The sequence below is a fragment of the Pristis pectinata genome, chromosome 26 (genome assembly GCF_009764475.1).
Source record: "Pristis pectinata isolate sPriPec2 chromosome 26, sPriPec2.1.pri, whole genome shotgun sequence".
In the NCBI taxonomy this organism is placed as follows: domain Eukaryota; kingdom Metazoa; phylum Chordata; class Chondrichthyes; order Rhinopristiformes; family Pristidae; genus Pristis; species Pristis pectinata.
Genome location: NC_067430.1, coordinates 17,481,856 through 17,553,944, shown reverse-complemented (window position 1 = coordinate 17,553,944; position 72,089 = coordinate 17,481,856). Strand labels below are relative to the sequence as shown.

Here is a 72,089-nt window from a genome sequence, read left to right as displayed (position 1 = left end):
ATTGAGTAGTATAGGAAGAAGAGGTAGGTCCCCGTAAAAGTCCATGTGTTGCTGTTGCAGGTGATGGTATAGGGAGCTGAGGAGAGAGGTGTAGGAACATTAATTGTGGAGAAAATAAACCAGATATGGCTAAATCAATTCCACACCAGAAACTCATAGATTTGAGATGGGGACCAAAGGGAATAATGGTGATAGAAGCCGTTTGCTGGAACAAGGGTATCAAAGGTGGGGGAGCAGTGAAGTATATCACAAATGCAGAAATAATGTGACAGATAGAGTCCTAAAAATGCAGTTGTAAAGTGACTTTATGAAGGGTTTCCAGAAAAAGGCAAACAGGGAATAGAGTTGGAAGGGGATGTGGGATGCAACTGTTGGAATAGGAGAAAATGGTTAAAGATGACATAGACCATAGAAGTAGAAAGACCCCAGTGATGAACTATTTCCACACTAATAAAAAAACTGCTTGTTATTGTATTAACCATCTTAGGTAACCCTCACCTTTGGTCTCCCCCTGGATTGGAGGAGGTGCACGTGAATCTTTGCCTCACCTCGAAGGGCTGTTTAGATCCCTGGATGGTAGTGGAGGAATTGGTGTAGGGACAAGTGTTGCAGGGAGAGGTGGATGGGGAGGAATGTGCGGATCAGGAAGGCACAGAGGGAGTAGTCCCTGCAGATGGCAGAAAGTGGTGGGGAAGAGAAGATGTGGATAGTAGTGGGATCTCGTTGCAGCTGGCAGAAATTATGAAGGATGATGTACTGAATACAGAGGCTGTTAGCGTGAGAAGTGAGTACTAGGGAACTCTATCTCTGTTTTGTCTGGAGTGAGGTGGGGTGAGAGCAGAAGTCTGAGAAATGGAGGAAATGTGAGACAGTAGAAGGCAAAACATGTTTCCTCAAGAAGGAAGACATTTCAGATATCCTGGAATGGAAGGCCTCATCTCGAGAGCAGATGCAATGGAGACAGAGAAATTGAGGGAAAAGGACATCATCCTTACAAGAGACAGGGTGGGAAGAGGAATGGTCGAGGCAGCTGTGGGAGTCGGTGGGTTTATAGTAAATGTCTGTGGATAGTTTGTCTCCTGAGATGGAGACAGAGAGATCTAAAAAAAGGAGAGAAGTGTCAGAAATGGTCCAAGTGAATTTGAGAGGGGGATGGAAGTTAGTAGCAATGGTGATAAAATTGAGTTCTGCATGGGTGCAGGAAGCAGCACCAATGCAGTCATTGATGTAACAGAGAAAGAGTTGGGGAATGGTACCAGAGAAGGTTTGGAACAGGGACTGTTCCATGTAGCCAACAAAGAGACAGGCATAGCTAGGGCCCATGCGAGTGCCCATGGCTACACAAGTGGTATGGTATATTCTGTTGGACAGAGTATAAATCAAATAATGGAGGCTCACACAAAAGGTTCTGCAATAATTGCAGGCAGTTATCACCATCATACAGATTGAATAAAACAAATTTGCAAGGGTAGCCTTGAGGACAAGTTCATAGAAGTAAGCTGTTATGGTTTCTTGTTATATAAGATTATGAGAAGCATGGTTAGGGTAGATGGTCAAACAAGAGGGCATAGGTTTCTGGAGAGAGGGAGGAGTTTTAAAGGGGGTCTGAGAGATACATTTTTACACAGAGTGGTTGATATCTGGAATGCTCTGCCAGAGGAGATGATGCAATCGGATGCAATTAGGGGATTAGTGTAGATGGGTAAAATGTTCAGCATTAACACAGTGGGCCATAAGGCCCATTTCTGTGCTGTACAACTCTATGACTCTGTGATAGAGACACGCAGAGAGACAGACTTGGATGGACATACATGAACATAGAAGCATGGTTAGAGGTACATACAGAGAGACAAATAAGGAGAGACACATACGCACAGAGGCTGACATCCACAAACATACTAACAACAACAGTTACTAACATAAACAGAGACAGTCAGTAACAAGAGACACACCTAGGCAGAGATGGATAGTCACTGGCACAGCCAAGTATAAAGAAAGCAACGAACAGACACAGTCCCTCAGAGACACCTTTTGAACATGTGTTCCAACAGAGTGCTGCTATTGTAGGTTGCAATGAGCAGTACATACCACTCGAGGGACCCATCCCCTCTTTGGTAAGATTGTACAGCAAAAAGCAGAAATGTTTGTGTATCTGAGCCTCTAATTTACCAGAATTATGAAATCAATATAAATTAATTTTTGTCATTATAACCCAACCGAGACTGGACACAGTTTTCCTTGTTTTTTTTAGGCAGTCCCTTGAGATCGCAAATGACTTGCTACATCTCTAGTTTTGTGGGTACTGAGGTGGCTGATGAGGCCAACATGGAGACTAAATTCTCTTGCAGTGAAGGGCAGGAAGTGCCCGAGGGGGCAGACAGGTGGTGTGAGGTGGCGTGTTCCTATTGCCGTTTCTGTGTACTTCCAATGCATGGACTCAAGGTTCGTAATACATCCCAAAAGCTCCTGCTCCATTTTAAGTGGTTATGGCCCAGAGATTCCCAGGAACATTGCATTTCTTCAAGGAGACTTTGACCACATCCTTGAATCTTTTTCTCTGTCCACCTTGTAATCTCTTCCCGTGACAGCGGTTGCAATAGAGTGTCTGTTTCAAGAGTATGGTGCTGAGTGTCGGGAATGTGTGCCAGGGTATGTGGCCAAAGCCAGGGGATAGGAACATGAGCCAGATGTGCGCCAGGAACAGGAACATGGGCTAAGTCTGTGGCAGGAGTCATGACTTGGGGATGTGGGCCAAGTGTGTGAATAGAGCCAGGCAATTGAAGCCAGTTACAATATAGTCATTTTGTGGCAAATTTAGCATGGGATTACAGACCTGAGAGAAAAAGGAAGGAGGGGCATAGTTTGGTAAAGTGGATTATAATAGAAGAGCCAAAACATGTTGATTTCCTGAGAAGAACCTCACAATTTGTTGTTTGGATGGAGAATGAGACAAAGAGGCCATGACGGGTTCTGCAAGGGGGACAGATTCATGAAAGAATTTGGTTTTAAAAATGGACCTCAATGGGATAGCTTCTGAAGTTTTCACTTGTTATAAAGCTGAACTAGCAGCAATTAGCAAGTGTGAGTCGGAGGTTCAGACTACAATCCCATTTCTAACCTCTGTCTTCCTAAACTAAATCCTTAGTGACCAGTTCATAGTTTGCCAATGGCACAAAAATATGTGGGAGGGCATGCTGCAATGAAAATATTTGCATTCTAGGACAGGATGCAGATAGGCTGAATGAGGATGAAAACTTGGCAAATGGATTTAATGTATAGAAGTGTGAGGTCAGGAAATTTGGTAAAAGGAATCCAAAGGCAAACTTATCCAAGTAGAGAAGGATTGCAGATGAGTGATATACGAAGGGATCTAGGTGCTCCTTTGGGAAAAGTTAGAATGAAGTTAGGAAGTGGTTAGAAAGGCAAATGGCACATTGGTCTTTACTGCAAGAAGACTGGGGTTTAGAAATAGGGAAGAATTATTACAGTTGTGCAGGGTACTGGTGAGGCCACACCTGGAATAATGTGTACAGGTTTGGTTAAATGAAAGGATATACTAGCCTTGGAGACAGACCAAAGGAGATTAATTAGCTAATTCCTGGGATGAGACCATTATCTAAGTGCCTAAAGAAACTAGATCTATATTCTTTGTAGTTCAAATGAATGAGGGGTGATCTTACTGAGACATACCAGATCCTGAGGGGGGATGTCAGGGTGGATGTTGAGAAGTTTCCATTAGTGGGAGAATCTCAAAAGAGGGGAAATAGTTACAAGATAAGGGGGTGGTCATTTAAGACTGAGTGCATGGGAATGTTCTTTGAAGAACGTAGTGAATCTCTGGAATTATCCACCTTAGAGGGTTATGGAGCCTAGATTATTGGAGGTATTTAAAGAGGCGAGTAGATAAATTTTTGAAAGATCAGGGAACTAAAGGCTATGGGGAACTCGCACAGATGAGGTCTGGAGCAGATCAGCCATGATCATATTGAATGGAGGGGCAGGTTTGAGGGTCTGAGTGGCCTGCTCCTGCTCCTGTTTTTCTGAAGATTTTCAGATAACCTATTGAAAAAGAATCTTGGGATTGAAATGTTACAGTGGGATCCCTTAATATGTAGATGCTTGTCAATTTCATTTCTGAGTAGGACACTGGAAGTGTGCTCTCCATTAGCAATCAGCCTTGCCCTGACTTGATAAATTAGCTCTCAGCAGTGCTGATTCAGAAGGTTATCTTTGAATCAGAAGGTTATACATTTATGACTCATTCCAGGGATTATAACCATTAGGATCACTGTGTCTAAACAAGATCCCTTCAAAGCAATTCATTCATTTCTCCATACCCCTATCCAATTCCATTTTGAAAGTCCATTACAGGCAGCAAGTTCCAGATCATCACCACTTTCTATGTTTAAAACTGAAGGTTTCTTAACCACCTCTGATCCCTGCTGCATCTTTTACCTGTCAGTTTTAATCTGTATCCCCTTGACTTAAATCATCTGCTGGTGAAAAGAAGCCTCTTAATTTACTCCATCTAAACCCATCATAATCTCCTCTCACCCTTCTTTGCAAGGAACACAAACTGAAATTCTTCTTGAATCATTCTGTTAAATCTCTTCCACGCACCCCTGGACCTACACATCTTTTCTGAAGTGTGAACAGAATTGGATATAGTAATTAGATTGTGACCTAACCAGTGTTTTATAATGATTCAACACAATCTCCCCATTTTTTTCACTCTGTGCTTTTATTTATGATAACCAGGATCCCATACTTCATTAACTGCTGTTTCAAAATAACTTGATATGTCTGCCACCTCACCAACCTTGTTCATGAGAATAAAGGAAAACCTCCCACCAATTCCATATTCACTCAGATTTGACTTTAAAGGAATATCTGCTCATTACATGATTCACTCACCAGTACATTGTTAGAACAGTGATTCCCAGGAATGCCAGACTACACACTACAATAGTTATCAGGAAATGAGTGGAACTGAGGATCTGCCTTTCTTCCTTTGGAGCTGTTAGAATATAAGAACATAAGAATGTAAGAAACTGGAGAAAGAATAGGCATCTCAAGCCTGCTCAGCCATTCAGTAAGGACATGGTTGATCCAATCAACATTCTCACTATACCCCTTGACTTCCTTTTAGTCTAAGTGTCTGTCAGTCTCTACTTTGAGTATGATTTCAATGACACCACATCTACAGCTATATGCGGTAGAGAATTATAAAGATTCACAACTCTTTGGGGGAAGAGATTCTTTCTCATCTCCCTCTGAAATTGACAATGCAAGTTTAAGATGTCCTCTATAGAAGAAATGTCCTCTCAGCACCCATTCTTATAATGTTCCAGTAACATTCTTCAATATTCCAATGCGTATTGAACCAACCTACTCAATCTTTCTTCATATATCAACACCTTCATTGCAGGAGTCAATCTAATAATCCTTCTCTGAACTGCCTCCAATGCAAGCAAATCCTCCTAAAATATGAAGACCAAAACTATACACAATACTCCAGGTGTAGTCTCACCAGCACCTTGTAAGCTTGCATCAAAACTTACCCTATTTTTACACTCCGTGCCCCTTGTAATAAAGGCCAACTTTCCAGTAGTCTTCCCAACTGCTTGCCAGCTGTTTGGGTTTCATGTACAAGGACCACCAGATTACTTTGAACATAAGATTTTCTTATATAATTCTGTTTAAAAAATAATCTGCATTTTCATTTTCCCTTTCAAGGTAGATAATTTGACATCTGCCCACATTATACTCCATCTCCCACCTTATTCCCCACTCACTTAACCTATCCGTATCCCATTGTAGGCTCCTTATGTCCTCTTCACAATTTGCTAACCTACCTATTGATGAATCATTAGCAAATTTGGCTACAGTACACATATTCCCTTCATCCAAGTCATCAATATCGAGTACAAATAGTTGGAATGCTCAAAGGTGTCTTATTTGTTCTGGGACTTACTCAGTCTTTACCCTTCACAATCTTAATAGGTTCACAGAGGGTGCCATCAATGGGAATCAGGAAAGAAGGCACAAAGGATTAAAAAGGAATAAAGGATTAAGAAAAGGAATACTGTGGTTCAATTTGGCTCCACTTATAAGGCAATGACCCTCACAATTGTTCTCCTGAAAATACTGCTTCTCACTGGGGTTTAGCCCACTTTCTGCCCTGAAGGTGTTCAGATACCCTGGGGTTCAGGATCCCTCTTCTGAAGGTCCTGACACTCACAAGGGTATTAAGGGAATTGCTGACCTCTGGTACTTGAGGTATCTGCTTGTGATCCAGGATAATGACTGCCAAAAAAACAGAATACAGGAAATACTCAGGTCAGTCAGCACCTATGGTGAGAGGGACAAAGTTAATAATTCAAAATCAATGACCTTTCATCAGAGCTGAGAAAAGTTAGAAATCAAACATGTTTGTTAAAGGATGACAAAGTGAATGGCTTTGATAGGGTGGATGCCAGGAGATTGAAAGACACGCTTGATAAAATACCTTTTTAAAGTATTTTCTGAAATGAAGCATCCATTGAGATTCTCTCTACAGAAATGCTGCCAGAACTGCTGAGTATTTCCAGCAGTCTCTGGATTTATTTCAGATTTCCAGCACCTGTAGTTTAACTTTTCCAAAGTAAATATCTGGTTGACTGTTGTATGATGGGGAAATCTTAAGCTCAGTTCTGTCACCAAATTTGTCAGAAACATTTACTTTCTTGTGCTGGACAGTAATCAAGTATGATTATTTCTCTTCTTGCAAATGAAGATGTGGGAAGAATACTCATTTCCAGGTGGTGGTGCATCTTTATAGATGTTATAAAGCAGATTGCTTTAATCATGCTCTTACCTGTTGAATCACTCACTGGAGACTTTTCTTGTTCTGTTGATTTGGATCTGATATCCAGTTGCCTTCCCTGAATCCTGTCATTATGGCAATCAGTTGAAAATATTGCTCCCTCTCCATTTGTTTCAAGGCCTTGAGGACAAGCCAGGCATTGAGTCCTGCCAAATCTATGCTGGTAAAAGTTCTTCGGGCATGGAGTACAGATGGAAGTCCAGTTGAGGCTATAAGAACCTGGTCCACAAGTCACTATGTGAAAAGCATAAGTAGTCAGTCAACCCACTTAATACTATTTTTGCATCTGGACCAAAGGGGAAAGGTACTGGTCTTTCATCTCTTTCTGCCCAAAAGGTGTCATGTTCATCTCATATATTTTCCCCATATCAGAGGTAGATAAAATTAGAGGACATGGGTTTAGGGTAAGGGGGAAGAGATTTAAAGGGGATATGAGGGGGACGTTCTTCACCCAGGGAGTGGTAAGTACCTGAAATGCACTACCTGAAAGAGTCACTTTGGATTGCTGACAGCATTTAAGTGTCTTGAATCGCTTAGGCATAGAATGCTATGAACCAAGTGCTTGGTGATGGGATTAATACAGAAGAATGCCCACTAGTCAGCATGGACAAGTTGGGCCAAATGGCCTGTTTCCATGCTGTATGATTCTATGATTCTTGGCACAAGTTAACTCTAGAACTAACGAGATGAAAGCTTGCCCTGTCAGCTTCCCGTAACGATTACAAATGAAATGAGCTTGATCAATTGAGAATGTTCTGTCATTTATTTAATCTATAATTATTACACCTTTTCAGGCTATTACTCTGGATCCATGATGGTGTCAAATGTGGCTCTGGTTGTGGATTCCCAGCCTGCTCCATAGAATTGAGCACATAATCCAGGCTGATACTGTCAAAGGTGTTCTTTTGCATATTTGACATTAAACCTAGACATAAATCTCTCAGGTAGATGTAAAGGATCTCAAGGTGCTGTTTGATGACGAACAAGGGTGTACTGTCTAGATTTGACACATGCCATTTGGCCTCCTATATTATATATTTAAATAATTCCATAAATATCCATGGATCTACTTATCTTTCAATCACCTCCCTCAAACAAAATATCTGATCTTTATCACATTGCTGTTTTAGAGGACTTTGCTATGCATGTTGGCTGCCACATTAGTAAATGGTGCCATATAGCAACATGTATTTCCATTTTGTATTCCTTGATGGTCTACCTTATAAAAATCTACTGATCTCTGCTTTCAAGACTGCAATTAGATGAGAATTATCATTGACAGTGCTATCAAGTAGCACTTATTCACCAATAACCCACTCCTCCATGCACAGTTTGGATTTTGCAAGGACCACTTAGGTCCCCATCACAGATACCCATCACTTAGATACCCCATCACAGCCTTAGTCCAAACATGGATTGAGGAGCTGAATTCTAGATGTGAGGTGAGAGTGACTGCCCTTACGTTAAGACAGCAGCTCTCTACGAGGCACAACTAAAGAGCATGATGGAATATCCTCCAGGTACTTGGATGAGTACAATGCCAACAAATCTCAGGAAGCTCAACAGCATCCAGGGCAAATTAGCCTACTCCACTAGCACCCCCTGTGACCACCCTAAGACATTCATTCCCTCCATCACCAGCATACATATACAAAACACACTGCAGTTACTTAACCAGGCTCCTCTGCCAGCATCTCTCAAACCTGTGAGGTCTATCACTAAGAAAGACAAGGGCAGCAGGCACAAGGGAACAGCACCATCTGTAGGATCCTCTCCAAGTCATGCACCATCCTGATTTGAAAATACATTGCTGATTCTTTATTATCGCTGGGTTTTAATTCTGCAACTTCCTGCCCAACAACACTGTAGGAAGGACTGTTGCAATTCAACAATGTGGCTCAACACAACCTTCTCATTGGCAGTTGGGGCTGCGCAATAAATGAGGGCCTTGCTGGTAATGCCCAGATCCCAAAAATAACAATTAAAGACATTCCATTAGCAACAGGCATTTGGGGGTGGATACTTCTATATTCCTAACAACTTTTTGTAAAGAAAATGTGCTTCCTTATTTTAGTTTTGAATAACCTGGCTCCAAATTTAAGATTATGTTCCCTCATTCTTGATTCCTTCATCAGAAGTAGTAACTTTTTGCATATCCATATTTGAAAAAAGAAAAGGATATTTACCACAGCAATCTATGCAGGGGCTGTTCCTCCCAAATAACTTCCCCATCCCTGCTAAGCAGTGGTCCACCTTCATTGCCTTGAAAGTTCCTTGCACATAGTACAGAGGAGGAACATTGTTGGAAGCCTCCAAGACAGACTGAGACTGGGTTATAAATATACGTATTTTTTGGTAGGCCTGCAAAGAAAGATAGTGTATCAGTTATCCCTCCCCTCAAATAGATGTGTTTCCCTGTCTTATAAGAAACTTATGTGACATTTTTAACATATAAATTATAGCAACCTTATACACAATTCAGACTTCTTGCTCACATGTTTCATGCCCACTTTGACATTCTTGTTGCCCAAAATCCAAACTTCCTGCCCATATATTTCATGTCCACTTAACATTCTTGGTGCCTATTTTACACATCAATAATGGATCTTATTTGCTCATTTTCCTGTAACTGCTTTTGTGCATTTGTGGCCAATACTGATTGCTGAGCTCCCAGTTCACCAGATGCCAATAATGCTTCACTGGAAGACTGAACAGCTCAGTACTAAGTTGCAGTCTTATATCACTCCAAGCTCCATGCCCATCACTCTTGGCTGTTCTGAGAGGGTGGCGTACCTTGAATGCCAGGAGATCAGAAAGCCAGCAAGTGCAAAATGTCATGCATTCCTGAAGTGTTATGGGCTTTGATGGCATGAAAAATACCAAAATGATTACCAACTGATTAGGAGGGGCAACCTGTCTTCCCCAAAAGATTCATACAAAGCAAACTAAAAGTTGTGTGAGGACATTTAGCAAGATAGCAAGAAATACATGTCATTATTCATCTGATTTCATCATCACCAAAATTTCACACAGAAATTAATCCACCAATTGTTTCAGACAAGTGTTGAGTATGGTGTATCCCAGCACTACTCTGACAAACTGACTTAAAACTACATTTACTATTAAACTTATGAGCCTGGAGTCATGTTGAGTATGGGTCTGACGATGCAGCAGAAATCTGTCCTAACCACTTGGATATATATTGGACTCTGATTTCCAACTCTGATGGTTTGGTGCTGTTACTTGAAACCAGATAAATCTCACCTGCAGAGACACAGCAAGAAGAGTGCACAACTGCATCATTGAAATAACTCAGGTCTTTAAGTAAATGTGATTTCATGCAATGGATTTCAGGGCGCAAGAGGCAAGAGTGAAACTGGTCTGAATGATGGTTCCATTGCCCCAGGAATGAGTCTAGTTTTTAATGATCCAACTTTCAGTCCGGTGCATATCAACGCTGGACAAAGATTTACCTTTCAGCTAATCCCTCCCTAAAACTACCTTCCTACTACAATTGAACAGCTGTGACAGCATTAACAGTTGGTAAACTGAGGATAGGTGTCACCAGCTGACAAGGCCATTCAGGATTGGAGCCATACATCTTGCATTTTGGTGGGTTTTGCTAATCTACTCGACTTGGTAAACTGCCTTTGGAACATGCTGGAAGAAATAACATAGTAATGTTCATTTCCCCAATCTTTTAGGACAGGCACAGGATCAGTAAGAGACAGAGCAATTCTCCTGCTATACTGCCCAATCTAACACTAATTGAGAGCAAATGTACTACGAATTAAATATGGCATAAATCTCCTACCACAGTACCCCATCAACACTGCCAGGATAGGTACATCAGCAGTGAAATACAGAGTCAAGTTTACTTTTCTTTATTCCATCAAACATTCCCAGAGCAAGCAATACTTATTACACAGTAAGTATTATTTGGTAAAGGAATTAATCTATTCCCCACATGGTCCTTACCTCCCTTAATGTCTCTTCATTGTGGCACTCTTGGCCAGTTTTGCAGGGTATAATTACATCTTCACTTTGTGACTGCACTGTGTGGGAAAAGAAAATAAGCTTTGTATAGGAAGGGAATAAACTTGAGACAAGCCTGCACTGTGAGATTCAATCACATCTCCTGTGCTGCACTCATGGACTGTGAGGCTCAATTCCACGTTAGACATTGCATTTATCCAGTGGAGTGACTGTCCTAGCCTTACTTTGTTTATCTCAGATTCTCATGGATTATGCAGCAATCCATGTCACTTAGTCCACATCCACATACCTGCGATATTGAGCTGAATGTGATGTTCCACTGTGTCTGCCGATGTTCCCCACTGTGTGCAGTTAAAGGCTGTGTTTGTTATCACACAGGAAAGCTGCTCGCACATAGAACCCAACACTGACTCCAGAGATTTAACAGAACTCTGCACATAATTCTTTTCGCAGGTTGTGGTTTTTAATTGCACATTAACTTGAAGGCTTCGAAATGGCATGTGGTAGGCTGGAGAAGGAGAAGACGTGTTTTACTTTACATATTGTCTGGATTGAGTCTCTTTAGTAAAACAGGAAATGTCAGCATGGTCCCCTACCCCTGACTCACTCTTGTACACTGTTCTTGCATATTGCCAAAATAAATCCTGGAAAACTGTGATCAGTCTGAACCAAGTCAATGTAAGTAAAGTGTACTGTTCAGAATTGAGACCATGCCTTGGGGGGGTGGGGGGGGGGAAGTGGGGGGTTTGCATAATGAGAAGGAAACAGAGGTCAATGGGTGGTGTGGGAAATTTGGGTTCAGATCAAGGGCTGAGAGTGGCATAGCTGGATGATGATAGTACATTCAGCAAGCGGAGGATAAGATCAGAGTGCAGGGGGGATTTGGGTTTGATTTCAGGGGTTAAGCGATGGTTTAGCCTTTGGAGGACGCGGTCAGGGGGATTTGGTTTCATGATCAGCCTGGGCCTGGGGAGAAAGATCAGAAACTTAAGGGAAGGGGAGAATGAACTCAGCTATTGCAGGATCGAAGAATGAGATGGTAGGGTGTTGGGGAATGGGAGTTAAGGTTACAGCCTCCATTGGAAGTTGCCATTTCATGATCAGAGGATTGGGGCAATTAGAGGGTGGGCAGATTGGAGTGTTGGGGGAATTAGAGAGTTGGAGATTCTAGGGTCGGGGCCACTGCGGGATAAGTCAAATCTCTGATGGGGTGCCAAAGGATAGAAGGTAACTACAATAAAATACCATGAGGTATAGGAGCAGAATTAGGCCATTCGACCCATCGAGTCTGCTCTGCCATTCAATCACAGCTGAATTTTTTTCAACCCCTTTCTCCCACCTTCTCCCTGTAACCCCTTTACCAATCAAGAACCTGTCAATCTCTGACTTAAATATACCCAATGACTTGGCCTGCACAGCCCTCTGTGGCAATGAATTCCTCAGATTCACCACCCTCTGACTTAAGAAGTTCCTCCTCATCTCAGTTTTAAAGGGACATTCCTATATTCTGAAGCTGTGCCCTTGGAATCTCGACTCCCCTGCTAATGGAAACATCAATTCCATTGATTCCAAATTCCAATGGTTTGGCATTTGGCTCACCGATTAATATTTGCCACACTCCCTTCCCACTCTTGGGGTCCCTACACTCCCTTCCCATTCATTGGAGTCCCAGTTCCTGGGCTCCATTTCCAATCACAGGGCCCTGGTTCCCATGCTCTATTTCCACTCACTGGGGCCCCAGTTCCCATGTTCCCTTTAAACGTACCTGGTTCTCTGGATACTTCGCAACATCTAAAAAGTCAATTAAAAGTGTGTTAGGAGATTAATTGAAATAATATCCAATAGTCTAGAAAACCTGCTGGTCCGGCACCACCAAATTCCCAAGCATTCCAGATTATCGGATTTTTACCGTAATGGAATTTACCTTAGTGGGATCTCAATCAGGCATAGAACAAGCAAAACCTAAATGTTCTGCAGGTTACCAACAATAATTGTTGAAACAATATTGAGTATTACATGGAGATTATATCACTTGGACGTGTGTTTCACATGGAAATGGTGGCAGCCATACAAGCACAACTCACCAAGAAATACCCAATAGAGTTTTCTGGAGTGATGCAAATCAACCTAGACATGTTAGTTCTTGCATTTCATTACAGGGAAAGTGCATTTTCAATTACATAGCACAAAAATTACTGCTTTGCTATCAGATTTATACATTATTGAGTCTTGGTATGAGAAGCAAAAAATAGTTCTTTGAATTTTTAGTCCATATAATCAACATCACTAGGGTTTCACTCACCTACTAAACAAAAGCGGAGTGTGAGGCTGTGTTCCTTCTGGTTTCTGATGTGTTTCATGGTGCAATAATAGAAACCAGTGGCCTGCGAAGTTTCCCAGTTTAGCAACATCAGACTCCCATCAAGCCGCATTCTGTACTGATCACCCTTTCCTGCTAGACAAATTGATTCAGGGGGTCATCATATAGAACCAATGAATCCTTCAGAACAGTAGAAGGCTCTCTGACCCAATATGCCATGCCAGCCCTCTGAAAGAACTAACCAGTTAGTCCCATTGCCCTGCTCTTCAAAAATAGCCCTTCACTTATGATACAGATTTACAGCAGAGTCTTGTCTTGTACCAGGAGTAAAAGTTTTGCTATACCAAGCTATAATTCAACAAAAGTGGATTAAAACAGCTACATGAAAAAAATGTGAGTTAATGCCTTTGTGAAGGGGAACAAGGTGAGCAAAAACACAATAAATAGAATCCTAAAAAGTGTGATGGAACACAGGGATCTGAAGATAGCAGGACAGGTAGATAACTCATTAATAAGGTAAATATTAAACATTATGCTTGACTTTGTTGTCTGGGAGACAAAATATGAGAACAGTGAGATCATGTCATAATTGTATAAGACTACTTGTTAGGCCTCGGCTGGAGGACTGTGCACAGTTCTGGTCACCACACTAAAGGAAAGATACAGAGAAGATTTACAAGGATGTTGCCAAAATTGTAGTTTTGGGGAGAGACCAACGAAGTTAGAATTATTTTATTTGGAACAAAGGAGACTGAGGAGAGATTTAATTGTACACAATTACGAAAGGCCTACACAGGGTGAACAAAGTGGTAATTGGTTTATTATTGTCTCATGTACCGAGATACAATGAAAGCTTTTGTTTGTATGCCATCCAGACAGATCATTGCATACATAAGCACATTGAGCTAGTCCAAAAGAAAGAAAAACAGAATGCAGAATATAGTGTTACAGTTACAGAGAAAGTGCAATGCAGGTAGACAAATAGAGTGCAAGGGTCATGACAAAGTAGACTGAAAGATCAAGAGTTCATCGTATAAGATCAATGGGATAGAAACTGTCCTGGTGGTGCATGTTTTCACGCTTTTGTATCTTCTGTCCAATGGGAGGGAGGAGAAGAGAGAATGACAAGGATGGGAGGGGTCTTTGATTATGTTGTCTGCTTTCCCAAGCCAGTGGGAAGTATAGACAGACTCAATGGAGGGAAGGCTGATTTTTGTGATGGACTGGGCTGTGTTCACAACAATGCAATTTCTTGTAGTCTTGGGCAGAGCAGTTACCATACCAAGCTGCGTGCATCCGGATAGGATGCTTTCTGTGGTGCATCTGTAAAAACTGATGAGGGTCATTGGGAACATGCCGAATTTCCTTAGCCTTCTGAGGAAGTAGAGCCGCTGGTGTGCTTTCTTGGCCTATTTCCCTTAGCAGAAATTCAATAATTAGGAGACATAGATTTAAGTTAATTGGTAGAAGGATTAGAGCATAGTTGAGGAAAATCATTTTCATCCAAAGAGTAATGATAGGCTGGAACTCAATGCTTGGTTAGGTGGTGAAGGCAACAACCTTAAACAATTTGAAATGATCAGGATTCCACAACTGAACTTTTCAAACTAAATAAACTTGTTTACTCTGAGCAGTGAGAACAGAAAAAATAATACATTAGGCATTTTTATAATAAAAGCACATACTTGTTTCCCAATAATTGTAAATCTTTGTACTAGGATGAGCAGTAATGGTGAAGCAAATAGGATTTTCTTACTAAGATTTTTGTTTATTCACTCACTCCCATAATTTATCACCCCATTATATATTTGCCTTTTCATTTATTGAGGGATTGATGGCACATAATTCAGCAGAAACTAATGAAAGAAGCCTGCTAAAACCATCAAACAAACATCTTCTTTTCCTACTCCACCCACTTTACCCTGAAGACAACGATGTGGAGTCACAGGGTCTAGAGAAACCATAGAAGTAGGAGGGCAATAAATTCACAAGATCATAATGAAAGTAAGAGAGTAGAGAATAGAACCAGCGTGTAGCTGACTACTGCTCAGACTGACTCCACATCATTCACTGATCATCCAAATATTTCATACCATTAGTTCCAGTCTCAGTTTTGACTAACATACCTGTGACACGTGCCTGGGATTTCCCCTCTCTCCACCAGAAGGTCAAGGGATTGCTGATGGTTTTCTGACTCAGCTCTGGGGTCAGACAGTAAATAGCAACGGGAGAGCCTTTCAATGGGATGAAAACTTCAACTGAAAGGCAAGTTGAGATACCAGCATGTTTATTGAAATAAATTTTAATAATCTCCAAAATTTCCTAATGCTTTTCTTTCTTGACGGCTAAGTGAGGTGGGGCTCCACATGCACTTTCCAATATATTGTTCAGGTTGCCATGTTTCAGAGAGTGGCTTTGGCAGGAGCATTTGAAGAAACAATAAATAACTTACATTTTTAAAGCTCCATTCACAATCTCAGGGCATTTCAAAACACTTGACATCCAGTGAAGTCCTTTTGAAATCTAATCACTATTGTTTGACAGCTAGGTCCCACAAACAGGAATAGATAAAGATGATTAGCCTGTTTTGGTAATGTTAGTTGAGGGAGAAGTAATGGTCAAAACTGTTGTTTTCTTTGTGGTAAAGTACAGTGCAAAGACATAAAATTACTATAAATTACAAAAATAAATAAATAGTGCAAATAAAAGGACTAACGAGGTTGTTTCATGGACCATTCAGAAACCTGATGACAGAGGGGAAGAAGTACCTCCACCCCGATGGCAGTAACGAGAAGAGAGCATGTCCTGGATGGTGAGGGTCCCTAGTGATGGATGCTGCCTTCTTGAGGCACCGCCTGTTGAAGATGTCCTCAATGGAAGGGAGAGTTGTGCCCATGATGGAGCTGGCTGAGTCTATAATCCTCTGCAGCCTCTTGCGATCCTGTGCATTGGAGACTCCATACCACGCTATGACGCAACCAGTCAGAATGCTCTCCACTGTACATCTATAGAAATTTGTAAGTCTTTGGTGACATACCATATCTCCTCAAACTCCTAACGAAGTAGAGCCACTGCCGTACCTTCTTCGTGATTGCATCAATGTGTTGGGCCCAGTTTAGGTCCTCCGAGATGTTGATGCCCAGGAAGCTGCTCACCCTTTCCACCATTGACCCCTCAGTGAGGACTGGTGTGTGCTCTCACTTGTTCTGCAGCTCACCAAACCTATCCACATTTTTTTATGTGTGTGCATTTATACAATATGTTCTAAATCCAACTTTCTTTGCCTTGCATTTATCCACTATTGCAACCCTTCTGTTTCTGAACTGCTCTGAGTTATTGTCAACCCAAAGCATTAGTTCAATTTCTCCCTCAACAAATTAGTTCAATCTCTCCCTCTTTATTCCAATGTTGGTTTGATTCTCAAAAAAACTCTCTTCACTTTGTATTTCTTATCCATTGTAACTTCTTATAGGCCCTCTCTTAATACATTGTTAAACTCCCACAATCTTGGTTAATACCTCTTAAATTTCAAGGAGACAGCCCTATTGAGGAAGGATCTGTTCATCTTGTATTGGGTTTTCTTACCACATGATTGATTACATTTCTTCAGGATTAGTTTAGAATTATCATTTAGTAGTCAGGTTGAAGTATTCAGGTTGTATTTAAAACCACTATTGACCCAACAATATTATTAGACAAGTCCATTTTTAGAAATAAACCCTATGCTCTCCTGCATTATAATCTTTGAGCATAAACCAAACTGCCAGAGGAACTCAGTGGGTCGGGCAGCATCTGTGGAGGCAAAGAGTCGTTTTGGGTCGAGACCCCGCATCATGACTGAGAATGTAGAGGAGGTAAATGGTATAGCAAGTATGAAGAGCTGAGAGGGAAGGGTGAGGCAGTGGCTAGCAGATGGTAGGTGGAACCATATGAAGAAGATGATGGGCAGATGGAGCCAGGTGGGGGAGGGCCAGTGGTGGAGACAGTGATTTGTTGGTGCTAGGTAGAGAGAGATAAGGAAAGACAAAAAAAGAAAAAAATTCAACTCCCCTTCCCATTTCTACACTGACCTGTCAGTCCTCAACCTTCTCCACTGCCAGGATGAGGCCAACTGCAAATTAGAAGAACATCACTTCAGATTCTACCTGGGTAGTCTAATGGCATGAACATTGAATTTTCCAACATCAGTTAACCCATGCTGCCTGTGCCCTTTTCTCTCTCCTGTTTCCCTAACCCCCTCTGTCACCCAGTTTCATTCCTCTCCCCCACCAGGTTCCATCTGCCTATCCCCAACACTGCACCTTCCGGTTCTCCCATCCCCTTCCTCAACTAGTTCCATCTGCCCCTCATACCTCCCTTATCTGGTTCCACTTATCCCTTTCGTTACTTGTCAGATTCCAGCATCTGCAGCCTCTTTTTTCCACTACACTTTGCAGCCTGCCTCTACCTCTTACCTCCCCTCTCCCCACCAGGCTCCATCTGCCCCCTTTGTTTTATTTTTTTATCTCTTTCCTTATCTGTCCCTACCTTTCGCTCACCAGCCACTGTGTCCTGACTTCACCCCTCCCCCTCCTCCACCTGGATCCATCTGCCCATCTCACCTGGTTCCACATATTGCCTGCCAGCCCCTGCCTCACCATTCCTTCTCACCTCTTTCTACTGGCTATCTCCTCTCTAACCTCTCGACCCGAAACTTCAACTATCCCTTTGCTTCCACAGATTCTGCCTTACCCACTGAGTTCATTCAGGAGCTTGATTTTTGCTCCAGGTTCCAGCATCTGCAGTCTATTTTGTCTCCTTATGAACTTTGAGCCTTCAGATGGGTTGTTAATAGGATGTAATCAAGCTACACCAAAGGGATGTGACTTACCTGTCTCTCCCTCTCTTCCCAAGACTCGATGAATAGGGTCTGTAATTTCAGAAGTTCTTGCTAGTGAATTTGTGAAATGTAGGAACTGTTCACTCAAAGTTTTAACTGGCCTTTGATCATCTGTTTGGTCATTTTTGTTGAACCGACAAAGTAAACCAGCAGAACACGGAGAGTCCCCTTTGAGATGGAGAAAGAAGGAAACAAGGATAAAATAGTCAGAAAATATATGTGAAACAAAAAGAAAGGGCAAGTAAAGGATGGAGAGGAAAGCAGGATGATAACCTAATCATATAAAATTGAGATACACTTTATAATACACTTTTGAGAATTAGTGCTACTTTAAAGCTACCATTTATTTAGCTTCACTGATTAACTAATCTCTTTATTTTTTATGTAGATATATAGAGATTAATTTAACAGTTTAACTAACCTCTTACCCTCAGGGAAATCAGGAGACATACTGTAATAATGGCAAAACAACCATACATCTTCTCAGTTGAAGGATATCAGTTCTATTAATAGGATTAATGTTGGACAGTTTGAATTGAGTGACTGACAGCAGGAGAAAGAACATTAAACTCAGGTGCACTCCAACCCCATTGTTGATTGGCAGACCTCACAAAGAAACTTACTATTTACACTTTTAAGATTCTACTCACTTTTTAAAGCTAAAAAACAGACTCAGCCAAAAAAGGTGAATATTGATCAGAAACCCATAAAAAGAACAAAGTAAACATTAAAAATAAATAGTGTTCTGAATGACATTTCTTGAAGCCTAGTGAAGGGGGAATATTAATTCATACACATTAATTTATGTACTTTTACTTATATTGGTTTACATGCTGAGGAGTTACAATTGAAGTTAATGGTTATATACACCTTTGTTCATTATTCATGGATGCGTTTGATTTTTTTTGTTAGTTACTGTGGAGGAATTTAAAATAGAGGGATATGTGGGAGGAAGGGGTTAGATAGTCTTAGGCGAGGTTTAAAGGTCAGCACAACATGGTGGGCCGAAGGGCCTATATTGTAATGTAAACTGCAAATGTAATCTTCAATGTAAACTGCAAATTTCAAAGAAGTGAGGTGTGAGTTGCCTTTGGTTGATTGGGGGACTGCATTAAAGGGCATGACAGCAAGCAAGCAATGGCTAATGTTCAACAGTTTTGCATTCTTTACAAAACACCAGCCCAAGAAGAAAGTTGGTGTCGCTGTGACCAATGAGCAGTTAAAGACAGTGTCAGATCAAAGGATCAGCTGATAGTCACCAAGAGCAGGAGGTTTGAGCATGGGGACAATTTCACATTTTCACAAAGAACAGCTGAGAAATTAATTTGGGAAAATAAATTTCTTTGGGTTTAGATGGGGTGGAGTTAGGTGTGTTCAGGAAGGGTTCTTGACACAGTATGTAGATAGACCTACAAGAGGAGAGGCTGTGCTTGATTTGATATTGGGTAATGAACCTGGTCAGGTGTCAGATCTCTCAGTGGGTGAACATTTTGGTGATAGTGATCATAATTCTGTCTCCTTTACATTAGCACTAGAGAGGGATAGGAACAGACAGGCTGGAAAGGTGTTTACTTGGAGTAAAGGGAATTATGAGGCTCTCAGGCAGGAAATTGGAAGATTAAATTGGGAACAGATGTTCTCTGGGAAAAGTACGGAAGATATGTGGCAAATATTCAGGGGATATTTGTGTGGAGCTCTGAACAGACATGTTCCGATGAGACAGGGGAGTCATGACAGGATACAAGAACTGTGGTGTATGAAGGCTATAATAAATCTAGTCAAAAGGAAAAGAAAAGCATACAAAAGGTACAGAGAGCTAGGTAATGTTAGAGATCTGGAGGACTACAAGGCTAAAAGGAAGGAACTTAAGAAAGAGATTAGGAGAGCCAGAAGGGGACATGAGAAGGCCTTGGCGGGCAGGATCAAGGAAAACACCAAGGCGTTCTACAAGTATGTGAAGAGTAAGAGGATGAAATACGAAAAGATAGGGCCTATCAAGTGCAGCAGTGGGAAAGTGTGTATGGATCTGGAAAAAATAGCAGAGGTACTTAATGAATACTTTACGTCAGTATTCACCACGGAAAAAGATCTGGGAGATTGTAGTGGGGACTTGCAGTGGCCTGAAAAGCTTGAGCATGTAGATATTAGAAAAGAGGTGGTGCTGAAACTTTTGGAAAGCATCAAGTTAGATAAGTCACCGGGACAGGATGAGATGTACTCCAGGTTGCTGTGGGGGCGAGGGAGGAGATTGCGGAGCCTCTGACGATGATCTTTGTGTCGTCCATGGAGACGGGAGAGGTTCCAGAAGATTGGAGGGTTGCGGATGTTTTTCCCTTATTCAAGAAGGGGAGTAGGGATAGCCCAGGAAATTATAGACCGGTGAGTCTTACCTCAGTGGTTGGTAAGCTGATGGAGAAGATCCTGAGAGGCAGGATTTATGAACATTTGGAGAGGTGTAATATGATTAGGAATAGTCAGCATGGCTTTGTTAAGGGCAGGTCGTGCCTTACAAGCCTGATTGAATTTTTTGAGGATGTGACTAAGCACATCGATGAAGGGAGAGCAGTAGATGTAGTGTATATGGATTTCAGCAAGGCGTTTGATAAGGTACCCTATGCGAGACTTATGGAGAAGGTGAGGAGACATGGGATCCAACGGGACGTTGCAGTATGGATCCAGAACCGGCTGGCCCACAGAAGGCAAAGAGTGGTTGTTGAAGGGTCATATTCTGAGTGGAGGTCGGTGACCAGTGGTGTACCTCAGGGATCTGTACTGGGACCCTTACTATTTGTGATTTTTATAAACGACCTGGATGAGGAAGTGGAGGGGTGGGTTAGTAAGTTTACGGATGACACGAAGGTTGGGGGTGTTATGGATAGTTTGGAGGGCTGTCAGAGGTTACAGAGGGACATAGATAGGATGCAAAGTTGGGCTGAGAAGTGGCAGATGCAGTTCAACCCAGATAAGTGTGAAATGGTTCATTTTGGTAGGTCAAATATGTTGGCGGAATATAGTATTAATGGTAGTTCTCTTGGCAGTGTGGAGGATCAGAGGGATCTTGGGGTCCGAGTCCATAGGACACTCAAAGTGGCTGCGCAGGTTGACTCTGTGGTTAAGAAGGCATATGGTGTATTGTCCTTCATTAATCAGGGAATTGAATTTAGGAGCCGTGACGTATTGTTGCAGCTATGTAGGTCTCTGGTCAGACCCCACTTGGAGTATTGTGCTCAGTTCTGGTCGCCTCACTACAGGAAAGATGTGGAAGCCATAGAGAGGGTGCAGAGGAGATTTACAAGGATGCTGCCTGGAATGCGGAGCATGCCTTATGAAAGCAGTTTGAGGGAACTTGGCCTTTTCTCCTTGGAGCAACGAAAGATGAGGGAGGGGACCTGATTGAGGTGTATAAGATGATGAGAGGTATTGATAGGGTTGATAGTCAGAGGCTTTTCCCCAGGGCTGAATTGGTGGCCACAAAAGGACATAGGTTTAAGGTGCTGGGGAATAGATATAGAGATGTCAGGGGTAAGTTTTTTACTCAGAGAGTGGTGAGTGCATGGAATGGGCTGCCGGAAATGGTGGTGGAGGCGGATACGATAGGGTCTTTCAAGAGACTGTTAGATAGGTACATGGAGTTGAGTAAAATAGAGGGCTATGGGTAAGCCTAGTAATTTCTAGGGTAAGGACATGTTCGGCACAGCTTTGTGGGCCGAAGGGCCTGAATTGTGCTGTAGGTTTTCTATGTTTTACTTATGTAGAGATTCACAGCTTTGCATAAATAGTTACTTAAGTACCTATTGGTCTTTACTCAATCACTTTGGACCAATTCATGATATGCCTCTGCAAATTTACTATACCTATTCTGATTCTTCTAGCATGCCAAGAGATTGTTCACAGATTCCAATTATAGTGGACTTCAGAGCAGCCTATAAGTTCTGGTTACTCTGGACACACAGTGGCTTGTGTAGGTGGGGAATTGGCAGGTTGTAATGTGAGGTGCCGTCTGAGGTCTCTTTGTGGGGCCTTGAGAACTTTGACATTGATCTTGTAATGATGCTTCTGTTAATGCTGTTATTTTGGGGCCAGATTGATGGAGATAATAGGGCAGATTAACTGGTGGTCAGTCCAGCAATGGTTGGCACCAGGCTTTGCACCAGTAATGCAGATGTCCTTGTGGTCCATCGATCAGACTAGGGGTATTGTATGTCCTCATAAGACTGTGCTCAAACGTTTTGTCAAGAGGAGGACCCCATTGGAGTTGTCATTCCCTACTACTTCTTTGGCAATCATGCCAGAGGGCTGCATCTCTTTCCACCCTAGTATTAATGTCACCCAACAGGATCAGTTGTCTCCCTCTGAGATAGGGACCACATTGATTTCAAGGTTAGAGCAGAAATCCTCCTTGACCTCATCAGAAGCATCCAGGGTTGGGCCACATGCAGTTGACTATAGAATTTTGGTTCTGTGAAAGAGTGAGCTTAAGGATCATATAACCTTTGGTATTTCCACAGGGTAGGTCACTGAGACTTTGGACTAACTCATACTTGATGGCAAAGCTCATTCTGGAAGACAACGTTTTCTTCAGTTTGCTCCTCTAAATGAAGGTACTACCTTGTTCTTTAAACTGGCTGCCTCATGCTCTTTGTGTTTCTCTCAAGGTGACAAAGTGTTTGGGTTCCCGAGCAAGGATTGTGGAGCAATATTCAGGTTTGTCATCACTGGGATTGTCTTTGAGGGCCCTGACATTCCAGGTGCCAAATTTCGCACTGCGGAGTAGAAGATGCCTGTGTGTTTTTTTTTAACATGGAGTAACCTTTGTACACTAGCACCACACAAGCTTCACAAAACCCGGCCTCGATCCAGTGACAAAGATGACTAGAGACCAGACTCTGCTGCATGGTTGGTAACTCACACATGGAGCTACTACCTAGCAGGTATACACTTGGAGCTCTTACTCACTGTCTGCCTCCTAATATACTTACCCTTCTGCCCCCTCTCCTGACTATGCTCCAGTCTCTGGCTCCGAATCCTACCTGCATACCGGGCTCCAGCTGTATACTTGGCCCAAGTTCCCAACTCTTGGCTCTGGCATAGCTGGCCGACATTCTTGACCCAACTCTAGGCATGCATCTGGCCATGTTCCTGACTCCAGATCCAGCAACATATAAACTTGAAGCACACCACCAACAGTATCTCTGTAAAATCATCCAAATTCACAAGAAGGATACACAAGCCAACATCTGTGTCCTTCCCTGGGCCAAAGTCTCCAATTTTGATCACCTAATTACACTCAGTTGGCACTGTTAGACAGGCCAAGTTGTTTGCACCAGAATCCCAAAGTAAAAGCTCGATTCTGAGTTCCATCACAGGAAGAGATTACCACGCAGGTGGAGGAAAAGATTAAAGAATGTGCACAAAGTCTTCTTGCATACTTGGCCCCTGTTCCCAGTCCTCAGCTCTGGTATAGCTGGCAACATTCTTGATTCACACAATTGGCCAAAGTTCCTGACCCCAGCTCCTAGGCATTCCCACTGACTCCAGGGAATCCCTGGTCCATGACTACTGAAAATGAGAAGGAGCATTTGGGATGGTATTGAGAACTCTGAGTCCATGTGTTGGGAACGTACCAGAAGCCTTGCATAAATGGCAGGAGTGCATCACCTCACAGATTACACACCACCTACCCCATCTGGCAACTCCTGCCCCATCTATGGAAGAGTCTGTGGTTTCCACATTGGCCTCATTAGCCCTCTGACAGCCCACAAAACCAGAGTGGATGCAAGTCATCTCAATCCCAGGGATTCTGATAACCCAGTACGCTTGGAACTTTAATAAATGTTAGACTATCTGATTTTCTGGACACTTGGATGTAACTCCTAAACACATTTTTAATTCACTTTTTTTTACGTGTAACATTGTACAGGCGACACCCGCATTACACGGGGGTTGCGTTCCCAGAACATGGGCCGTATCACGATTTTCCGTAAAGTGTAACCGCGTCATCTGCACATACCTCAAGAAATGCGTTGGAAAAAATACCTAAATTTTGTATTGATTTGTTTACCTATTTTCACACAAATTCCATTACCGTGAATTTTATTCTGTATCTGAATTTTTTGGGTAATGATTTATGAATTCGGTAAGGGCGAATTTCCACAACACTGGGGTTGCTTGTCGGATAATAAATTTTATAGTGAACCCGGTGAGTTTAAAGGGAGTAGGAAATATACTTGCACCCTAGACCCTGGTCCCAGCCGCAAGCCGAAATGTTCCTGTGCTCTGGTCGCACACCCCGCTTGCACTCTGGACTCCCGGATCACATTCTAAACTAATGAGTGAGCGAGAAGAAGCCCAAACATCGGGATTTTGGAACAATCAGGTGTCGGTTTATCGGAGATTTACCTGCCTGGCTGTGGAAAGATACACAACGTTTCTCTGCAAAGGTGTTTTTCTAAACCTTGATTGTACCAGCAGGTGAGTTGCTGAAGAGCGCCGCTGTCCCGTTACGACCTCCCACCAGCAGGGGTAGCCGCACAAAACCAATTCCGGGAGCGATGTCAATCGGCCACCTAGCCCTACTAGGCCAGCACGGTGTGAAACGGTGCTGTGAGCGGGACCATCGGGGCCAGAGCTAGTAAGAGAGGGTTTATAACGGTAGTATCTTGAAAATGCAGCTTATTGTTGAAGACGCCGAAGTGAGAATGAAGATACATGGATGAAAATGGAAACGGGAGGCGCAAGGAAAAGGGATAATTTGGTGGTTTCGCTGGCGACAGTGGCGTAAAAAGCAGAGAAAGTAACGTGTGGGGCGTCATCGATAGTGGGTATAAAGTGGGGAGGGGTAAAGAGAGACGAAAGGAGTGGGGTATTAGGATTGCAGTGTGGGGAGGGGCAGAGAGGGTTGCAGTATGGAAGAGGGGCAGGGACAATGTTAGGGATAGCTTCACATTTTTACACGTTATTTGCATCTGCCATGTTCTTGTCAACTCACTCAGCTTGTCTATAATCTCTTGATACCTCTTTACATCCTCCTATCTGCTCACAGTCATACCCAGTTTAGTATTATCGGCACAAATGGAAATATGACATTGGTTCTCTCAGCCAAATCATTGATGTAGAATGTGAATACCTGCTGTCCAAATCCCAGCAGTATTGTATAGTCACAACATACCAACCTGAGAAAGATCCATTTATTTCCATTCTGGCTTTCTGTCCAATAACCAATTCTCAATCTACATCAGTGTGTTACATCTAATTCTGTGTGCTATACCTTTGTTAACCACCTTCCTACGTGGGACTTTATCGAAAGCCTTCTGAAAATCCAATGCTTCTCACTTGCTCAAATTACTCAGCAGAAATGTGCGAGGCCAGCTAGTTATTTTGGGGTGGGGGTGGGCCATGGCGCAATGATAATTGTGGTGAGAGTGCTGAGTTACTAAGTGTGTTTGTAGGTTGCTTTGGCAAACTAGATCAATGTACATTGGGACGAAGCAGACAAAATAGGAAGAAGAGTGATGAGAGGATTAATAGTATGAAGTGGTTATACGTAGGAGAGAATAGGTATGTTGAAAGCAACGTGTCTGTTGCTGTGAATGTTTTCGAGATATGGGAAGCTCTTTCAATTGTGATATGAGGAATAGGAGCAACAAATAATTGGAATTTAATGCAATGTGCATCATGGTGAGCAATCAGTGTTGTGGCTGGTTATTTTTGATGCATTACGGGATTATCAAGGTGTATGAATACCAATTATAAGGAGTTTTTAATTATAGGTAGTTTATGGTCTGCTTACTCACATAATGTCATTGTCCTGAGCCCTCAGCAGGATTTGGAGCTGGGTGGAAGTATTAAGGCAATGCAGGCTTAGGAGAGATGACTGATGAAATGTTGAGGAGGGTTCAGAGAAAGGGCTTACGTTCGATTATAGTTAAGCAATCAAAAACACATATTTGAGACCATTTTTATGACTGCAACAAAGTAATGAAAAATAGAGTAAAATGCAAGGATTTTGAGAAATGTGGTAGGGCATTATGTTTTCTTGGTCTTATGAATTTCCATGGAATCATTCTGTAAGGTTGGTCCATTGGCTCCATTTAATACTTGCACAGGGACCAGAAAGCTGAATAGTTTTGTTGTAAAAGTGACTGATTTTAATAGAGAAACAAAGGACTGCAGATGCTGGAATCTAGATGAAAAACACGATGATGCTGGAGGAACTCAGCAGGTCAGGCGGCATCCGTGGAGAAAAGCAGGCGGTCAATGTTTCGGGTTAGGACCCTTCTTCAGGACTGAAGATAGGAAAAGGGCAAGCCCAATATATAGGAGGGAAAAGCAGAGCAGTGATAGGTGGACAAAAGAGGGGAGGTGGGGTGGGCACGGGGTGGTGATAGGTAGATGCAAGTAAGAGATAGTGATAGGCTGGTGTGGGGAGGAAGGGAGAGTAGATCCACTGAGGGATGGGTAAAAGTTAAGAAGAGAGAGGGGGAAAAAAAGCTAGGAAAGGTAAGAGAAGAAGCATGGTGGGTGGGGTAATTACCTAAAGTGGGGGAATTCAATATTCATACCGTTAGGCTGCAAGGTTCCAAGATGGAAAATGAGGTGCTGTTCCTCCAGATTTTAATATTATTTCTCCTCTTAAGTAGCTGGATCGTGCTAGGACTAACAGAAAATGAGAGTCGGTAGTCCAGGGGGAATCTGTGTGAATCAGGCTGTTGCCACAGCAGCTCGACGCCGCAGGTGGAAGCGCAAGACCATGTTGGTGCTGACTGATGTTTCAGGGGCCAAGCAGCTGAGTGTGCTTACGCGGCGTTGCTGCTTACTTGCCCCCTGTCGCCGTAGAATGAAGAGACCACGCCACAGACACAGCAGAATAAATGCTGTTGAATGGGAAAGTGCAGAAGAAAAGCCTGACGATGATGATGAAACTCTGAGATCAAATACTGATCAGCAGCATGAGGAAGACAAAGAAGAAAATAACACTGACCCCCCATCTCAAAGCTTAGAGGGAAAGGTCAACAGTTCACATAAAAAAAGTAGGACTTTAATAGAGCAGACCAATGGAACTGAGGATGTAGACGAAGGAACAGAGCAACAGTGTTTGAATACAGGCTTGTTTACAGTTAATGGTGTGCTCAATGGTGAACCATATGAAGATCTTGTTGACAATGGCACTGCATCTTCTGGAGTAAGAGCAAGATTATGTTTCACTGCAGTGAACATTGGGAAAGAACAGAGTGTAGTTCTTATGTCACCATCACAGGTATGGGAAAAAGTTTCATTTTCCTCTTCCTCCTCCACCACCCTCTTTCCTCCTGCCAAAAAATGTGTGTTGAAACTCACTGGGATTAAAGGTTATTTTTTGGACTGAAGGCCTGTGACTAATGGTATGCCACAGGGATTGGTGCTGGGCCCATTGTTTGTCATTAATATAAATTATTTTGAGGAGAATGTACAAGGCATGGTTAGTAAGTTTGCAGATGACAACAAAATAGGTGGTATCATTGACAGTGAACAAGGTTTTCAAAAATTACAAAGTGTTCTTGATCAGCTAGGAGGGTATACCCAGGAATGGCAAACGGCATTCAATCCAGTTAAGTGCAAGGTGCTGCATTTTGAAAAGTCAAACCAGAGTAGGAATTTCACAATGAATGGTAGGGCCCTGAGGAGTCTTGTAGAACAGAGGGACCTAGGAGTTACAAGTACATTGTTCCCTAAAAGTGATGTCATAGGTAGACTGGGTGGTGAAGAAGGCATTGGGCACACTGGCCTTCATTAATCAGGGCACTGAGTTTAAGATTTGGGATGTTATGTTGCAGTTGTACAAGACATTGCTGAGGGCACAGCTTGAGTATTGTGTATGGTTTTGGTTACCCTGCTGTAGGAAAGATGTCATTAAGCTGGAAAGAGTGCAAAGGTTTAGGAGAACATTGCCAAGACTCGAGGGTCTGAGTTATAGGGAGAGGTTGGGGAAGCTAGGAATTTATTCATTGGAGCATAGGAGACTGAGGGGTGACCTTATACAGGTGTATAAGACCATGAGGTGTAGATAAGGTGAAAGCACACAATCTTTTTCCCAGGAAATGGGAATCAAAAACTAGAGGGCATAGGTTTAAGATGAGAGGGAAAAGATTTAAAAGGGACCAGAGGGGCAACCTTTTCATGCGGAGGGTGGTGTGTATATGAAACAAGTTGCCAGAGGAAGTCGTTGAGGCAGACATTTAAAAGGCACTTGGACAGGTGTATGGATAGGAAAGGTTTAGAGGGATGTGAGCCAAAATTGGGCAAATGGGACTAGCTTAGAATGGCATCTTAGTTGGTGTGGACATTAGGCCAAAGGACCTGTTTCTGTGCTCTATCACTATGAAATTCTTTACACTTTTAATATTGCTGACTATCTTGGGACACAAGTCCCTATCCTGAACATTCAGACATTCACTATGGTTCAGATTGTGTGTCCCCCCACCCCACCCCCGGAAGCAGCTGACTCACTGGTCTTTCCTTTGGCCTTTTCCAATATCATATTTTCTTTTGTGAGCCCAGAGATTGACTCTTGAATGACATACAATATTGTTCAATCCTTGTTCAAAATGAAAGGTATTCTTTTACCATGGTTTTCAGTTTTCCTTGTTACTACTGTTTTTGTTTTGTAGAGACTGACTTTTAGAGGAAGATGTCAAATGACATGCCTTTACGGGAGTGTCCAGGTATTAGGATTTACAGTTGGACAGGAGCAGCCCCCGTACCATCTGTACTCCTTACCAACACATGCTGCCCTGACCATTGAGGCTCTGCCTCATTGTAAACCAGGCCGGACGAAGCGAGAGATGAAAATGGAAGCGAAAGCAGTTCTACGACAGCACATAGCATCAGGTGAGGATCTGGGATCCACGGAGAGAAATGGACCTCCAGTTGTTGTTCTGGAAGCTTCACGTGTCTGTCGTACCATTTTGGGGTAGCAAAAGGCTGATGCCCTGTGTAAGGGTGCGGTTATTTAAAATTGAGAATTGTAGGAATTTCTTCTCACTGCTTGTTACAAGAATCTTACCTACAAACCTTGGGACAGTAATGTTGAAGTGTGAGTATTCCAGCACACCCCTGGATATCCTTTCTAGTTCTGTTTTCCCTAAACTTGACGTGACCAAAAACTTCCCTGTCTATGTCCTAACTTGGACTAACTTCTGTTCACCTATACTCATACCATCTCCTGGTTAAATAACACCTTGACTTTAAAACTTTTATCTGTGTTTTCAAATCATTCCTCCATATTTCTGTTATCTTTTCCAGCCACACAATCCTCTGATATCTGTGCTTCTCCACTTTGGCTGCACTGTGAATGTTCATGACTTCAGCTGCCAGAACTCTTAGTTCTTTACTTCCATCCCTATACCTCTCTTTCCTCATTTTAAAAAGCTCTTTAAAGGCCATCTCTTTGCTCAGTTTTAACCGTCTACCTAATTTCTCCTTGTGTGACTTGGTGTTAACTTTTGTGTTTGATAATACTTCTGTAAAGATGCTTGGAATCTTTCGTAGCTTAAGGGCACATATAAATAGAAATTGTAGAAAAAATTGCCCCTAACTCAGGAGTGCTCTCAAAGGTAATGGTGTTTTTATCTTCTATAAATTCTGCATCTTTATACTGCTACAAATAGTTACCACAAATAGCTGTCAGCATACTTAAGAAGACTACAAAGTTGGTATATAAAAAAAAGAATGCAAGAAGGTCTGGGTTCTTCTGTGAAGTTAAAGGTTATTCAGAATATATTGACAAGAGCTTTACTCTATAGCTGACCTGTTTTGTACCTGTCCTAGAAGTGTTTGTTGAGCTAAAGTAAGGAAGTCTTCCATGTCAAAATCGCTTCCCTAATTTTACTTGCTGAATTCAGGTTCTAATGAAACCTGAATCATTGACCTGAATCAACTTGAAACCTTCTCTCTGTAAATGCTGTTGGACTTGCTGAGTATTTCTGACATTCTCCATTTTAGTTTTGGATTACATCCACAGTATTTTGCTTTTGCGCTCCTAATCACTATACTTGTTGCAGCTTCAAGACATACTTTGATGAAGGAAGTGACCTCTTCTTGCTCAGTCCTGCTGTTAGAGCGCCTTGATACCCCAGAAACTCTCTTTCTGTCCAGCTTCCCAGAGTACAAGGAAATATTTGCATCACATTCGGTGAGTTGTTCATAAGATTTATAACCACATACGAAGCATGCTTACTGGGCTTAGTGCATTTGGGCATGTGCTTGTGAATGTCCAAGACATTATCATTTTTGAGTGCCTCCTCCTCCTTCTCAGTGGATAAATGTAATGTTGTGTGATACTGAGGTTGCATTTAGAACATTGAACACTACAGCACAGTACAGGCCCTTCAGCCCACAATGTTGTGCCGACATTTTATCCTGCTCTAAGATCTATCTAACCCTTCCCTCCCACATAGCTCCTCATTTCTCTATCATTCATGTGTCTGTCTAAGAGCCTCTTAAATGCCCCTAATGTATCTAACCCCACAACCTCTGCAGGCAGTGTGTTCCACACACCCACCACTCTCTGTGTAAAAAGAAAAAACTTACCCCTGACATCCCCCTTATACCTTCCTCCAATCACCTTAAAATTATGTCCCCTTGTGTTAGCCATTGTTGCCCTGGGAAAAAGTCTCTGACTGTCCACTCGATCTATGCCTCTTATCATCTTGTACACCTCTATCAAGTCACCTCTCATCCTCCTTCTCTCCAAAGAGAAAAGCCCTAGCTCACTCAACCTATCCTCATAAGACATGCTCTCCAATACAGGCAACATCCTGGTAAATCTCCTCTGCACCCTCTCTAAAATAATGAGGTGACCAGAAATGAACACAATACTCCAAGTGTGGTCTAACCAGAGTTCTATAAAGCTGCAACTTCAACTCATGGCTCTTGAACTCCATACTCTGACTAATGAAGGCCAACACTCCACAAGCCTTCTTAACAACCCTATTGACCTGCGCAGCAACCTTGAGGGATCTGTGGACCTGGATCCCAATATCCCTCTGTTCCTCCACACTGCTAAGAGTCCTGCCATTAACCTTGCATTCTGCCTTCAAATTTGATCTTCCAAAGTGTATCACTTCACATTTTTCCAGGATAAACTCTATCTGCCACTTCTCAGCCCAGGTCTGCATTCCATCAATATCCTGTTGTAATCTACAGCAACCTTCTACATTATCCACTACACCACCAACCTTTGTTATCAGCAAACTTACTACCCCACCCTTCCACATCCTCATCCAAGTCATTTATAAAAATCACAAAGAGTAGGGGTCCCAGAACAGATTCCTGCGGAACACCACTGGTCACCGATCTCCAGGCAGAATACGCTCCATCTACCACCACACTTTGTCTTCTATGGGCGAGCCAATTCTGAATACACGCAGCCAAGTTTCCCTGGATCCCATGCCTCCTGACTTTTTGAATAAGCCTTCCATGAGGAACTTTATCAAATGTCTTGTATTGTGAATAGGTTTGTACTAAGATTTTGCTCCTAGTGGGCTTGAAAAGTTAGAAACTAGCTTTCAAACACTAGTGAGTATTTGTTATTTATTAATCTGAAGGAAATAAGATCAGTAAAATAGTATACAGTAGAAGATTTAGAGACATTTAATTTAGTGGGAATGGTAAATTAAGTATAGTGAAAAATAAGGAAAGAAATAACTTGCATTTCAGAACATACTGAAGTGCTTTATTGCCAATTTGAATTGTGGTCACTGTCATAACTTACAAAGTAAAGTATTACATATTTGCTATAAAAAGGTATATCAGTAGTGCAGAATGAACATGATTAGTTAAGCTGGTCAAAGAATGCTTGGGTACTGTGAGAAATTCGGGCCATTGCACTGAGAATTATAGAAACTGCATTGAGCCACCTATTCACTTCCTCAGTGCCGAGAGTCTTGATTGTAGTCTGCTATCTGATGATTGGGATTTTGCTGATGGTCAAATCATTCTTCCTGTTGCAGCCTTGTCTGTTAACAGTTTTATCATTTCCTAACCAAGTTATACAGTTTATTTTTTGGTTTCTCACCTTTCAGAAAAGGATGATTTCTGGGAAACTTGCATTTCATGAATGCGCAGCTTTGACCTCCATTGGTGTGGTTGTTCTTCCTGATGATCAGGGGATGAATATGTCAGAAAGCTGGATGGCCACTGTCCAGGAACTTGTAAAGACGTGTCTGGGTAAGCACCTGGGACTTGATGTAAATGGAGGAAGTGTTGTTACTATTCCTACCCCCACTATCTCCTCTGGCAGCTCATTCTAGATACAAGCTACTCTTTGTGTGAAAAATTTACCCTTCAGGTCTCCTCTAAACCTCCTTGCCTTTACCCTGTGCCCTCTATTTTTATACTTTCCTGCCATGGGAGGCAGATAATATCCATCTATCGTTTCTATGCTTCTCATAATTTTATGTACCTCTATCATGTTACGTCTCAGCCTCTGTTGCTCTAGGGAAAACAGACCTAGCCTATTCAATCTCTCCTGATAACTCAAGCCCCCCAATCCCTTTCTGCACTCTCTCCAGCTTAGCCATATCCTTCCTATAGTGTGATCAGAACTACACACAATACTCCATGTGCAGCCTACCATGGCAAGCATATAGTTTCAAATGTCCACTACTGAGAATTTTTTCTTTTTTAGTTCAGTTGGACAAATTGGTCATGTACAAGTAAAATTGGTCATGTACATTGAATCTATAAGTAAAGGGGAACATGACAAGATGCTGCAAAAGGTTATTGTCGTAGGAGGTAACATATGGAAATATTGGCATATATGGGTCTTTTTCTGGTCTGCAAGTTGTAACAAGTAGTACACCAAAGGGATTAGTGCTAGGGTCTCAACTTTTTACAATTTATATAAATGATTTGGATGAAGAGACCAAAGATATGATTGCTAAATTTGCTGATGACAAAGATGGGTAGGAAAGTAAATTGTGAGAGGGCATAATGGGATTACAAAGGGATACATGTAGGTTAAGTGAGTGGGCAAAGGTCTGGCAAATTATAATGTGGGTAAAATGTGAAATGGTCAACTTTGACAAGAGAAATTTAAAAAAACATGTTCTCCAAATCATAAAGTACTGAAGTGCAGATGGAAAGACAGGTACAGCAAGTAATTAGGAATGCTAACAGAATATTATCATGTATTGCAAGCGAACTTAAATTCAAAGGTATTGTTGTGCTTCAGTTATATGGGGTATTGGTGAAACCACATCTGGACTACTATGTACATACAGTAATGGTCTCTTTATTTAAGGAAGAATATAAAACCATTGGAAGCAATTCAAAGGATACCGATTCCTGGAATGGAGGAAACATTGGACAGCATAGGCTAGCATCTGCTAGAGTTTAGAAGAACGAGAGGGGGTGTGATTGAAACAGGCAAGAACCTGAGGGATTAGGATGGATGTGGAGAGAATGTTTCCTTTTCTGAGATTAGAACTAGGAGTTGTTGTTTAAAAATAAGGGAGCCACTTATTTAAGAGATGATGTAATTTTTTTTCACTGGGGGGCTGTGAGTCTTTGGAACTCTGAGAATCCTTTAAGTGGAAGCAGAGTCCTTGAATGTTTTAAGGAGAACTACATAGATTCTTGATGAGTAAGGGATGAAAGGTTACTGGGGTTTGACAGGAATGGGGAGTTGAGGTTGTAGTTATATTAGCTGTGATCTTAATGCTGAAATTGTGTAACTCCCATTGAAGTGGGTGGGTTTTGATTGTTGACTGCTGGTGTAGTGTATGGTGAGACAGACCAACAATTGTTGCTGGCTCTCGGTGTAATCCAGGTTGACTGCAGCACAGTCCTCGTGTCAGTACAGTGGTCTTGTTGTGTAATGTGGTGTATGTGATTTCATTTTAGAAGATGACAATGGCTGTCCTGTCATCTTAACATGTGGAGGGAAGAATGTAGGGAAGTCTACCTTCAACAGACATCTCGTGAACTCACTTCTGAACCAGTAAGTTTTGAAAGTCTTATTAAATTGGCATTATCCTTTAAATGATGAGAAATATTTGCACAGCCCCATATTTAGAATGTGAACTTTTTAGCTGCAGACATGATTGAATGTCTGTGCACTGATCATCATGTCTTGTGTTGAATGCTTACTAGTGTTTACATGATTTATTATAGTATACTGTGCTTTCTAAAATACTAAAAGCTGTAGTCCTGTTTATGAATTGTATCTATCTGAGGGATTAGCAGAGTAACATTATCATGGTATAATTCTCTCCCTCCCACAGCATTCCATGTGTAGAGTTTCTGGAACTTGACATAGGTCAGACAGAATTCAGTCCCCCTGGCTGCATGGCACTACACTTGGTGACTAAGCCTATTTTCAGTAAGTACACAACTGAATAATGTTAAGGCAGGTAGGCTTTGGAATATACTGTGATTTTAAAAAAGAAAATAGAGCCTGCTTAGGCTAAACATTTAGGGAGAAGATAATTTTATGCTTAAGTTCCATCACTAAAAATACAATGAGCCTGCTTTTATTTTTGCTGTGATGGAGGATAGACTCGACTGGTTGCTCTTTGCTGCTTTGCTCTTCACCCATGTTCCCACCCTTCACTTCAATTCCTTACACATGCATTACCTCTTGTACTCATACTCCCTTGCTTGTACCTTTGTCTTTAAAGTATGCTGACTGCTTCCTTGCCCACTGTCATGCATGTCGTCATTTGTTTTCCCACATTCTGTTTAACTCCTTTCTTTTTAATAGGTCCTCCTTACATACACCAGTGTGAACCCCGGAAGATGGTATATTATGGTAATGTGCTCTGTGACCGGGACCCAGATCGATATATGGAAGTTGTGAGGTATCTCTATGCAGAGTACAAGAAAGAAGCTCCACTGGTCATTAACACCATGGGCTGGATCAAAGGTCAGAAAGCTTCCAATGTAATCTAACAAGTATTGGTGATGAATTTTTATTTGGTCTTTTAAGTCATATTCTCAAGTTTTTTTTTATTACAAATTCTCACATTGCATAAAGAGGATATTTGGTTGATCAGGATAATCTACCACTTATTTCCCGATACTCAGTTCTCACCAACTTGCCCAAAAACAACATATAGATTCTCATACCTCCCAGCTATACAAGGGGTAATTTACAGTAGCCAATTAACTACCATGTCTTTGGGATATTGGAGAAACTGGAGCCCTCAGGAAACCTACATAGTCAGAGGGGGAGAGCGCAAGCTCCAAACAGAAAGAACTTGCAGTTAGGATCAAATCTGGTTGCTGGACCTGTGAGACAGCAGCACTACCTTCTGCACTACTGTGCTATCCAGAAATCTAGATACTGGGATTGGTTTCTTTCCACTAATTAAACCCCACCCTCCCCAGCATGCTGGATTGCATGTTCTGTGGGTACCATTGCCTTCCATTCACACATGAAGTGGACATTCTTTGATATATTGCATTGTAATTCTCATTTCCATTCAGAAGGAGCTTGAGAGTGTAGAAGTTCTCATTCTGGACTAAGAACTCCGTACACAGTGATTAGCATAATGAACCGACTTAATATGATACAATCCCTACCATATACACAGTTCTTGTTTATCCCAGGTAGAATCAGGTTTATTATCATTGACTTGTATGACATGAAATTTGTTGTCTTGCAGTACAGGGCAAAGGCAAAAATTACTATAAATTACAAAATAAATAGTGCAAAAAAAGGAATAATGAGGTAGAATCATGGGTTCATTGACAGTTTGGAAATCTGATGGCAGGGGGGGAAAAAGCTGTTTCTAAATCTTTGAGTGTTAGTCTTCAGACTCCAGCACTACTTCCCTGATGGTAGTAGTGAGAAGAGGGCATGTCCCAGATGGTGAGGGTCCTTGGTGATGGATGCTGTCTTCTTGAGGCACTGCTTCTTGAAGATGTCCTTGATGATGGGGATGTTTGTGCCCATGATGGAGCTGGCTGAGTCTACAACCCTCTGCAGCCTCTTGCGATCCTGTGCATTGGAGCCGCCATACCAGGTTGTGATGCAACTAGTCAGAATGCTCTCCACTGTACATCTATAGAAATTTGCAAGAATCTTTGGTGACATACCAAATCTCCTCAAACTTTTAATAAAGTAGAGGTTCTGGTGTGCTGCCTTCATGATTGCATCAATGTGTTGGGCCCAGGATAAATCCTCTGAGATCTTGATGCCCAGGAACTTGAAGCTCCTCACCCTTTTTGGTAGCTGGCAACGTTGGGTAAATGGCACTTCCCATTATCTTTAGAATAAATGATAAGCCATTATATGCAGATATTACAGCAGTATCTTTCGGTAACTTCATTGTCTATTCCTTTTGTTCATTTTTTGATTGTGCTGTTAAATTTTGATACAACTTTTTGACAACCGATTAATCACATCTGATAAATTTGGGTAATGATTATGGAATGGTGTTCACTTGTGCTCTTTGATAAACAACATTGAATTCATTTACACTAGCCATCACACACTCTAAGTAACCTCAGTTCCAAATCATCTAGTCTTGTGCACATGCATTTAGCCTCAATCAGTCCTCTGCAAATCCATCTGATCTTGTACCACAACCTGTTTCCCTTTCTCTTCAATAGGATTAGGATTGTCTGTTTTGGTTGATCTGATTCGGCTCTTGGCCCCAACACATGTGGTGCAGCTTGTCACCACAAAGGGGAGCCAGGACTCTGTGGTTCTTACACCAGAATTTGTGCAGACAGCAACTGGGTGGCAGACCAAGGGGAAACACCAAATTCAGCAAAAGTCGGTGGACCTCAGGACATCTTCAAGTTCGTCAGATGAGGAGGTGCAAATGCATGTGGGACTCCAGGGGCACAAATTGATGTACATTCATTCTGAGTTTCCTGGAGTGGAAGATGGGAGCTGTTTGTAAGTATAAAATATTAATTACATTATGTTAATGTCTTCACATTACTCTAAACACCTAACAAGAATACAAGCATCCATTCCCTCTATAAACAGTGTACTGTAACTGCCTAGGATACTAGCTATTCACTGCGCTTGAGCAACAGCCAAGGTTTTATAGGCAGCTAGAAACAAATATGCAACCTCCACCAACCAGAAGGATGAAAGTAATTGGTTCAAAGAAACCCCCAAATTCTTCCTCCTTTGTTACATAAACTATTTCTACACAATGATTTATTTCTGGTTATTTTCATGTGTGAAGCCCCTACCTACTCCTTGTCTATGAGCAGTGGAAAAATCGAATACTTTGAGTCAATGCATGTTTGTGAGATTTTTTTTGTTGGAGAGGTGATTGTTTGGTGAGGAGAGACATGACTCAGGGTGTGGAGTTTAGGTGATTTTATTTCAAATATGGATATATGGGGCAAAGCTCACCCAGAATATTCAGCATAGAATTGAGACTTCTAGCTCAACTAATGCATACCAACATATATGCAACGTTTGGGCTTCTTCCCATCTTTCATTTTCTAACTATATCAGCTTTACTATATGCTCCCTTCACCCTCTTATTTTAGTGTACTTTAAAGCATTTATACTATTGCTGTTCTATAACTATATAGTATACTATATACATTTAACCAACAGACCACAGTCAGTGAGGATAGGCAGCAATACCTCCGGCACGATTATTCTCAACACTGGTACCCCACAAGGCTGCATCCTCAGCCCTCTACTCTACTCCCTATACACTCATGAGTGTGGCCAGATTCTGCTCTAACTCCATCTACAAGTTTGCAGATGATACCACCGTTGTAGGCCGTATGTCAAACAGTGATGAGTCAGAGTACAGGAAGGAGATAGAGAGCTTAGTGGAATGGTATCGTGACAACAACCTTTCCCTCAATGTCAACAAAACAAAAGAATGGTTATTGACTTCAGGAAAGGGGGCGGTGTACATGTAGCTGTCTACATCAACAGTGCTGAGGTCAAGAGGGTTGAGAGCTTCAAGTTCCTAGGAGTGAACATCACCAACAGCCTGTCCTGGTCAAATCACGTAGATGCCATGGCCAGGAAAGCTCCCCAGTGCCTCTACTTCCTCAGGAGGCTAAAGAAATTTGGTTTGTCCCCTTTGACTCTCACCAACTTTTATCGATGCACAATAGAAAGCATCCTATCTGGATGCATCACGGCTTGGTACGGCAACTGCTCTGCCCAGGACCGCAAGAAACTGCAGAGAGTTGTGGACACAGCCCAGCGCATCACAGACACCAGCCTCCCCTCCTTGGACTCTGTCTTTACCTCTCGTTGTCTTGGTGAAGCAGCCAGCATAATCAAAGACCCCACCCATCCAGGTCATTCTTTCTTCTCTCCTCTTCCATGGGATTCAAGGCAAGATTGAACCTGAGGATGATCAGGCATGCAAACTGCAGGAAGATCCTGAGGGAGTGGTCTTAAGAACAGACAAGCCCAGGCAAAGTTGAGATACAGGGTAAAGAGATGGCATGAGATGTTTAGACGTTTAAGAAATCTGCAGTGCCTTGAAGTTGAATATTGTATACAAGTTCTTGAATGTAATTTTTATGCCTTCATGTCTTGCACTGTACTGCTGCCGCAAAACAACAAATTTCATGACATATCCGATAGAAGGTACAGGAGCCTGAGGGCACGCACCACCAGACTTAAGGACAGCTTCTATCCCACTGTGATAAGACTATTGAACAGTTCCCTTATATGATGAGATGGACTCTGACCTCACGATCTACGTTGTTGTGACCTTGCATCTTATTGCACTGCACTTTCTCTGTAGCTGTGACACTTTACTCTGTACTGTTATTGTTTTTACCTGTACTACATCAATGCACTCCATACTATCTCAATGCACTCTGTACTAACCCAATGTAACTGCACTGTGTAATGAATTGACCTGTACAATCGGTATGCAAGACAAGTTTTTCACTGTACCTCGGTACAAGTGACAATAATAAACCAATACCAATTTTAAAATCCCTGAGATGACCCCTTAGCTTCCCTTTTCAAGAGGGGGTGGAAAGAAAAACCTGTTTGTGTTTTTCCAGTGGGTATCATTTTGTTGTTCCAATTTTAGATGCCTGATATAGGTAGAGCTGTGTGTTGGATGCAGTACAGAAAACTGCCTGGTCTTTCTCCCCGATGCCTTTTCAAAGCTACTAATAATTGATTTTTCTTTTCCCCAGAAAATACCGCAGCAACGTGCTGAGAGATTTGGCTCTTCTAGGTTCTTTCAGCCACCTGCAGCCATTGGACATCAGCCACCCCCTATCTTTGCATAGTATGTTACCATATCAGGTAACTGCCATTCATTAACAACTCTTTTTTGTTTATGCTTGTCAACTGAGTATTTGAAATTTCAGAGTATAAGTGCTTCCCTGTGTTTCATTTCAGTTGCAGTTTACTTGTGGTGGTCTGTTTCCTCCCCTTTTGGAGACTTAATATTTTGAATGTTAGATAAACCACCCAGGAATGATGGAATGGATAAACTAATCTGTACCTTCAATGGGCAATCCAGGATGGTGAACGTGACACCATCCTGGAATAAAACAGAAAATTCTGGAAATACTTAGCAGGTCACGGTATTGGCAGGTCATGGGCAGCACAGTAGCGTAGCGGTTAGCGCAACACTATTACAGCGCCAGCGATCGGGGGTCGATTCCCGTCGCTGTCTGTAAGGAATTTGTACGTTCTCCCGTGTCTGTGTGGGTTTCCTCCAGGTGCTCCAGTTTCCTCCCACATTCTAAAGATGTACAGGTAGGTTAATTTGGGTTTAAAATGGGCAGCGCAGACTCGTTGGGCCGGAAGGGCCTGTTACCATGCTGTAAATAAAATTTTTTTTTAAATTTAGAGGTCAAGCAGTATCTGTGAAGAAAGAAACCATTAACCTTTCAGATGGATGACCACTGTTCAGAACATGCAATATGGAAAAGCTCTATTCTGAAGAAATTAAGGTGTAGCAGTTTGCTTATAGATCTGGTTCTCATCAGACCAGGCCTATTGTTTTCTGGTACTAAAGCATGAGTCTCTTTGCAAGTGCTAATCATGGTGAACTTCAGGGCAATCCATCCACTGTGGAAACTCTGTGGCTCAAGTTCATTGCAGAACTATCAAGTGAAAGAAAGTAAATCCCATTGTGATAACTGCACACAGTGTGGCCCTGCCAGGCAGAAAGTCACCGCAAAGGTTGTCCTCAATCATCTTCCAGTGGTCAAAGAATTTCTTCCTGAATTGCAGTGCTTCCATCCATCATGAGATACCATAGATATAATTTTTACTGCGTGACAGCTCTTTTTTTTATAAAAAAGTTGCAAGGAACTGCATCAATTGCTAGATATGGCCTTGCTTGACCATAAAAAGGATATGACTCTCAAATTTGGCTGCACTCAGAAATTTGAATGCATTTTGTGTCTGCTACATAGTGACATACAAGCCGCGATTCTAACCAACAGGTCCATCAAAGGCCGAATCCCAGTGCGGCATACCTTCAAGCAAGACTGCAAGATGCATTACTACAATATTTTTCTCTAGCTTTCTCATCAAGGGTATTGCACCTCATCTCTAACGGTCTTCCTGCAGGAGTGGAGTTTATCTACAAGATGCCTGAAAAACTGTTTGACCTGCATCACTTCCACTCAAGAACCAAATCATTCTAACCTCAGTCAACGAGCTGTATTATGCAGGTGACACTTGCATGTGCACATACTTGACAGAAGTGTTCCATCAACAACTTGAGAAAATGGACCTTGCAGTAAACACCTGTAAGGTCGATTAACAACCCAGTTCCCCCATCCTTTATTTGGCACGAATAAAGGTCCACAATGAGTCCCTAGAAAATGTAGACCACCTTTCTTATCTTAAAAGCCATTTCTTAATGAAGGCAAGCATTAATGATGAAGTTCAACACCTTCAGTGCACCAACACTGCTTATGGCTTTCCAAGGAAAAGGTGTTCAAAGATCAAGACCTCAATTCTGGCACAAAACTTGTGGTTCACTGGGTAACAATGTTCCCCGTCCTGCTGTCCATCTACCACAAAACAATAAAAAGATACTGCTATCTTTCTGTACAAACATCTATCTGTGCAAAATCCGCTCAACGCACGAGCAAGATAGGTGAACCAACATCGGTGTCCTCTCCCAGGCTAACATTCCAAGCATCAAGCCTTTAATTATGGTCAGTCAGCTCCATTGGGCTTCATTCACATAACTGATATCAGATTCTCACAGTAGGAAACTTGAAGACAACCTTCTCCAAGCTTCCTACTGCAAGAGATTACCAGGAGAGCAGAGGAAGCAGTTCAAGGTTATTCTCAAAATCTCTTTAATAAAACGTAGTGTCCTTGCCAACTGATGGGAATCTCTGGTATAAGACTGCTCAAGATGGAGGAGCAGCATCCTGGATGGCATCAAGAACTTTGAATCTCCCAATTCCATTGGGAGCAAATGGAAATCCAGCAAAAACAGCAGAACAACTATCCACCCTTTCAGACACCTTTAACCACCTAGGAGCCCACAAAACTGAAGTGGAATTAAGGCCTCAACCCCAAGGAGCTGCCTAAAAAGTGAAGTAATTATTAGGTCTCTCTCAACTTTAGATAGTTTTGTTGAGTTCTTTGCCAGATTCAAGTTGCGGCTAGTATTACAAGTCATGCTGTGGGTTGTGTTGAGAGTTGTCTGGGTTGTCTTCAATGCCTATGTACATTTTTTTTTCTAAAAATGGATACAATTTTTTTCCAGGTGCCATTTAATGCAGTTGCTCTGCATGTGTTACACTGTGATGTGACTCCCACCCATATCTTGTATGCAGGCAATGCCAGTTTGGTGGGCCTGTGCAGAATACCAGGTGGTGTCAACTCTCATGCAGATGGACCTGTGTTACTCTCGCAGGCTCCAATATGTGATTGCTTTGGTGTTGGTAAGTAATAAAAGGGTCTTGCATCACATCACGTGCTACAGGTCAAAAATGCACTCTTCACAATCCAAATTCCACAACACTGCCAGAGTTAGAGGGTGGAAGGTGAGCTGTTTTATGGAGCTCAGGGTAAGATAACAACCAGTAGTAAAGCTGAATGATCAACTCTAGTTCATTAATTGTGTATCGTCGCACTCTATGGATATGTTCAGACTATTAAGTCACTTCCTTGTACAAGCAATGATGAAGTGCATTCATTAATGTTATGTGGTCAAATTTGGCACTATTTTCCCCAAACGTGTTGAATATGAGAGAAATGTTAGCCAGATCACGAAGAAATATGTTTTCATGTGAGTAGGCCAAAAGGGCTGGAGCTTAATTTTTTCTGCAATTGGCACCCTGTGAGAATGTAGCACTCCCTCAGTACGGTAGGACAAAGCTGTTCTTAACTTTCTGCTCTAGTGTCTGATTTTGGTTATCTGTCAAGAGTGTTGCCACCTAAGCAAAGCTGCTACAAGCTTGTTATGAGTATTGTTAAGTGCCTAACTTACACAAGCTAGCCAGCAGTTATTTCCATATGTGTTTTTCTTATTGAAAGATGGGCAAATGGGCTTAAGCATACACTTGCCTATCTACTGATCATCACAGGAGAATCTCCAGGCTGTTGTGCCAGTGGACTGTCTTCACCATCAATGATCCAGGCACCTGAACTAAATGGTGGGAGACGTACTGTGCCTTCTGGCCATTGGAATCAGGCTTAGTTTCAAGTGTGTTTTTCAGATTCAGGCTGCCCCAGGCTTAGTCCCAAATGTCCTAGGCTTGCACCTGGATAACACTTTTTTTTCCTGTTATTTAATTTACTTGTTCTAAGGGTCACTTCTCCTTCTGTTGCAGATTGCGAGTCAAACAACTGTATCCCACAGTGTGCTGCTATACCGGTTTTCTTGGGTTTGCAGCTGGGGACAAATCCATAGGGATAGAGTCATAGACCCAGAGCAAACTCAGCAAGCCAAGCAAAAATCAGAGCAAGAAATAGTCAAACATTAAGAAATTAATCTTGCAAATAGACGATAAAACTGACATTTTTAAAACTAACTTTGCAGCATTCTTTAATCTTGCCAGGCATTTGGCAGGATTGACAGTCAGCGAGTGGTAACAGAGAGATAGATTGTCAAAGCCATTCAGCAGCGGAGCTGGCCATTTATGGTAGTCAAGGTTTTGTGCAATGCAGGGCCTGATCAGCTGGAGACTGGCCTCTCAGGAGGTTACATCCAGGAGCATAATGAAAGAAGCAGTGATATGTAACTGGTGAGCTCAAGCATTTGCCGGCCCCTGAAAGATCCAGGCTCTGATGTGGCTTTAAATCTCGCTTCAAGGCTTGCTTGGAGGCTCTTTTTCTTCAGGGCTGCCCAGCTGTTTAAGAGCATCATGCTGAGCCACAACAAAGTGGACAGATTAAGTTACGCACAACTTGGATTTTAGAAATCTGGATGTCCTGCATTTGGGTTTAATTTTAGATCCTCTCTCCATAGGAATCATACGTGGGATTAACTTGGAAAAGAGATTGTATTACATACTGACTCCAGTTCCTGTGGCAAAGCTGAAGCAGGTTAATTGCTTGCTTGTGGGAGCAATCACTATCCCCCATACTGTCTTCAGAAACCAGGTAAGTGGATGCCTAAGGAAGTGAACTGTCAATGGCCACGGTTGCACAGTGAGAATTTACACTCATCTGGGATATTGATGAGGGTACTTCAATGCTCATTCTGCTGTGCAGGGAAACTTAGAATCTAATGCTGGAATGTCCTTGCTACCTGCATATGAAATGATTGTTTTGAATATGGTCATGTATTATTGATTGTTAGGTGGAGTATATTATGAGCTTCTGCTGGTACATGTTGAAGATGTGTAATAATTGACTATTGGATGGGACTGATTGTGTGATGTGATATATGATTGGTGTCTCATTTCAAGAACTGCTAACGTAGAGATAAAGGGGGGTGCTCTTACTGGGGTAGGGTAACTCTGATCATGCAGCAAAGATATTTCATGTTTTGTGTTTGAGTTGAGGGAGGAGGAGGAGGAAAGAGAGAGAACAAGAGGGAAAATCCAAGTTCACAAACAAATGATGTGCAGTCTGATGTATGTCACATTTTTACAGCGTCACAAGAAAGTGAAGCAGTAACAATAGTAGTCCTCAATCACCAAACTGTGCCAGCCTAAGTGAGTACAGAGAACCATGGAATGAATAGTTCAGATACAAATAGAACAAAAGTTAGATATGTAGAAATCATTGGTGGTTTTAATGGATATTTTCTGAAGATGTTGATAAATTAATGACAGATGAGGAAGATCATTCAAATAAGCTCCTTTTGCCAGTAAGCATCCAATTTTTTTCTGAAATTATTCAAAGGTTTTGGGCTTGCTGCTTTAGCTGTGATTCCAACAAATTATGTATTTGCCTTTAGTTTTTGGTATTATTTGTAAATATACCCTTGCACAAAATCCAAAGATAAATCTTTTCCACCCACTTATGTTATGGGCATCACAGGTTGTGGCTGCTGCACTGTATGGTACAACATCTCATGGCTAACTCTTCATGTATGAGTTTAGATGGAATGTATTACCAACCCTTTTTAAACTTCTGTGGTTGGGGAAGGGTTTGGGCTGGAGCCTAAGGTGAGATGAGTGTTGTTGGTGAGGACACTAATTTGTATTGTGGGTTACCCGTCCCCACCCCCACAGCTTCTGTCATTCATTGACGGGCAAGGTGATTGACAAAAGTGGAAGAGAAGCTGCTGTAAATCAGAAGTAGGGGGTTTTGGTGATAATGCTATTTAATCTCTTGTGTAGTCATACAGAGGCCTAGAGCAGTCTAGAGGCTGGAAGTGATGGCCCAGGAGATTGTTGCAGCCTTCCCCAAACCCTATTTCTGACTGTCTTTGTTTCCTTTTCAGCCTGGCGTGACAGGAGAGGTGCCATACTTGACATCTGACTATTCTTTCACTGTTTCTGGAGCTGGAAAGATTAAAGTTTGTAATTCTTTGAGGAGGCGCGAGCATCCTAAAGCTATGTCTTAAAGGGGGAGAATACCTGTTTATGTTTAAATAATGGGAAGGGTATACATGCAATGCTTTGCAGTATGGTTTAATAGGCACTGTGCCTTAGGGTTCAGGGATTAGGGTTTAATACAAGGGGATTTGACTGGTGGATATAAGAGGCTGAAGACCCTTTATAAAATCAGTTTTGGGCTGCACTCTGTTTATTCTTCCTCTTCCCACCCCTACTTTTCCTGTGTCAGGCTGTAGTTTGTTCCAGAATTGAATGGGAATTCTTTATTTCAAAGCATTTGTTTTAATAAAGGGTCACTCTGTACTATTACTTCTGGTCTGGTTTTGTTTTTGCTAATGTGTAGACATTGATCATTTTATTTATTAGGGGAGCATTCTAAGATGGGTATAAGTATGCTTAGGAACTATTTGAAAGAAAGGTGGGTCCTCACCCAAGTCCTATTGTTCTGGCCAATTTTTATCATTAAGATAACACCTTAAAAAAAAAAGCTCAGATTACCTGATCATTATTACATTGCTGTATGCAGGCAGTTGTGTACAAATTAATTTTGTATTTCCCACAAAAATGAATAACCTTTGAAAATACTTCATAGATGAAAATGCACTTTGGGGAAATTGAGGTATTATTGCTTTTTTTTTATTGACTAATTATATTTTTTTTGTGTTTGAATCCCGTTTAGCCAGAAGTGACAAATGGCCAATCTATTGGATTATAGGTTATTCTTTGTTGCAGTCACAGATACAAGCACAAGGAGGTGCTCTTGCACCATTATCTCATCACAGCAATTGTTAAATCTGATATTCCCAACTGAGTAGATGGTGCACCAAAACTGAACATGGGAAATTAGTATATTGCAACAAAAACTTGTTAAATAAATATGATTTGTTTAACAAGTTTCATCTAGTTGCTAAATCTTCCTCAGTAGGCATAATTGATGCTAAAGAATGGAGTTAGGACAGAGATCAGCCATGATTTCACTAAGCAACAGTGCATATTTAAGGGAATGAATAGTTTGCAAGAGAAGTACAGTGCTATTCCATAATTCCTGCAAAAAAGCATCCACCTGTGAATACCAGGCGAGGACAGGATTGAGTTTATCTGTAATGTGCTCTTAAGTGCTGCTAGCACTCTCTGTGTATGATGGCAGGCCGACTAGAGGGAATGCCATATTAGATCTAGTTTTAGGTAATGAACCGGGTCAGGTGACAGATCTATCGGTGGGTGAGCATTTGGGGGGCAGTGACGATTGCTCCATAACCTTTAGAATTGTCATGGATAGGAGCAAAGAGGACAGGAAGATATTTAATTGGGGGAAGGTGAATTATGAGGCTATAAGGCGAGAACTTGGGAGGGTAAGTTGGGGTGACATTTTTGAAGGGAAATGTACTATGGAGATGTGGTCGATGTTCAAGGATCTTTTGCAGGATGTTAGGGATAAATTTGTCCCGGTGAGGCAGAGAAGGAGTGGTAGGGTGAAGGAACCGTGGGTGACGAGAGAGGTGGAACAACTAGTTAGGAAGAAGAGGATAGCATACATAAGGTGTAAGCAGCAAGGATCTGACAGGGCTCATGAGGAATATAGAGTAGCAAGGAAGGAGCTTAAGAAAGGGCTGAGGAGAGCGAGAAAGGGACATGAAAAGGCTTTGGCAAGCAGGGTTAAGGAGAATCCCAAGGCTTTTTTCTCATACGTAAAGAGCAGAAGGATGGCTAGGGTAAAGGTAGGTCCGATTACAGACAAAGGTGGGAGGATGTGCCTGGAAGCTGTGGAAGTGGGTGAGGTTCTCAATGAATACTTCTCTTCAGTATTCACCAAAGAGAGGGGCCTTGATGATGCTGAGAACAGTGTAGATGAGGGTAATGTTCTGGAGTATGTAGATATTAAGAGAGAGGATGTGATGGAGTTGTTAGAAAATATTAGGACAGATAAGTCCCCGGGGCCTGATGGAATATTCCCCAGGCTGCTTCGTGAGGTGAGGGAGGAGATTGCTGAACCGTTCGTTAGGATCTTTGAGTCCTCGTTGTCAACGGGGATGGTACCAGAGGATTGGAGGGTGACGAATGTTGCCCCCTTATTCAAAAAAGGTAGTAGGGATAGTCCAGGGAATTACAGACCGGTGAGCCTTACGTCTGTGGTGGGTAAGCTGTTGGAAAGAATTCTAAGAGAGAGTATCTGTAAGCACTTGGAGAAACATGGACTGATTAGGGACAGCCAGCGTGGTTTTGTGAAGGGAAGATCTTGCCTCACAAGCCTGATAGGGTTCTTTGAGGAGGTGACCAGGAAGATTGATGAGGGTAGTGCAGTGGATGTGGTCTACATGGATTTTAGTAAGGCGTTTGACAAGGTTGCGCATGGTAGGCTTCTTCAGGAGGTCAGAGGCCAAGGGATCCGGGGAAACTTGGCCGTGTGGATTCAAAATTGGCTAGCCTGTAGAAAGCAGAGGGTTGTGGTGGAGGGAGTGCATTCAGATTGGAGGGCTGTTACTAGTGGTGTCCCGCAGGGATTGGTTCTGGGACCTCGGCTTTTTGTGATATTTATTACTGACTTAGATGAGGGGGTGGAAGGGTGGGTTAGCAAGTTTGGAGATGACACAAAGATCGGTGGTTTTGTGGATAGTGTGGAGGGCTGTCAAAGCTTGCAGAGGGATATTGATAGGATGCAGAGCTGGGCTGACAAGTGGCAGATGAAGTTCAATCCAGAGAAGTGTGAGGTCATACACTTTGGAAGGATGAACTCCAAGGCGGAGTACATGGTAAACGGCAGGATTCTGGACAGTGTAGAGGAGCAGAGGGATCTGGGGGTTCATATCCATAGATCACTGAAAGTTGCCTCGCAGGTGGATGGGGTAGTTAAGAAAGCTTATGGGATGTTAGATTTCATAAGTTGGGGGATCGAGTTTAAGAGCCGCGAAGTGATGATGCAGCTTTACAAAACTCTGGTTAGGCCACACTTGGAGTACTGTGTCCAGTTCTGGTCGCCTCATTATAGGAAGGATGTGGAGGCGTTGGAAAGGGTGCAGAGGAGATTTACCAGGATGCTGCCTGGATTGGAGAGTTTGGATTATGGGGAGAGATTAAAGGAGCTAGGGCTGTTCTCATTGGAGAGAAGGACGATGAGGGGAGGCATGATAGAGGTCTACAAGATATTAAGAGGAATAGATAGAGTGGACAGCCAGTGCCTCTTTCCCAGGGCGCCAATGCTCAAAACAAGGGGACATAGCTTTAAGGTATTGGGTGGGAAGTTCAAGGGTGATGTCAGAGGGAGGTTTTCACCCGGAGAGTGGTTGGTGCATGAAATGCGCTGCCTGGGGCGGTGGTGGAGGCTGATACATTGGACAAGTTCAAGAGATTGTTAGATAAGCATATGGAGGAATTTAAGTTAGAGGGATATGTGGGAGGAAGGGGTTAGATAGTCATAGGTGTGGTTTGGAGGTCGGCACAACATGGTGGGCCGAAGGGCCTGTATTGTGCCGTATGGTTCTATGGCACAAAGGTAATGGCCCCATTGATGCCAAACCAGATAGTATTTGGTATACTCCCAGTATGAGAGGGCAGTAAAAGAAATTTACGTTTTTATATTATACCTTTATGTATATATGTGCTGGTAAATTTTCTGGTAAATGTGGGTAGCATGTACGAATGCATTATAACTATTATCCATAATTACTCTAAATGAATGAAGGTAAATGACATCCAGACCTCTTTTTCTCTCTCCCAGAACTTTTCTCTGTCCTTTTTTCTTTCTCTTTCTATGTCAAGGTTTTGTTCTGTCTCTAGTTTCAGATTTTTTTTCTTTTGTGTGTTCATCATTGGCTTGTGTGAGGTTTAGTTTGCTCAGGAAACTGGGATTTATATGAATAATAAGTGCTATTGATGGAAATTTGGTTGCGTTTGGTGGGACAAGGATGTGGCGTGGAGCAGAATTTAACATTATATAAATCAGTATTAAATTCATCAAATCCTTTTGCATAATAGCCTAGGAACAAATGCAGAAATATGTGAAGAAATGCTGTAGCACCTCTTAATCATAGAGTCATACAGCATGCAATCAGGCCCTTCGGCCCAATTTGTCCATGCTGACTGTGTTGCCCAGCGAGCTAGTTCCCATCTGCCCACATTTAGCCCATAGCCTTCTAAACTTCTCCTATCCATGTAGTTATCTAGGTGGCTTTTAAATGTTGCTTATGTGCCCACCTCAATCACTATTTCTGACAGCTCTTTCTAAATACACACCACCCATTGCATGAAGAAGCTGCCCCTGATGTCCCTTTTAAGTCCCTTGCCTCTGACCTTAAACCTATGCCCTCTTGTTTTTAGCACCATCTCCCTGGGGGAAAAAAGATCTGACTGGTTCAATTGTAACTATCAAAATTTAAGGCCTCTCTCTTGCACACCAATCCCTAAAGAGGGCACCAATTCTCTGGAATGCAAGTTCGAAAAAATGTTAACTGCCCTTCTTACCACAAACTGGTGGCAATTCTTTATCCCAGTCTATAGAACTAAATTTTCACAGCAGACAAGGAGGCCATTCAGCTCAAATTGTCTGTGCCAGTCTAAAATAGAACAATTTAGGTTACTTCCCTTTCTCAGTCCTCAGTCTAGCCTTGTAGGTTACCCTAACTCTAATGCACCGTCTTTGAGGCAGTGAATGAAATTAAAAGGAAACAAGGAAGACCTAACAAGGATTTGGAGTATTGCCTAAAAGGCTGGTGGAAACAACATCATTAAAACCTTAAATAATCAAATAATAATTCCTGTATCTGGGTCCTTGTTTGCTACCAGATTATTTCATGATTTTTCAGTAACAGAAACCTGACCTTTTCTGAATTTGAGGAAAGTAGTAATCAACTAACTCAAAAGAATTCTAATCTGCATTGCACAGAGAATGAAAGTGTATCTAACCATTCTGTATCTGACTTGGAAGTGTTTGATGAAACAAGTGGAAATATCTTAACAGCAGAGAGCAAAGAAAAGCAGTTTACTCCATTGTGCCTGAATCAATTCTTGGTCCTCGCTTGTTTACTATTTACATTAATGACCAGGAGGAGGGAAAGAAAGGCAAGGTTTCCAAGTTTGCCAATATTATGAAAATAGGTGGAAGGACATATTGTCATGAGGACATTGTGATTCTAAAAGAGGATAAAGATGGATTGAGTGATTGGGTGAAAACATGGCAAATGGGCGTTAATGTGGGGAAGTGTGAGGTCATGCACTTCAGTAAAAGGAATTAAAAAGCAGGCAGGTTCAACATGAAGTTAAGAAGTCAAACAGCATTTTATTGCAAAGGGATTGGGGTTTAAGAATAGGAAGGTTTTGTTAACAGTTGTACAGGGTTTGGTGAGGCTACACCTGGAATACTGTGCACAGTTTTAGTCCCCTTACCTAAGACAGTATATAGTACATCGAAGGCAATCTAAAGAAGATTCACCAGGCTAATTCCTACGGTGAGAGGGTTGTCCTATCCAGCAAAGTTGGACAGTTTGAGTATGTGTTAGTTGGAGTTCAGTTTGGGTATATATTTCTTGGAATTTAGAAGAATGAGGGATGACCTTATTCAAACAAATAAGTTCCTAAGGCGGCTTGACAGGGTAGATATTGAGACGTTTTCACTAGTGGGAGAGTTGCAAACAAAGCAACATAGCTAAAAAATATGACTGATCATTTGAAACTTAGGTCCGTAGAAATTGGGTGGTGGAGACCAGATCGTTCGCTATTACGTGGAGGTAGATAAATATTTGAAAGGTCAAGGATTTGAGACTTATGGGGTCAGTCAGCATCTGTGGAGGCAAAAAGTGTAAGTTGATGTTTGTGTTGAGACCCTGTATCAGGACGTGATGTAGGGTTGCTACCTGAAACATCAACTTGACCTTTTGCCTCCACAGATACTCTTTGACCCACTGAGTTCTTCCAGCATTCTGGTTTTTTTTTGTTTCAGATTCCAGTATCTGCAGTATCTTTTGTTGTCTTCTGAGGGTTATGGGGAACTAGCACAGAAGATGAGTTGAGGTCAGCCATAATCGTATTGAATGGCAGGACAGGCTTGAGGGGCCTGGTGGCCTACTTTTGCTCATATTGTGTTCTTGTATGGCCCATAATCCATTACAAGTATATACCTTTGAAAGTTACTTTTGAATCTTTGTCAGGTCATCATAATGCGCCACTTGTAAGATAAAGGAATATAATTGTTGTGTTTCGTTTACCAATTATTTTAAGTCTGTCTTCCAATTTTAAGCCTTTGTACCACTAGAAACATTTTCTTTCTATCTGCTGTATCAGAACCCACTATAATTGACATATATTAAATCTCCTTTTAACCTATGTTCTAAGAGAATAATAACTGCTATTCTCTCCAGGTAAATGTATCCATGCTGCCATTCTTGTAAATCTCCCCTCCTCCTAAAGTATAGTGGCAAGATGGAGACACGAGAGACTGCAGATGCTGGAATCTGGAGCAACAAACAAAAAGCTGGAGGAACTCAGCGGATCAGGCAGTATCCGCAGAGGGAAATGGACAGTCGATGTCTCGCGTTGAGACCCTTCATCTGGACTAGTCCATTTCCCTCCACAGATGCTGCCTGACCTGCTGAGTTCCTCCAGCTTCTCGTTTGTTGCTGCATATATTGGCAAGAATTTGACACTAAGTGACCATTTAAAAAAAACTCTAGATGATGGAAATTTAAAATTAAAAACAGAAAATGCTGGAAATACTCAGCAGGTCAGGCCACACCTGTGAGGAGAGAAACTGAGTCAACGTTTCAGGTTGAGAGTATTTCTAGTATTTTCTGTTTTCATTTTAGAATTTGATACTGCTTAAGTTGAGGCCTAACTAATGTACTAGAAAAATTGAGCATGCATTGTTTTTGGGGTTCGTTCCCCTATTTATAAAATACTTCAACTTGTCTGGTCACCTTCAAAAATTTGTTCACAGACATCTTGGGTCTCCTTGCTTCTGCTTCCTGCTATGAGTCTATTTGCTACTGAAATTGACTGAATGTTCTTGAAAAGGTTGGTACATGTGTTTGCTGGAGATCCAGTTTGAAGAAAAATTGATTCTGTGGTAGGAATCAAAATGCATTGGTTAGTATCTATTTTTGTGACTGGAAAGTCGTTACCAATAGAATTCCACAGTGTTCGATGTTCAATCTCTTCCTTTTTGTAATACATATTAATGAGTTTGACAAATGGAGGGAGCATAACAAAAGTTCACAGATACAGAAAAATTAGCCATGGAGAAAAGTAATCTGTTTATTATTGTCACATGTACTGAGACACAGTGGAAAAACTTTGTTTTGCATGCCATCCATGCAGATCATTCCAAAACACAGTACACTGAGGTAGTACAAAGGGAAAAGAAATAACAAAATGCAGAATATGGTGTTACAGTTACAGAGAAAGTGCAGTGCAGGTAGACAAGTAAGGTGAAGGACCACAACAAGGTAGATTGAGAGATCAAGAGTTCACCTTTTATTGTACAAGAGGTCCGTTCAAGAGTCTTTAAACTTTGGACTTCATGTAGATCTGGTCAGCTGGGCAGAAAATTGGCAAATGCAACTTAATCCAGAAAAGTGTGAAGTAATGCATTTGGGAAGGTGCATCAGGGCAAAGGAAATTTACATTAAATGGAGGATACTAAGTAGTATGGAGGAACAGAGGGACTTAGAGTATATGTCACTAGATCTGTAAAGATAGTAAATAGATTGATAATGTGGTTAAATAAGCTATTTTCTATAAACCAGGGTATAGAATGTATTAACAGGGAGATTATGCTCAAACTGTATACAACACTAGATCATAGTTTGAGTACTGTATAAAGTTATAATACTATAATAAATGAAGGATGTGGTTCTCCTGAAGCAAGTACAAAGGAGATATAGGAAGATTTTGCAAGCTGGTAACTGGAAGGACTGGATAAGTTTGTGTTCTTTGGGACAGAGAAGGCTGAGAGAACGTTAACTTGAGGTGTATAAAATGGAGGGACCTTGTCTGAGTAAATAAGAAGGACCTGTTTCATTTAACAAAGGAGGCAAAAAAAGGATTTAAAGTGATTGATAGGAGAAGTAGAGGGAAGTTGAGGAAATATTTCACCCAGAGGATTGTTGGTGTTCAAACTCATTGTCCAAAGGAGTGGTAGAAGTGGGAACCTTCTTCACATTTAAGACCTGCAGCATGTAAAATGCTGGAAGATGGAATTAGTCTGAGTAGCTCTTTCAACCATCACAGGTGTAATGGACCAGATGACATCCTGTGTCATGACCATTCATAAAACTGCAGAAAATTTCTAATACAGCTAGAAGTTTTGATTTTTTTTTCCCCCATAAGTTTTTTGTTTCAGATTTGACTTTTAATATTTTTGTTCTTCCTTTCAGTAGAGTTTATCTGCCCAAGGGTATAGGTTACATTCTGCTCCTTTTTGTTGCATTGAATAATGCCTGTTTCTTCAACCAAATATGTTAAATTTAAAATAATTTTTAAAATGCTGTAACTACTTGATAGGTCAGGCAGCATCTGTAGAGGGAGCTATTTTAAATCAATGTGTTTACTGACCAATCACTGGAAACACTTTTTCCTTATTTCAGCTATCAAGCCAAGTCATAGTTTTGCAGATATTGGGTTTTTGATGTGAATGTTTCATTTTTCTTTTTAAACCAGTGTTACTGCAATTGCAGACATCATTTCTGTCTTAGTAATACATTCGTGCTTTATTTTGTCACCAATTACAAAATTGTCATGGGAAATCCCGACTTAGTCGCATGAACTAGATGTTGGGTACTGGAATGGAGAAAAATAGTCTCGGGCCCCATTCCTGATCCCAAACATGTACTCCTGCCAGAAAGTGTGAGAGCAGGATTGTGCTTCAAATATGTCCTCGGGTTAGTGAGATGAAGACCTGAATTCTAGTGAGCCATTGTCTTGAGGAGAGGAGGATGTGTTCGAGTTTCTATGTTTATGAGAATGCCCAAGCATATGTATATTAAATTAGAATGCAGTTTTGAACACTACCAACTTGTACTGAGAGTTAAGAGATGATTAGGGAGATCCAAAATGTGTGCTGTTGCTTTGAGTTGGAATATCAAAGACCATTCAGCAAGGAGAGGCAATATTTTTCAAATGGCATAGCCTCCAGTCTAGATTCAATGAAGCCCAGAGTCAAATAGGAGAGCAGATCCTTGCTTTAGCTTCCTTTGCTATTTTGCATATACAATAAAGTTCAATCCACAGGAAACTCTGTTCTTCATTTACTTAAACCACACCTTTCAAAAAAAAATTCTTGTATCCTTTTCAAATTGTAAATTTTTCGCAGTGTTTCAACAAATTAACTGAGGATTGAATTGATGAAATTGTTTTTGGTTTAATTTAATCAGAGAGAATCACTAAGGTTTGCAGCTTTGAATGCAGGATGATCTCCAGGAAACCTTTATGTTGCCTTTTTAAGAGCCTGAAAGCTTTAGCCTATTTAATCGTCTCCATATGCTGATCCTGGCTGCTACGGAAAGACTTGGCACAGGAATTGGACTGCACAGTGGCAGAAAATAAATATGGGCACTGCATGTTTGTGGCTGGGGAGAAAATTCCATCTGAAATATTTGGGCTTCTTCAGACAGACCCCATAAAGGTAAACAGATATCAGAGAGGAAATTAATCTGCAGTCTGGTCAGAGGAACAAGACTCACTGGTAGTACACAAGACACAGACAAACTTCTCTGCACAGACAGAGCTCAGGCTGCAGAAAGGTGTTACTGGGCTTTGGAATCTTGCTGCCATGGTGATGGTCATTATGTGGGAGATGCCGGGCAGCTTAACTTTCTAAATTGTGATCAGATATCAGCTGCAATAAAGTGGTCTGAGTGAGACAGAAGAGAAAGGCAACAGTGAAAGCAAATCACAATCAGGGAGAGGTGGAAATAAAGAAGGAACAAAGAAGGAGCAACTCAGGTAAAGAAAGATGAAAAGAGGTGAAGTAAAAAAGATACAGAAAGAATAATGGAAAGAAAAGCAAAATGTGAAGACTTGCAAAGTTAGAGTCAGCAAAGGAGAAAGTAAAAATAAAAAAGGAAGTTTGTGAGAATTAGAAGTGAATGAAAGGTAGGCTTAAAAAAAAGGAACAAATAAGAGCAGCAAAATGAAAGGTAGAGTAAAGTAACATGAGAAGGGCTGACAGCAATACAGACTGAATAGATTTGAGCAAAAGAAGGGAAAAAAGACAAACCCAGAGATCAATGAGAGGAATTTTATTCATTGTGCTGAAGCCTGTGTACATTTTTAGAGATTGATGTGTGGAAAGGAAGTTTATTAAAACACCGTCTATCCATCTGGTATTTGGAGCTCAGTATTTGGCTACAACTGGCATCATCTGCAGTGCAAAGCATGAACTCTGTCCTTACCAAATATGGGTCCCCACCACGCAACTGGCTCAACCTACGCTTCCGAATGCAGCCAAGTAAGTACTACAATTGATCCCTGGTAATGTGGCGGTATTTGTGTTTAACAGAATCTAGGATCCTTATGCAGAGTTGATATGATTTGGAATGCACTTCCTAAGAAGATGTTGGTAGCAATTTCAAGTAGAACTTTCAAAAGAAATTGGGTATATGCTTGGGGAAAAAAAAAATCATGTCTTGGAAAACAATGGCATTAATTAGATTTTTCAAAGACCTAGGCACAAACATGATGGACTGAATGGCTTCCTCCTGTAATTCCAAGTCTTCAGTGCAGGTATCCCTTCAGCTGTGGCTAGGTGCTACTGTCATTATGATTGGACAATCCAATATCCAGTATGTCTGTTCAATACTGATGGATTAACTTGCCAGAGGTTATTATTAGCCTCCCTCTCTTTAGTCAGAGAGGCTGCTGATGAGTTTCCAATGGATCTTTGTGAGGAGAAGCATGTTTTGTTGTCCTACTAAGGAAATCTTGTCAATTGAAATCAGACTGTTCAAAGAAACATTTAAACAGAATAGATTAACGCATGTTGGACCTACTTGTATATATCTACTTAAGAAAGATTAATGTTTGGAATTAAATTCCTGTGCCCCTCTCCATTTCTGAATGTGGCTGCTCTCACTGGGTTAGAGTCCATGAAAGTAGCTGCTCTTATGGAATTCAGATATTCTTCTCTTCTAAAGGTGCTGGCTTTCGCAGAGATTCAGGTCTTCTCACTTGGAGGACATTATGGGGATCATGCATGATGCCATCTAGAGTTGAATTGCCTGTTGATTCGAGCCTACATGCAAGAGTGATCATCACTTGTGGAGCCCATTATCAATCAATAATCAAAACTGATTGAAGCTGGGTTGATAAGTGAGGAAAAATATAACAGGCATTGAAGTCAGTCAGGATAATAATCTACCTTAGCTCTGTAAATCATTTCTTGAATTGCAGCACCTGTGCAAAGAATTTCATTTGCCATACATTAATTTTAGTAGTAAATACCTCAAACATAATGCAGTTGACTGTGTTCCACATTGTTATACATCTGCCATCATTAAGTAACCAAAGAAGTACTTACTAAGGTCAATGGCCACCCACGTTTTCTCACACATCATTTTACTACCAAATGCATAGAAACATTAACATTCACTTGCAATGATTATATATAAGCATCAAGATCACATGATGAATGAATGGGTCAAATGTTTTATGTACTAATCAGAAATGCAATTAGTTACATCTGGATTCTCAATTAGTCAGATGTGGTAAGTATATTGGGCCATAGTGTTCCATGTTCCAGCCAGGAGGTTATCCTTCCTATTTTCGGAAAAGGTGGGAAACCGTTTGGAAAGTAGAGTTTCCGGGTGGTCAACGCAGAGCGTGCTGTTGGCTGTTATGGAACCTCAGTTATCTTCCGCCTGTGACTATCCCTGCACTGAAACAGAATACCCCGTAGAAGAAAAAGCATTTGCCAATTTGCAGCAAAGACTTTATTTGAAAAGTTTGTTAGCAGTAAGGCTCGTCTCCATCCAAACTACTCGGCTGTGCATTTATTAGTAGAACTACATTCAGTTTTGGGCACCACATCTTGGGAAGGATGTACTGGCTTTAGAGTGGGTGCAATGCAGATTTTCCAGAAATATGTCAGATCTAGAGAGCTAAATAGTATATAAACTGCAGTTGTATTTACTCAAGAAGATGAAAAGGATGATCTGTTTGAGGTGTTCTGAATCATAGCAGTTGATTGGGTAGATACTGGAAAAAAAACTGTTGATAAGAGACTGCAATCAAGGTAATTTAGGAGTGAAATGAGCAAAAGATTATTGAAAATCTGGAACACCCACGAGAGCATGGATGCTATCTAGAGCTTTCTAGACTATTAGGTAATGGGTATAAAATACATTTAGATAAATGGAGGTGCATATCAACCATGTTATAATTGAATGATATAATAGTCTTGAAAGCTGAGTGGCCTCTTCATACTCCTACATAGTAACCTCAAAGGGCTGAATGACCTGCTGTTCCTGTATAAAAAGTTTGAGAGCTGAATAGGCTCATTTTGCTACGACTTAGCTATCTTAAGGGGCTGAATAGCATCTTCTTTTGTTTTCGACTACAGAGCTTAATGGTCTCCTCCTGTTCTTTTATTCGCACAAGGTCTTATCTGTCAGCAGAACCTTTTTCCACTGTGGAATCTGGTAACTTGTTGAGATGTTAACTTAGTCAATGGACTCTTGTTTTTGTTGATTCCAGTGTGATTCTTATTAACTGGTTCTCTTTAACACAGTCCTACAAATTTAAAAGTGAATTGACAATTCAAGCAATCACCTTCGATTTCTTTAATGCTTCTAGTGTATATTAATTCTGTATATTAATTGTGTTGTATTGACGCCCCCCAGCTGAGTGAAATCGGTCAGTAACATGGTAACAGTCTGCAAAAAAGAATGCCTGCTCTTCATGCTCCAGGAATGAGACTGAAATTTTTCTCAGCAGATGACACCAAAGTTGGTAGTGTGAAGATGGTTGTCTAATGTTATGACAGGATCTAGATCAATTAGGAATGTAGGTAAAGGAATGACAGGTGGAATTTAACTCAGACCAGTATGAAGTAATGCATTTTGGGAAGTTAAACCAGGGCAGGACGTACACAGTAAATGACAGGACCCTGGGGAAAAGACCTTGGGGTACAAGTACATAGTTCCCTGAAGGTGATGATACAGGGAGACAAGATGGTGAATAAGGTGTATGGCACGCTTGCCTTCATTGGACGGAGTATTGAATGCAAGAGTTGGGACATCATGTTACAGCTGTGCAAGATGTTGGTTAGACCACACCAGGAATATTGTGTGCAGCTCTGGTCTCTACATTATAGGAAAGATGTGATTAAGCTAGGGAGGGTGTAGAAAAGATTCACAAGGATGTTGCGGGGTCTGTAGAGCTTGAGTTACAAGAAGAGACTGGGTAGGCTTGGGACTGTTTTGCCTAGAATGAAGGAAGCTGAGGGATAACATCGAGGTTTATAAAATCTTGAGGGGCATAGATAAAGTGAATGATCACAGTCTTTCCCAAGGTAGGTGAGTCCAAAACTAGAAAGCAAATCTTTAAAGTGAGAGGGGAAAGATTTAAAGGGGACCTGAGGGGCAGATTTTTCACTTAGAAGGTGGTGGGTATAGGAAATGAGCTGCCAGAGGAAGTGGTAGGGGTGGGCTAAATTACAATGTTTAAAAGACATTTCGAGGGTTCATGGGTAGGAGAGTTTTGAGAGATGTGGGCCCAGTGCAGACAAATGGGACTAGCTTAGGAACTCGCCTTTGTCGACATGGACGAGTTGGACCAAAGGGCCTGTTTCCCTGCTGTATGACTCTATGATTCTATAAGCAAGCACAACTGCTAAACACTAGCAGGCTAGTTGTATATCAAGTAAGATGAGTACCATCTTTTTCTGCTTGACCAACAAGACCTGAAGTAGACAAGCTTTACTCATTTCTGGGTCCCTGCTTCTCTTTCCACATTCTGGCTGCTTTACAGTTGCACTGATTCCCTGGCCAAGTTTTCTTTACCACCAGGTTGGATCGGCGGTAAAGAAAGCGAGTGCTATGTTGGCATTCATTTCCAGAGGTATAGTGTATAAAAGTAAGGAAGTGTTGATGAGGCTCTACGGGGCACTAGTGAGGCCTCATTTGGAATACTGTGCACAGTTTTGGGCCCCATATCTTAGGAAGGATGTGCTGATGTTGGAGAGGGTTCAGAGGAGATTTACGAGGATGATTCCCAGAACAAAAGGGCTTATGTATGATGAGCTTTTGCCGGCTCTTGGACTGTACTCACTGGAGTACAGGAGAATGAGAGGGGACCTCATAGAAACTTTTAAAATGTTGAAAGGACAGGACAGAGTAGATGTGGTTAGGCTGTTTCCCTTGGTGGGTGAGTCCAGGACCAGAGGGCACAATCTTAGAATTAGAGGGTACAGGTTTAAAACAGAGACGAGGAGAAATTTCTTTAGCCAGAGGGTGGTGAATTTGTGGAATTCCTTGCCAGGTACAGCAGTGGAAGCCAGATCATTGGAGGCGTTTAAGGAAGAGATAGATAGATATGTAAATAGTCGGGGTATCAAGGGATGTGGGGATAAGGCCGGAAATTCGGGTTAGAATAGTGTGTTTTTTTTGTGCCCCCCCCCACCCTTTTTTCCCTTTTCCTTGGAGCAGACTTGATGGGCCGAATGGCCTACTTCTGCTCCCTTGTCTTGTGAAGTTCTTGCCATTGTGCAGTGAGATGTTTGAAAGTAGCAATTCTGATTCTTGCTCCTTGGGATTTCCCACCCCAATGAGCTAGGAGCAATGGTTCATTACTCTGATTGAACACTTTCTTCTGAGCTTTTATTGCTTGGATATTTCACTCATGTTTATTCTGAACCTCATCTGACGCAAACCCAAATTTCCAAGCCAAAAGAAATTGGAAGTGAGACTCAGAAGAAACAGAAAATATGAGCAGCGGAAGACTGAGCTAACCAGACAATGAAGTCATTCTACTCTCCTGATCTCCTCCCAAAAAAGGGAAAAACAAATTTGTTTTCACCTCTCTGCCAGCTTAGGTGATCGTGCAGCTTGGATCCAGCAGAGATCCACTTTCTCAGTTGGTCTTGCATGCAGCAGCATTTAAAAATATTAAAAAAGTACCTAAAAATAATTCTTTTGTGAAACTTGAGTTAATTGAAATGGTCTAATATGAAGCATATAAATAAGATTATAGTATGTTCTGAAGGCTTTCCTAACTATGACAGGGAAAGTTTTTGCCAGAGTTCTCTTCTGCTGCTTCTTCCCAGTGGCTGCTGAGCTGCTTCCCAAATCAGTGTGGATTCTGTCTATCTTGAGGTGCAGTAAATGTGACAATTCTGAGAAGTGCAGGTAGCATTATAGACCACTAAAATTAGCTTTTCTTGACCTCTGTAAAACTGGGAGGAACTATGGGCACTCTCCCCAAATTTGGGTGCCCAGAGGAATTTGTCACTGTCTTAAACTTGCTTCAAGATGGCAAGAAAGCCATGTGTCCAATCAACGGATCTGCAACAAAGTCAATCTCAGCCAAAAAAGGCCACGTCATTGCCATGGCAGATTTTCAAATCTTTCTCTCTGCAGTCCTGTACCTCGCCTCAAACTAACCCACTACAGAAGTGGAGTTGATCTTCAGGATTAATGAGAAACTATTCAACCTACAACAGCAACACTCCAGAACCAAGGTCACCTAAACCTCTGCCTTTTGCAGATGATGTTTGTGTAGGCGTCATTGTTGACTTGTCCATTGAAGTGTACGAAGGGATGGGCTTTATGCTCAACAACTAGAAGACAAAGACCCAAAACTTAACTGTCCTGCTGCACAATACTACTCTCTAAGGGTTCACAGAGAGAAAACAAGGATGACTTCTCATTTCTCGGCTAGCTTTCAGCAAAAGTGGATGTCGATGAAATTCACCATCATCTTCAATGCACGGGCACAGCTATTGATCAATTGAGAAAAATTGATTTCAAAGATTAAGGCTTCAGACTTGACAGAAAACTCATGGTCTATTGGGAAGCAGTGACCCCAGCCCTCCTATGTGTTTCTGATACATAGAGTACCTACCATAAGCACTTTAAGACAGTGGAAAGATACCATCAACTGCACATCTGTAAAAATCCTCCGAATTCGCTGGAAGAAGTTAAGCAACATCTGTGTCCTCTCCTGGACTAGCATTCCCAGCATTGAGCCCCTAATTACACTCACTTGGGCAGGCCAAATTGTTCATGTGACTGACACCAGACTCCCAAGCAGACACACTATTCCAAGTTCAGTCATGGAAAAAGAATGCCAAGTAGACAGATTCAAGGATGTGCTCAAGGCCTCCTTTAAAACAAAATGCAACATCCCAACTAACTCTTAGGAATCCCTGGCCCGTGACTGCTCAAGCTAGAGAAGGAACATTCAGAATCATATTGAGAACCTCAAGGCCATGCATCAGGAGCACACAGAAGCTGTGTGAAAACAGCAGAAGAAACACACCACCTTACAATTTACCTACTTGGTTGTCCCACCAGCCATATCCTTCCCCACCTGTGTAAGAGTCAGTGGTTCTCACATTGGCCTCATCAGCAACTGAGAACCAGAGAAGAAGCAAGTCATCCTTGATCCTGGGGGGTTGCCTGAAAGGAAAAAGAACATTCTTGTGTACTGATCCATCAATCACATCTGGTAGAGTATAGGTTGGGTACAATGTAAAACTTCCTCTGCACTACATCATCAAATACTCTTGGAGCTGGGTACTGCACTGTTGATGTATAGAGTAAATCCATGTCTATATTATCCCCATCAGATATTTCCAGTACAAGTACTGCATTAGAGTAGAGTTCCAAGTAGATGGAAATAATAGGCTTTTATCACCCCACACTGTTCCCATGATACACAGCTCCCTTTAAGATTCAGGAGAGATGCTGTTCCATTTTCTCAGAAACCAAAGGTGGTTCTCAATTCCCTCCCCCAATTGATAAAGAAACTGAAACTTTTAAAATCTAAGGTCAGATTCTGTTGGAGGAGAGGCGCAGAACACACATACCCATTTGGAAAATGTTTTTAAACTCACCATTGATTAGATAGCTGGAAGTAAAGGGATTAAAGATGCTTCTTTTCAGGTGGGTTTGGAAAATAATTAATCTAATCACAGGGATAGCTCATTTCCTACCGACAAATATTAAGTGTTTTATTTTGTTAGGCCTGTGGGATCCTGTTATGTTTGAAATGGTGCCATAAACCTAAAATATTCTGCCTCTTTCCTGGGCCCTGGGATATCAGCAGTACTATTGGTGATTGGAAATATGCTGCTTCCCTTTTCTACTGATTACTTGTTTATCACCTCTTTTAATGAGCATATTCTTCACTGGATCTTGAGAGCTGACGTCATTAGGACATTAATGTTTGAAACAGGCCTCCTGCTCATTCTAAATACACAGATACTCAATATGTCCGCTGAGTCCACAGGAAGCATTGCTAAATACTATTGCATGGGGACAATGGCTTTGTGTAGCTAAATTGGGTTTGTTGAATTATGGGGTAGATAGAGGGGATTGGGATTTCTCTGTTCTGGCAGAGAAAGGAGAGACGGTCATTCTAGCTGCATTATTTAGAAATCTGATCTATACCATTGCTCCCACGATTCTCTGCATTGAGTATTTCTGACTCTCTTCCTTTTTCTTTTCTCCCTCTCTTCTCTCTCTGCCTTTGCTCTCTCATTCTTCTTTCCTTTCACTATCTTTTCTCTCTTTACTCTTCCTATTCTTCCTTTATTTTCTGTCTCATTTCTCTCCCTTTTGTTTTACTCTTTATCTTTTGTTACTCTCTCTCTTTCTTTCTTAATTCTTTCCTTGTCTCTCGTGCTCTCTCTTGTGCTCAGTCCCTGCCTTTTTATTCCCTCTTTATCCCAAACTGATGCGGTTCTCTATCTTCAGTCCATAACTATTTCCTCCCCTTTGTTTCCCCCTCATTCTGCTTCCTGCAGTGTCATTCAACTCCTGACCTCTTTTCCATCAAAATCAAAGACATAAGTCAAGGGTGTGAAGAAGTACTCCCCACTGGTCTGAATGAGTCCAGCTCCATGAAACATTAAGCAGTTCAACATGATGCTGGACGAATCAACCGGCCTCATTGATATTCCATACACCACCCTAAATGTCTGTTCCCTTCTCTTATGAGAGCACAAGGACTGCAGTGTGTAACATCTACATGAAGCACTGCAGTTACTTCTCTACTGTAAGGATGAAGCAGAAGGCACATGGGTGGTGCTTGTAGGTTCCCATCCAAGTCACATACCATTTTAACTTAGAAATATATCACTGTTTCTATATCATCACTGGATCTAAGTCCTGGATTTCTCCACCCAAACAGCACTGTGGAAGAACTTGACCTGCAGCAGTTCAAAAAGATGACTCGCCATCTTTTTGAGGGTAATTAGGATGGGCAGTAAATACAGGCCTTGCCAGCAAATTCCTGAAAAATTAATACATTTAAAAACATTTCCTTCTGTTTCCTCTGCACTTTCCTAGTTCTCCAATATTCATTCTCCACTCCCTTTCCCTCTTTGTTGCTTCTCTCCTCTCTTTACCTTCCCTCTTCCTTTGTCTTTAATCCACCTTTCTCACTTCTATCCTTCCACATATCTCCCTGCACCTACATTTTCCACCCCATCCCCTTCACTCAGCTGCCATCATCTCTCTTCCCTTCCTCCCAACTTTGCCCCCTCTCTCTGCCTTCTATCTGTTCCTATTTATGCCATTTTTGTCTCTCCTGTCATTCTCTTTCTGTCCTGCGTTCTTCTCTCTGACCCCTTCCTGCGTCCAACTTTTCCATGCTTTCTCTATCTCCATCTACCTTTTCTTCTTCATCTTTATTTCCCCTTTATTGTCTCTGTCATTTTCCCTGCTCATTCTGTTTTGCCGCCTCCTCTCCCCTTTTCCCTTTCTCTCTTCTTTTATCTGCACCTTTCCCTCCTGTATCTCCCCTCTCCGCGTTTTAGTTAACCTTCCTTTCCTCCTCTCATATTCCACTGGGAAATCCATGGTCCAGAGTCTTCCCACTCGGAGACTCTGAGTCCAGTCCTAGAACAGTCAAGCCCTGGGTTCTTTCATGCTTGGTGAGCTGGTGTTAGGTGCCCTGGATCCTGAATGTTCCTCGGAAGCTTAATTGAGAAAGAATATGTTTAAATGAGGAAATTGCAGCCTCTATAAAGAACAAAGAAATTTATAATATCTGGTAACAAATGCAAGCCCATCCCCTTGGGTACAGAAAATGGAGAGTTTGATGGAATTATCTCTGAGATTTGGAGTACATGTGTGTGGAAGATACACTACAGTTTAGAGTTCCAGTTAGAACCCCTAAAATTTTGCCTTAGCTTTGAGCGCTGCAACTTAAGAATAGTGTTGTGGTCTTGGAATGAAGCAGCATGGACTCACTAGAATGATGCCAGGATTAAAAGGTTTAAATTATGAGGGTAGTTTGCATTGACCAACCTCACATTCCCTTAAGAAGGCTGATCTAATTGAGGTGATGGATTCAAAATAACGGTGTATAAATTTGATGTTGGTTTGGATGTTTCACCTCTGATATTATAAGAATTTCTTCACACGAAGAGTAGTAAAACTTTGGTACTCTTTCCCCACAAAAGGTCAACAGAAATGTTAAATATGAGATGGATACATGTGGATAGATGAAACTCAAATAACATTATCTAATTGAATGGTAGAGTTGCCTTGAAAAGCTGAATGGTCCCTCCTGAAACCATTTCCACCTTTAACTTCAAATATTCAGCTTGTCATTGAATCACGGTCATGAGTACACTTTATGTGAACCAAGTTATAGTCCTTTACCTTTTACGTCTTCCTCTGAATCAATGGTGGTTTGAGAGAAGTATTTCTGCCCTGTGCTTCTGTGTTAACACCAAGAGCATCCACCTGCTAGTGCTGCATGACCTGTGCTGTTTGGCTTGAACAGCTCAAAATTTAGGTTCTTGCTCTTCTCCAGACTGCCTCTTTGTACTAGATTCATTGTTTTGTTGCCTACTTCTCAGGAACTGTTGCTTAACTAGTTCCCCCCTCACATTCGGCTGTAGAATGTGCTGAATCTTCATTTCCCTCAACTGTAATAGATAATGTTAGTACTTATGAGGGTGAAAAGTTAAACCCTGCCCTGTTTTTTCTTAAGCTATTAAAGTAGCCACTTTTTTTTAAGATGAATTGTCAAAGATGAAGAAAGCCTTTGTTTGAGGCGGTGCCGCAGTGGCCAGTCCTTTACTGAGTGCCACCCTCAGCAATCCCACAGTCCCACTCTTTCAGCTGATGAATGCAGTTCTCTGTCCAAGAGAAGGAGGCCTCCAGGCCGTGCTTTAATGCTTCTTGCATTAGCCCTCTGCAGTGGGACAGTGGATCGGCTCGATAGTCTGCGTACTCAGGAGGACTGTGCCCTCGCTCTCCGACTACTGGAGCTAAGGGCTTGTTTGGGAATGCTCCTTGGTGATTGCTTTGGAACCACTGTAAAATGTTTCTTTACTGGAAGAAACGTGGAGCATATGAGCTGGAGAGCTTGCCAGTATTGGAGGAGTATGACGGTTCCATCACAGAGCGATATATATGGTCCTCCACTCTCGATATCCTGGAGGAATTGGAGGACGGTAGGAGCAATTTATATTATAGAGCACACTGTCAAAGGGTGCAAATTCACAGGGACACTCTAATGTGAATGGGGGTTCAGGCAGAAGTTGATTGGTTTTGGGAAGGTTGGGATGGCAAGAACAAATATTTGGGAAATGGTGAAAATCAGCCTGGTTGGTGCAGGGTTAGGTTAAATTTTCTGGGGTTGCTACACTTGGGCGAGAACAGACGGTTGGGTTGGAATAAGAGAGATTGTCCACTCCATCATTTTGAGTCATAACCTATTATTTGTGCAGCTTAGCCAGTGCTTAGACATAGTGTGATGCTCTAGAGCCAGTTTCATGTTATTGCTGTGGCAACATCAGGGCCTGCCCTTCTGAATTACACAATTGTTTGATTTTTGTGGTCAAACGTTACACAATGGTTTGATTTTAAGCTAAAACTGCTTCCTATGTGTGGAGGTGATTCTTGTGGTCAGTGAGCTACCTCCAAGGTGACTTTGCTTTGTTTAAAACACAGTTTACAAGGCAGCAAAACTGAAGGAAGGAGACGCCAGAAGCACACCTCCTCCTGGTTGATGACTGCATAACATTGATTAATATAGGAAGGACCATTGTGCTTGGTTCTCAGGCCCTTCCTTCCTGAGTGAATCAGACCCCTTGCTATGGTTGATCTAAATGCATGAATTTTGAAGTTAACATGGGAAAACGTTCACATAAAGGGGTTCTTGTCCCAGACCACCATTTGGGTGTCAGGTATGAAGCTGGCAATTAAACGTCTATGGTATTCATGGGGGCTACATCAGTTGAGTATGTTTTGATATCACTGGGGCCCTGGATACTGGATAGCAAGATTTATATAGGATGCATTCACTATGTGATCTAACCATAACCCTTTTCTGTGAATATATTCAATATGTCAAAAAATGTTCTCCTATTGCAATAAAACAAGAATACAAGGTGCTCAACCAATATTATCATGATTAGCAAGTTGTTGCAATAATAATAGTTGGCTGTGGTCATTAATAATGATACTAAAAACTAAGAGGCGTGGTTAAAAAATAAATTATTTTATCCAAGATTGAGCTTGGTATCAACTCCAATTCTATCACACAATACCATAGTAACAGCGCCACCTCCAAATTTTCCATGTTTCACTTCCCATCTCTGCCAGGACATACATCAGCCACACTTTCATTTCCTTGGAACACTCTGTCTAACAGTGCCATGCGAACACATTCACCACATGGACTGCAGCGATTTTAAAAAGGCCCACACCAAGCATCTTCACAAAGTTGGTCTTGCAGCAACACCCATATCCTGAGAATTCATATTTTAACAAAGGTTGAAAATTAGCTTCCTTCACAGAAATCATAGCCCATCTTAAATTGTTACAACTTTTAATCTGTTGGATTGCTTAATGTCTAAGGAAGGGGCCAAGGAGTTCCATCAACATTTGTGGAATTTGTTGAAACGTGATTTTGATTGGTAGCTTTCTCTTGTAACTTAATAAAATGTTTGTTAAATGTTTGATTACAGTTTTGAAGATACCTAAATCAGTGTGTCTGCAAAGAGATGATTAGATGATGGTTTTAAACAAAAACTGAGAAAATGAGTGTGACTGGTAGCTGTGAGAATTATTGATCAGAGTTCACCTCAGCAGTTGCAGACTACTTATCTCCTACTGCTTGAGGAGCAGGGCAAACTTGTTGAACTGTCAGAAAAGTACCTGTTCTGTCATTGATAGTATTCACTTGCTCTTTACTGTTCAACTATTTTATTGAACAGTTAAAGTCTGATGTGGAATAACTCATTTCCAGACATGACCAACCTTGGGTGAATCATAATGGAACAATTAGCTGAAATAAGCTGTGAGTTTATCTGAGCATACAAAATACCTACAGAAGTTAGATCTTAGCTATTACAGGAATCTGAAAGCAAATAATGAGAGTGGGAAAAAAACAAGACGGAGTTGTCATCCTGAACTGTTATCTTGGTCAGTATGTTGGATTGTCGTGAATCTGCCTACAGTATAGTGAATGGACCCATTATTCGTTGGTAGACACTATGAACAGAATTACAGTATGAACATCTGCCTTTGGTAGCCCTGTGTCTGAAACAGTTAACAGTCCAGTCAATCTGAGTTACAGTAACAACAAAGGGCACTGTTTTTGTGTTGACTACATTGACTCCTCCTGCTCTTTATGATTTTTTTGCCACCTCCACTGAAGCAGATGAATAGGCTTTTTGTCCTCCCAACCCCAGCCTGTGAATCCAACGCTCTTGCTTTTTATTGAGCTCTTCAGTATATATAATGGCAATTGCTTTAACCACAGCTTCACAAGCAAGCAGCATCTACAGTGAATTGAAGCAATATCATTGAGAGTTGGAGCATGTGGATTTTCTGAGGCCACACCTAACTGCCCCACCTCAGTTCATCTGCTGCTGCAACTCTCATCGTACCTTTGTTACCTCTAGACTTAACTATTCCAGTGCACCTCCACTGGCTTCCAATATTCGAGGCTCCAAAAATTTATTGTCATTCAAAATTCTGCTGCCTGTTTCTTAAATCATGACTTAATTCACCCCCATGCTTGTAGACCTAATTAAGTAACACCAACATTTTAAAATTCTCACCCTTATTCCTTTTAATATCTACACTTTGATCAAGCTTGTAGTCACCTGACCAAAAATCTTATATGTCCCTGCATCAATTTTTGTTTGATAAATCTGTAAAGCACCTTCGGAAGTCGTACCATGCTAAAGATACTATACAAATAGAAGTTGTCACATAGCTGGCAACACTGGTGAAGCTGTTCAGTGGGTTGAAGGCAGGGTTGGAACAAGAATGCAAGAAAATAGGAGCAAGAGTCAGTCAGTCAGCCCCTCAAGCCTGCCCCATCATTCAGTATGATCTATGCCGGCCTCAACTCTTCTTCTATGCCAGTTCCCCATAGCCCTCAATTCCTCGATCTTTCAAATATTTATTTATCTCTACCTCAAATATTTATTTATCTCCACCTCAAATATATCTAAGATGTATTTAATACATCCTGAGGGGCAGAGGCTTCCAGGGATTCACTACCCTCAGAAGAAATTTTTACGCACCTCAATTTGAAATGACTGTCCCTTATTTTTTTGTGGCTGCGTCCCCTTATTCATGACTATCCCACAAGTGGAATCATCTCAACATCTACTCTGCCCAGTCCCCTTAGGATCTTACATGTTTAGATAAGGTCACCCCTCATTCTTCTAAATTCTAAGGAATACAGACCCAAGCTGTCTAGCTTCTCTTGATAGGACAACATTCTCATTCCAGGAATTAAGGGGATGGAAGTTGGGAGGTTTGGAGAGCAGACATTGGTTTTGGGAGGAAAGTTTGCTGTAAAAGCTCTATCTAAGATCCTACCCTAGCTCTGGAGAGCCCATGCTAGGACAGAGCCTTACTGTTTTAAATCTTCCCTGTGCCAAATTAGGTATCATCCTGGGACTTTAATTCACTTTACTTTAGATTCCCCTGTAAGGCTGGAATGCCCTTGGCTGGGATTGAATCATTGCACTCCCTCTGCTGTTCGGGGCAAGTCAAGTTCCTCTGCTGACCAGGAGTGAGTTCCTCTCCTTGTTGATGATCTCGATCTCACTCTCACTCTCCTGCTGACCAGCAACAGATCTTTCTCTCACTGGTAAGCAACAGTGGGTCTCTTCCCCTGTTGGCTGGATCTAGGTCACACTCTCTCGGGTAACCAAAACCAATTCTTTCTCATCTAGCTGGACAGGAGTGGGTCTCTTCCTCTTGTTGGCCACAAGTGGGTCTCCCCATACCCAACCTCCCCAAACAGGGGGACCCATTCTGCCCCTACCCTGTTTTAGTTCTAGAAGAGAGCTCCTGACCCCATCTTGTGGCATTCCAACTGTTACTGAAAGTTCCTCATGATGAGGGGTTGGATTTCTACCCTCACCTCTACATTCTTTTGTTAAACAAATTGAGAAATTAACTGCAAATTCATTTAAAGAGCTCCCCATGTATGTAAGTCGTGGATTCTTCTCTTTATCACAATCTAGTAAGACATAAATTAGATAAACCTTCTAAACAAACATCCTATTCGGAAGGCTAACAATAATCAACCAATAGCAGTGGCTGATTGAAAAACATATCAGAAGTTGTATCACATGGTATTCATAATTCTTATGGATATATACACATACAAAATATACTGCTTTGTGATCCTAGCTGCATCAGCCAAAGAGTCTGTTCATAGGTTAGAAATGAATAGACAAGAAAAATGCTTTCTCTGTTCATCTAATATAAATGGTTTCTGGTACTCCTTCCTGCAGTGTTGTAGCTGAGCACAGGCACTTCACTTTGATGTCTCCCCCTGTTTCTGTGAAGTAGAAGTCGAGTGCTCTTTCTCCTTTCCTTCATGCTTCATCTAATGTGCAACAAGACCTTTAACCCAGGATAGTAAACATTCAAGACTTGGATGTGAATGTGCTCTTACAGTGCTTTAGCATTGCAAATCGGAAGTCACTTCCCCTGACTGACCCCTGTGCACTTCTACACAAGGCAGATGAAAAATTGTAATTGTGATCTGATTGAGGGATTCTGATACAATATTTGTCACCTCATATAGACGGCTGTTCCTCCAGAAACTTCTCACTACCTCCTCCTCAGCCAAACCATTGGAAAATCCCAAAAGGTTTTCCTATGGTATGTAAAGGGACAGGACTTGGACTGGGATGGATCTTTTTCCACAAGAGCAACTTGCATTTATAGAGTGCTGTTAATATAGTAAAATATTTCCAAGAGTAATTAATTAAACAAAATATGCCACCTTGGTTAAAGAAGAGGTAGAAAGGTTTAGGGAAGGAATTCCTGAATCTTGGCAGCTGAAGGCACAGCCACAATTGGTCCAAACTGTCACTCCAAATTTTTTTTAAAAATTGAATTGTTTTGCTGTGTGATTGTTTGCGTTCAGTGTTAGTTTTGCTTCAGCAAATTGTGAGGCTGATAATATTATTTGGGAACAGAGTAGGAGGGATTACTGAGGATGCTTGTGATTGGCTTTAGTTCCTGTCTGTTGCACCTGTATTGGGAACTTGGTCAGCCCCTGCATAGATTGCAGTGGACCCCAGCTGTTATTTAGTCTCCTCCCTTAGCCTACGTGGGACTGACTAATGCTGTTTGTTAACCTTTAAGTTATCTGTGTTATTGGTGCAATGATGCATTCACTGAGCTGATTGAGTTTCACTGCCGGCTTGCAGTTGCTGGGCCTGGAAGCTGCTGGCAGCAGACGCTTTTCCTGTCCTGCACTTAATCAGCTACTTGAAGCTTGGCAGGTTTGATGTGAGGCTGATCTTCAGGCCTTGGAAGAAATTGTGTTTCACCTATGGTTTTCTAAAGTGCTGGAGATTGACAGAGAACTGCTAAATCATCCTATTCTCCAATGAAAAACCATCCAGGAATGATTACAGGTGAGAGGTGGTGTATTTACCAGTATGTATGTGGTAAACTGTGGGAGGAACCAGGACAGATCTTCATTCTGCTTCGTAGCCTGTCATTTAAGATTTACCTCAAGACTGGGTTGGTTTGGTTTACAGCTCTCCGTCGCATGATAGTGCAATTCATGTTGTCATCACACTGCAAGAAACCACGTTCCTTCTGATTGGCCTGCAGCATTGTGAATGAACTGTATTTGTTCTCTGGACTCACTAAATGCACAGTCCAATGTTCAGAGTGAGAGCTGTGTGCTGAGCACTAAATGGAGGGGCAGAAATAATGTTCCAAACCTGGACACGCACACAGCTGTTTTATCTGTGAGGTGTTTCTGTTTTATTAGCCTCTCTCTCTCAATCTTGCAAATGGGAACTTAAGAAATATTAAAATTTCAATATTGCCTGAAATAATAAGACGATCCTACCCCTTTATCGATCATTGGTGTGCACTTGGAGCATGGTGTACAGTTCTGGTTACCACAGTATTGGTGACAAAAGGCATAGCAAAAGATTGCAGGAGAAAGCAACCAATCAAAGGAATGGCAGAGTTGGTTAATCAGGATTATATAAATCAGCCATGCCATGTCAGCCATGAACAGCTGTTCTATCTTATCCAGGATGATGAAGCCAGAGGTGTCAGCCTCTACTCAAAGAATAGCAAATTCCAAGTTTGTCCACAGAAACAATATTTCAGTGAGTCAGTGATCAGTTATGGAACTGACGCCCCGGAGAGATGGTGGAATCAGTGTGTTGATTTTCTCAAACATATATATATAAAATAGATTTTTTTTCAGAAGATAGCATTTTGTGCTGAAGGAAATGAGTAATTTGTGAAATAATATATAGTCTGTTTGTGAGGAACAGGCCATTTGGATCTAAGGGTCTGAGACTCTTCAAAATTGTGGTTGGGTCTTTGCTCGCCAATGACTTGGTCTGCTGTAGACCGACTAATAGAGATTAATTGTTACTGTTAATTAACAATATAATTATCATTCCAGACTGTATTAGG

The 72,089-nt window shown here is 41.6% G+C and overlaps 2 protein-coding genes across 9 annotated transcripts in view; both read left to right on the top strand.

The window, feature by feature from the left end:
- Positions 1-24,324: 24,324 nt before the first annotated feature.
- Positions 24,325-45,297, top strand: nol9 (nucleolar protein 9). 8 transcript variants are annotated; one of them, XM_052039325.1, is made up of 13 exons: positions 24,325-24,531; positions 26,697-27,316; positions 28,707-28,926; positions 30,099-30,229; positions 32,121-32,265; positions 33,943-34,039; positions 34,323-34,420; positions 34,802-34,963; positions 36,655-36,946; positions 39,196-39,307; positions 41,748-41,925; positions 43,455-43,588; positions 44,880-45,297. In XM_052039325.1, the coding sequence occupies exons 2-13, from the start codon at positions 26,726-26,728 to the stop codon at positions 45,000-45,002; spliced, it is 2,283 nt and encodes a 760-aa protein (XP_051895285.1). In that variant the 5' UTR covers positions 24,325-24,531; positions 26,697-26,725; the 3' UTR covers positions 45,003-45,297. The 8 variants fall into 8 exon arrangements, with proteins under 8 accessions (XP_051895285.1, XP_051895278.1, XP_051895286.1 ...); XM_052039318.1 differs by lacking the exon at positions 24,325-24,531 and adding an exon at positions 24,602-24,691; XM_052039321.1 differs by lacking the exon at positions 24,325-24,531 and adding an exon at positions 24,642-24,691 and having other exon boundaries at positions 26,700-27,316.
- Positions 45,298-70,943: 25,646 nt separating this feature from the next.
- Positions 70,944-72,089, top strand: part of LOC127583359 (pleckstrin homology domain-containing family G member 5-like) — a 75,416-nt gene continuing 74,270 nt past the window's right edge. Inside the window, exon 1 of the mRNA XM_052039252.1 lies at positions 70,944-71,059. Within this exon, the coding sequence (XP_051895212.1) occupies positions 71,032-71,059 (28 nt within the window). The 5' untranslated portion in view covers positions 70,944-71,031. The remainder of the gene's footprint in view (positions 71,060-72,089) is intronic.

What these genes read in the sequence shown, in the direction of transcription:
- nol9 (XM_052039325.1), top strand. Translation starts at nt 26,726, where the DNA reads ATGAGAGTCGGTAGTCCAGGGGGAATCTGTGTGAATCAGGCTGTTGCC. An exon ending in TTCTTATGTCACCATCACAG is followed by an intron (nt 27,317 to 28,706) that starts GTATGGGAAAAA and finishes TTTGTTTTGTAG; the next exon opens with AGACTGACTTTTAGAGGAAG. An exon ending in ATGTGATTGCTTTGGTGTTG is followed by an intron (nt 41,926 to 43,454) that starts GTAAGTAATAAA and finishes CTCTCTCCATAG; the next exon opens with GAATCATACGTGGGATTAAC.